The sequence below is a fragment of the Athene noctua genome, chromosome 4 (assembly GCF_965140245.1).
Source record: "Athene noctua chromosome 4, bAthNoc1.hap1.1, whole genome shotgun sequence".
Classification (NCBI taxonomy): domain Eukaryota; kingdom Metazoa; phylum Chordata; class Aves; order Strigiformes; family Strigidae; genus Athene; species Athene noctua.
In genome coordinates, this window is record NC_134040.1 from 15,303,629 (window position 1) to 15,375,717 (window position 72,089).

Below are 72,089 nucleotides of genomic sequence, written 5' to 3' on the forward strand. Positions count from 1 at the left end.
AATAGCAATTAATCTTAAATTAATTCTGAAATGTTCAGTTTGTAGCAGGTTATATCAGAAATTAAGATCAGAGAACCTGGGTAATTAAATGACACTTGTATGGCAGGTTGTTTCAGGTCTGTCTTTAAAATCTGCCTTTTACTAGTGTGCTGTTTCATCAGTGGTCTACCCAGTATAGTGAGACTAAATGAGAATTTTGACCTGCTGCTTCTCTTCCGGAAGCAAGCAGATTCAATCAGTTTCAGTTTGTTCATTGACATAATTATTGAAGTCATCTGGAGCTTGACCAAAGCCCAGTGAAAAATCAGTGGAAAGATTTCCCTCAGCTCTAGTGGATTTTGAATCCTGCTTTTGGAGCTTGGAATAAATTTGACAGCAAGGAAGGAATCTACTTCTGAGCATAAAAAGAACAGATTGTACTTCCATACTTTGTTTTGATCAGTTGCTGGCTGATTTTTAAATACAGAACTGAATACAGACCTCATGATGTTTCTAATTGTGTTATGAAGTGTCTTGATAGATATTTGTTATAAAGAAAATTGGAATATAAATGAAATAAATTTAATATTGGTAAAATTGTGTGACAATGTAAAAAGGCTAGCCATCTGCACTTCTTAATTTTAGTTCCGAGGAAATATAGTTAAAGATACTAGCAAACAATATAGCATTTTGTGTTATTAAATAAGTCTGTGATGTGTGCTGGGTAAGGGCTTTAAAGTTCTGTTGGTAGCTGAAAAGGTAGATGGGGTCTTGGGGCCATTCAGATATATAAGCACTAAGAGACCTTAAATAAACCATTTTTGGAGCTCTTAATAGCCAAAATTAGTAATAATTTAAATAAATCCATGGCTGTTGAATACTGCTCTACAGTTTTACATTTTTTTTAGGCATGACTCCCAGAAATTCTCAGTAATAACATGAAACTAAACTAGTGCTTTGCTTCTGGAGTAATACTGCTGTTTAAAGTTACAAGTCTAAACCCAAGCTCTTATGCAGAAGAATAGTTCACTGTAAGGACTTAGTGAATTTAATCAATTTTAACTCAGGGCCATGTTTTAGCAATATCAGCGCAGAATAAAATGCACAATGGTAAAGTAACAGCATAAAGAGTGTCTCCATTGCAATCTTATTGTTGTTGGTTCCCTTTATGTTGAACGTTTTCCAGGAAGGGAGATGGAAGGTTATATTTCTCTTGAAAAAAATACCAATTTGCAACTCCTAGGAAATGTATTCTAGTTTTGGAATTCTAATTTGACTAAAGATTTCCCTGTTGCAAATCTCATTATTTTATGAAATTATTTACTGCGACTAAAAATATCACTGAAGATGCCTGTTGAGACATCAAATTGACTTCAAAAAGCCAAATAAGCTCATTAGGTGTATTCAAAAGATTAGCTGCATCCATTAACTCTTCAAAGTCAATTAACGGACTTTTATTTAAAAACAGAAATCTTTTCTACAATAGTGCGCATTTTTTTCAGTGATGATTACAAGACTAAACACATGTAAAAAGGTAATAGAATTTCAGAATACATTTTTATGTAGGTGTCTCCCCACCATAATCCACTCAGATCTATTTCGTTCCAATGTATCTTGTAAAAGCTGCAAAAGAAATTAGGTATATCAGTCCTCAAACAAGAATCTCCAGCTTTCTAATATTCTGCCATCATGGTTCTCTTCCCAGTTAGTGTTGTTTTCTGAACTGTCCAGACTGATGCCATCAAAACAGACTTCGGCAGCTAAATGTTGAAGCCTAAGAGATTTCCTCAATTACTCATCCAAGCTCTTGCACAGCACCAATTACATCTGGCCTTTTGAACTTATCTATAGAACTAAGGAGGTTTACAGCTCTAAAGGGGAGAGACTAACCTTAATTATGTGGGGCTGAAAGTGGTTATACTAAAAAAGCTTATTTTTTAGCCTTATCAGTAATTTATTGTTTACCACCTTTTTCTTCTGGGCACATTTAAAATAAAAGTATCTATAGTTGTAGTGTACAGGGAACAAGTATGATAAAAGTTATCAGATCTAATTTCTGATAAGCAGTAGAGATGAAAACCCGGAATTTATAGTATTCAGTATGTTGTATTTGATGTTTAACAAATTGTTTTTCAGACTTGTGAATATCTAAGATTTTTGAGGTTCTATTTTGGAGCTGTTTGGTAATGTGACACAATGTTTTCTCGCACTACACTTGGGACTATGTCTGAAGATCAAGGAATTTGGCATTATTTCTTTTGTGACTCTAAAGATCTGAAACATTTCTTTTTTGTTTCTTAATATTAAATTGGAGGGAGTGAACAATTACTATAAAAGAGCAATGAGACTCCTTAAATGGCAATGGTAGATCACCGCAAAGAGAGAGCTGACTCACCACTTGTGACTCATCAAAGGGTATTTAAAATGCATTTACTACTAAAGTTGCCATAGCAGCAGGAAACTTTAAAACCCTGTGGGTCTCAAGTATGGAAAATCTGCAGCATTTTCTAAAATTCAGGTTCTTTTGCATCAAATTATAAACAGCAAATAAGTTCTACAGAAGTAGGCTTGCTGGAAGACTGTCCTAAAAAATACACTATTTTTTCTTAAATTGTATGGGTGCAGCATTGGCACCCTTAACTCTCAGATGTCTGAGATATTTTCCAGCAATCTATAGGTTCAGGAAAAATTTAATCCAGAAACAGTATAAACTTTTCATTTTCTCACCCCTTTCTAAGGTAAGAAAGTAAAAGATGCCCCATAAATGTGATTTTGATCCAGAATAAGGCATTCTAGATAGATATCACATTTCATCTCAGGGTTGTATTGAAGGTCTCATGTTTCTTAAAACACAGTCCTGTCTCATGGCATTCCCAGTGCTTTGTGCTGGGAGTGCTCAGTGGCTTGGAATGTTGAGCAGGAGAAAGAAAATGCAGTTCTCAGGCTTGACTGAAACATGTATTTACTAATTCTAGAACCCTAAAAATGACTAAAAGCATTTTCTTCTATTAATTCATCACCTTGAATTCTTCAGGAATTAAAACACATAGATACAACAGTAAAACGCAAGCAACAATAATGACCTGAACTTCTGAGCTGTTGGAGTAAAACAAAACCAAAAATGCCCCCAAACTCCTCCTTTACCCTTCTTCATTTATTCTAAAGAATAAGGCACACACTGCGCAGTCTTCCTCTGGATTTACATTACTATTGAATATTTTCTTTGGTATGAAACTAGGAGCCTTTTATAAAAGGTCACAAGGTAAAATTCTTTTAAGTAAAGGAATGTCATTTAAGACCTCTATAGGTTTAACAGGGTTTAAATATGTATAGGTTTAATTTCCTCATAGCTGACGAAACAGAAGCTTCACTGAATGGCTAATTACCTGAAAAAAAAAAAAAAAGTTCTTGTAGTAGTTACAATACTTAAAAGAGAATCAAAGGTACCTCTGAAATTTTGATAAGTTGGGGAATAAGGTCCCTACTGCAGTGGGGCAAATCTGCTTTCACCAAAGTATGAAACCATTAATTTATAAAGCAAAAGAAGTTTTGTTAAAACTAGTTTTGTTACCATACAGCAGCTAGCACCAATACAGCCCACACTGATTTTACCACCTCTTTCCTCATCACTGAGTGTTAAACCTCTTTTTTTTTTTCTCCAAGACAAGTATATTATTCTTTGTACGAACACTCCTCTAGATGATCTGAAATGAATGAATTAAGCCTGAGGAGTCCGTGCTTATGGCAGTGGTTCCTACGGGAGTTCATGAGATGTTGAAACAGGATTACTGCAAGGTTTGTTTTTACCAGATTATACCACTGTATGGTAGAAATGGATTGTTTACTGCATTGTATATATTTGGAAGTGAAACAAATATCTAGCAGAGTATTTATCTCTTAAAATATACTATATCATCGGTGTTTCAGTGAATCTGCAGACTGTATAGGAAAAGTCTGAAAAGAGTATTAATGATATCATGATATCGGGCCAAGCACTATTTTTCAAATTTCTATTTGAATTAAAGACTCTATTTCAGATTTCTCTTGCTGTCTCGGTTTACAAGATACATCTTTACCATGAAGACATTTTGTTGTTTGACTAAGACTGTTGTTCTACCCTTAGGTAGTTTCAAATGTTTTTAAGGAATAGCTATGAGCCACAAAAAGAAGTGGTGTGAGAGAACTAGTCACTTAAAACTGTGTGTGTCTTTAGTTGATCTACTTTTAATTTTTGCTTTCATTTACTTCATATTTCCTCCCCATTCTCCTTTAGGAAGCTGTAAGAGAACACTGGGATCCCCACCACTGCCTGTTGGCTTCCTTCTGAGGGGGCTGCTACTGGAGATGAGCCAGCTGTCGGTGGTTGTCCCTAGGTCCTTACCCCAGGGGATTTTCTCAGCTGAGCCATGAACAGGGAACACAGTGTTAGAAAGGGTTCTGGCTCAGCTCCGGTCTCTTTCTCGCAGGTAATTGCTGTGTGCTGCCCTTCACAAAAGTGCCCAAGTGACCCTCAAATTAATGATTGCTCACAGGCTCTCTGTTGAAAAGCTGTTGATGAAGCTTCCATCTCCAGTAGTTCAGTTTCTGCTCTGACCATACTCTCAGCTAGCTTCTCTCTTCTTTGTCCTAACTTTCACCTGTTAACCTGATTTCCCAAGGGAACAGGGCTTCTGTGACCACACAGCCTACAACCTTCATCCTCGTGCCTAAATCTGTTTCCCAAATTAAAGAATTTAATAAATGAGTAGAGGTCTACATGAGTTCTCTGTAAGACTGTAAAACCTGGAGAGTGACAACTAAATTAATCCAACTAGCAGCTGTTCTGCCTCACTTGCTACTAGTCCAACAAAACATGTTTTGTTTGGTGAGAGGCAGAATGAGGCACTGCCATGTAGCTCAGGAACAGGGGAGTGAGGCTTTGTCTGTGTACATTTTGGGGTAGAGAAAAGAGATATAATCTGTGAGTTGGTGAGGTCACAGACAAATAAGAATGTGGGTGAAAATATTAGAAATGTTGGGGAAAGAGAAGACAGAAGAATGCAAGAGACTTGTATTTTTTTCTTCCCCAAGGCCCGAAGCATGAAAGTGAAGGTGACTGCAGACGAGTTTATAATGTTACAGTAATCCACTCTGATAACGAAACACTCCTTATAGAGTAATAGCGGCAGAGTTACACGTTGGCCACTAGAGAGCAATAGATAACCAGTAGTTGTATGCTTGGTACAGCAAAATCTGAGCACCCTATAGGCATGTAACGCTTTTAAAATTACAGATGAAGAAATTAACATCATAATGTAAAATTACCCTCTTGACACTTCTTAATAGTCCTAATGCCCTCCAATCAAACAAAATAGCAGGAGGAAGCACTCTGGTAATTAGCAGCAACCCGTATCTAAAGAAACCTCTAGAATTGCACTTTGCTTAGCCACTTGAAATGGGAATGTATCATACAGCATTAAGATCAGCTGCAGAAATGCAAAGCAACAACTAAGTTGGTTCCTTCAGTCTCAAAGTGCAAACCTGCATTATGAGTGGCTGGGAAACCTTCAGAATTGAAATTCCTTTTGCTTCTATTTTAAATCCTGAGTATTGTTATTGTATGCAGTTTGTACTTGCACATTTCAGAAAATAAAGCTTGCATTTTTCTTTTCTAAGTGCTCTGAATGCTTACAAAGTAGTATTTTTTCACCCTGGAAGCCAAAATGTTCCAGTCAACATAATTCAGATCTACAAAGTGCATTCATAGAATACATGCCCAGAAGAAGCTCTTTCCTCTCCATTCCCAGAGTTCAATAGACTCTGCTATTACATTATTGCAGCCTAAAGAGTGAAAAACCATATCCACCTGACTACAGTTATGATAGTGTCCTGAAGGGGGATAGGAGATGCTGTTATGTGAGGGTACTGCAATGGCTCAGAGAGAAATTCTGTATGTCTCCAAAAAGTGCCCTTTTTCATTTTCAGCTTGGGTTGTCAGTGCTGGTTTTCTCAGATACCCCAGTACATTGCTTTCTTTCTTTTTTGGGATGGCTTGTGAATTTAGTAACACAGAAAGCAAAACTGTTCCAAGAAATGCTCCTAGAGCACCTGATTAATCTTGCAGCCCATTTACTCACCCTCTTTAATCTCTTTCCTCCTGAGCCTTCTCCAAACACAGCTCTTTCATAGTTTTGCAGTTGAAATGCAAAGCTGAAGCTCTACAGCAGCAACTGTCTACCTGTGGCTCTCATGGCTCTACAAGACACAATCGGCTTTTCATGTCAGACAACCTTGTTAGAGGGTGGAAAGAAATGCAGGCTGACAGCAGGACAAGCAGCAGCAGAGGACTTGTGGTGAATTCCCGATGTGTGGGTGTCCCACAGCACATGACAGGACCAGGCTCACAGGGGATAGCAATGGTGCAGAGGACGCAGGAAGGGCATCATGTCATTGCTGTAGAAACTAGGACCCACTGTGAAGTAAAATAGGCTACTTGCTCGGATGCTGCTTCTATTTGTCAATTAGTAGCCTTACCACCAGGATCTCTTACTTAGGTAACAACACTTAACATTACGAAGTCATGACCCTCCCTTTAGGGTCCTTGGCAGGGATGCTCACAAGTGCCTAACTACCACTGCGGGGTGGGTGAGTCACAGGTCAAATGGAGAAGGAACAAACGGCCTGAAAAAAGCTGAGAATTCAGAGGTCACCAAAGAAGACTGGCAAATGGCAACAGAAAGGGAGGTGATAAGGTGGCAATACTCAAGGTCACACCTGGAGTATTGTGTCCAGTTTTGGGCACCTCAATATGAGAGAGATCTCGATGTGCTGGAGCGAGTGCAGAGGAGGGCAACAAAGCTGGTGAAGGTCCTGGAGAACAGATCCTATGGGGAGCGACTGAAGGAGCTGGGACTGCTCAGTCTGAGGAAGAGGAGGCTGAGGGGAGACCTCATCACTCTCTACAGTTACCTGAAAGGACATTGTAGAGAGGTTGGTGCTGGTCTCTTCTCACGGGTGATTAGTGACAGAACAAGAGGAAATGGCTTTAAAGTCCAACGGGGGAGGTTCAGACTGCACATTAGGAAAAAAATTTTCACAGAAAGAGTGGTCAGGCAGTGGAAAGGGCTGCCCAGGGAGGTGGTGGAGTCACCATCCCTGGATGTGTTTAAGGGTTGTTTAGATGAGATATTGGGGAATATGGTGTAGGGGAGAACTGTTTAGAGTAGGGCTGATGGTTTGACTTGATGATCCCAAGGGTCTTTTCCAACTTGAACGATTCTGTGATTCTGTGTTTCTGTAACTGCTGCAGCATTATTTCCTCGCTGGTAGTCTAAATAGGTTCAGGGCTGGCAAGAAAAGAGGAGCTATGATCTGATCGGGTCTGACTCATCTCCGTGAAGACAGCATTCATGTGTTGGGGAAAGGAAATGAGTAGCTTTGAATGCAAGGTTAGAAAATGCAGGGAAGGGTATGAATTTATGTAGCTGGAAAACACTGAGGAAGATGCAAATTGACTCTCAAGCTTTCCGTAAAAAACCTCTTCTGGATGTCATTGTTTAGCCTGGCCTTATTTAGATACTGAATAATCTATTTGCATTTGTTAGAGGCAATTGCCCTTCTAACGTTAGAGCAGGCTAGCTACACATATCTAAGAAAGAGTGGTAAAGTGCTTAATCAGTATTGTGTATCAGATAACTGATCCCATTTTACTGAAATGAAGTATATTTACTGCATTCTGAACTGTTTCAGATACAGATAGGTGAGCTGAAAGAAACCATTTTGACTAGCAAACTATTTATTGAATTATTACTTGTGTTACAGAATATCATCTTTCATTTTAGGAATGTTTAAAATTTTTCTGGTTTTGAAGAAAATGATCTGCCAAGTGTAGCTCAGTGTTAGGAAAATGTGCAACTGGCGCCTGGGGACTGAGAGAGGCTAGGAAACAAAGTATACAATTACAAGGGTAAATATTTATTCATGTGCATGAGGTGTTCCAGACAAGCTGGGTCATCCTGAATGTGGTTTTATACAAGGTCCTTCCACCCTCCAACCACTCAGGCACAACACTAATTACTAAGACCCACACTACCAATTGCTAATCATAGTAAAACTCTGCAAAGCAACTGTATTTCTGCAGCGTTCTTGTTGCTTGTCTATTGATCCAGACATCCCTAGAGTCAGTCTTGCTACAGTTATTTATCTGTGATGCCAGATGACACCGGGAGGGTTTCAAGGATGTATTAGAGGGGCTAGGATGCGAGCTTTATCTGGGTTGTCCATGGGTATCTGTTGGAAGTGTGGTAAATGCAAAACAGTGAAAAAAACTGCAAAACACGCGTTTCCTTAACACGTGGTGCCCAGAACAAACACAGGACGGGGTGAAGATCCGGTGATTTGTGTTGCCATGGCACCAAGGAGGAATGTGAAGCGAGGTGGGGGCTGTGTGGTCCCGTTCCTCCACTTTTGACACAACTATACAGACTTATCTCCTCCTGTTCCGCTTTTCTCAGGGAATGTTTTGCACAACTCTGTGGACATTATCTCCTGTTCTTCCTTGTTTCCCACAACATCTGTATGCACACTGCACCAAAGAATGTGCTGTGTCACTCAAGAAACAATGGCTTGACCGCAGTCTCACCCACTCACACATACACATGTAGATAAATACTACCCCAAGTTTGTATCTAACTTGGAGGGACGAGAATCCAGTACCAGATCGGAGGGGCAGATCGATGGTTTGTGCTCCTTGCTCCCCCTGCCAGAAGGGACGCCTTTTGGTAAAACTTCTGCCCTCAGCTACACCGAGTTATTACCTGGGAATTAAGTGTGTAATTGCAATCGTTTTTGCTGTAGTGCTATATAGCCAACCTGCAGTTTTTGCATTTATTTTAAGCAATCTCAAAGAATCTGTAGATGTTGCATAAGAATAAACCTTACTATTCGTGAGCCTGACTGCTTCTCTTGAATGTCACTGGACCTACAGCACATGGGCTGTTTGTGCATCTGGTGCCAGGGCTATAGTCACACCAATAAATGGCATACCTATTAAGCCACCCATATCCCCTCTAATCTCTGAGGACTGGCTAGAATGCAAGGGGATTCATGTTTTATCAAATTAATTTGTCACCTTAAATGCAACAGTATCCTTTATCCTTCCTGGACAGCTCTATGCTTCCAAGAAGCAAAGCTCCTATTTCCAGGACTGAGCTGTCCTCTAGTTTCTTTTAGTTGATAGTGAACAATACCAAAGTCTCCAGAAAAATTCTACTATCTCATTATATTGCAGTGTATAATGTGAACTAGTATATATTAACAAAGTTAATACACTTTCATATTATAAAGAATAATTGACATAAGAGTTAGGGAAGTGAATATTCATAACACTACATAATCCCTACTGCAGAGTAGCTGACGCAAGTCAGTAAGTACAAATTGTCCTTGGTGGCTTTTATGGGATCCACATACACAATTCCCACCTGTAACTGTTTACATTACAATGTGCACTCATGATTTTTAGTCCTTTGTTATATCAATAGTACTATTTTTTTTTTATTTTTTTTTTATTTTTTTTTTTTTATTTCCAGACAGAAGCTTACTTAGTTGTTCCTTACATGAAAATTGAGAGCAAAGCACTTTTGGTCATTATTTTTACCTTTCATTGAGCCTTTTCCACTACTATTTTGTCTTTCCCAAGCTGAGGGAACACGGAACCACAAACAGCTTTCAAGATATGGTCAAATAATGAATTTACACAGCAGCATAAGGGTGCTTTCTTTTCTGTTCCTTTTCAAATCTCAGCATAGAGCTTGTTTTTCTGAACCCTATTGAGCACTGAAGGGAGATTTTCACAGAAACGTAATTCCAAGATTATGTTCCTGCACAGTACTAGTCAGCCTGGAGCTCATGATTTTATTTTTGAAGTTAGGATGTTCTTCCCCACTGTGAACTACTTTTATCTATCCAAAATGGAATCTGACATTTTACTGCCTAGTTACTTGGTCTCACAAGGTCCTTCTGCAGATCTTCAATAGGCTTTTTGTCCTTCAGTCCTTGAATAGCTTGATATCATCAGAAGGCTGTCACTTCAGTGCCCAGCTCCTTTTCCAAGAGACTTGAGAATGTTGAGCAGGTCCAAGCAGAGACTGCAACAGCAGTGCATCCGTGACCTCTAAAGTACAACTACTGCATGCTCACTTCCACTGTCTGTGCTCCCTCTTTAACCAGTTATTCATTCCAAGACATTTGGTCTTATGCCATTACCGCCGAGTTTCTTTGACAGTCTTTGTCAAAAGCCTTCAAGAAATCCCAACAGGCTCTATCAGCCTAAGACCTTGTTCAAGTTTTAAAAATATTCAATAAATTACAAGGTTCAAAACTGCACTGTTAACAGTGTTTTCTTACCTTGCTGACTGAAGGATGTAACAGACTCCAAGGGCAACATCTAATTTTGAACTAAAAAATGTAGTTGAGAGCATTCGTTTCCCCTGAAGTTCCCTGTCTGATAGCTTTAGCTGTTTCCTTTTTTGTGACCTGAAGAGCCTATCTGAGATCCCTGAAGATCTGTGTCTATGTCTAGACAATGGTAAGGATAGGTCATCCCAGTATAGAACTGATTGGAAGATGTAACTTACTCATGGTTCCTCTTATCACACAGAATCCATGCTAACAGAGCCATCATTAACTCTGAAGTAATGTGCCAAAAAGCTCTGTTTTAAAGATGCCATCTGGAAAGACTTTAGGCCCTATGTTAAATAGTTTCCCTTTAAAGCAGAGGGGTTAGATACTGCTGTGACGTTAAAGGTACTTTTAGAGCTCAAGATGCTGGCAGTTAAACTCATTTTTTCTCCCTTCAAATATGACTATGAACAGTTTATTTAATGAGGAATTTTGATTTTATAGGCGGTATCTCAAAATATGCTATTGCTACACCACTGTACTACTTAACCGAGCAATCCCAGCGAAATGAATGCCCACACCACATACTCATAACAGACAGTGGTATCGGCAGGACGTAGAGAGATTACTGGGCACAACAGCTCTTCCCTCGGCCTGTCGTCCTGCCACAATCCTCGGCGGACGGCCAGCAGGCAACAACCCGACCGTGTCCCTTCCCATATACCCTCGCCCGCCATCTTGCAGGTGTTTCAACACCTGCCCAGCTTCTTCCCGCACGGCTCGCACGCGCTCCCCACCCGGCGCTGGGCGCCGCCCGGGTGACAGGTCCCCACGGGGCTGCGGGCCGCGCTCCCGGGGGCTCCTGGAGGCGTCACGGCCGCCGCGGGGCCTTCCCGTGGGGGCCCCCGCCAGGCCGGGCCCGGGCGCGGTGCGCAGTGCGCCTGCGCCGCCGCCGCCGCGCCCGGGGCGCCTCAGTAGAGCTCTACACGGCGCCGGCGGCGGGAGCGGCGGGGCGGCGCTGGCCAATGGGGCGGCGCGGCGCCGGGCGGCCGCTGAGGTCAGTTCCGTCGCCGCGGCGGGCGGGGGCCGGGCTGAGGCGGCAGCGGGGCGCGCTTGTCCTCGCTGGGGTGAGTACCGCGGGGCGGGGCGGGTGAGTGAGGATGAGCGTCGTGTTCCTTGTGCATCTGGACAGGAGGGCTGCGGCTGGCGGGGTCCGCCCCGAGGGAGGCAGCTCTTTTCTTCCCTCGTCCTCCTCCGAGGCAGGTAAGGCTCCCCCACCCTCGGCCTGGGGCAGCCGGGCCGGCGCCGCGGCTGTCGACCGCTCCCCGCCGCGCAGGAGCCGGGTCCCAGCGGCGGGCGCGGACTGCGGGCCGCGCCGTGCTGCCCCCTGCGGGCCGGCCGCGGCCCTGCGCGGCGGCGCGGGTGGAGCCGCCTCCCTGGCGGCAGCGGTGGTGGCGGGCGGAGGTCTACGCGGCCTGCGGAGGGTCCGCCACCCGCCCGGGCAGCGGCGGGGCTCGGCCGCCGGAGACGGCCGCTGAACGAGGGACGCTTGTCTACCCCGGAGAGGCGACAACACTTCTGCGTGCGTAGGCTGGATGCCCGAGAAAATGGGATTTTTTGGTGTTGGCTGGCGGGTGCTGCTGTCTCGTGGACGCCATCAGGCTGCTTAGACTCGTCTGGACTGTAAAGCTGTTGTCCAGGTTTGTCATCTTGGCTGCTTCCGGAAGAAAAGGAGCTCTCGGGTTAGTAACTGTATTACTGAGCAAAATAGAACGTTCTGTATTTTGGATGTAAATTGTGTTTTTTAGAGTATTTGAGCAAAATACTCGCTTAATTAAATCCTACATTAAGTTTTGTTGCAAGAGAATCAATCATGAAGTATTACATTGGACACAAGATGATTTAGATTTATAAAATGACTTGGATTTCTTCTACATAAATGATCCAGTGTCACCATAGATGTAGCTGAAGTGTCCTGAAACATGGGTTTAATAAAACCCCTCTCTTTTATTGTTAAAAAGACTAATGGTATTTTACAGGATTTTGCTTGCATTCTGTTCTGCATTGTTCCTACAGTAAATGGTTATAGTCAAGGCCCTTTTCTTGCACTTACAGATAGTATGTGGCTAATTTTAGCAGGAATTAAATCTGTAGAAATGAAATTCAGCATCTACATGAGTGTTTTAAGAACTGGGTACGGAGAGGTATGTAATTTCAATGGGACTCTCCCCCCTCTCCCATCTTCTTCAGTGCCATACTTCCTTGCTTTATTGCTTACAGGCCTTAAAGCTTAGACTAAGGTAATGCTAAATACTAGTCAGTGTGCTTCGGATATACAGAAAGATTTTGAAAATGATTGTGAATTATGTGAAATGATGAAATGTGCAACATAAATTTAGAAGTTGATCATACATGCGATGATAAACAACTCTACAGACATCTCTGAGTACTTTCTAAAATGCTACTTTTGATACAATAGTTATTGGAGAATGGCTTGCTTAGCTTATTGCATGAAGACTACCAAGCAATTGAATATGTCAGAAATGTGATTCTTTCAGATACGAATAAAGCTAGGCCTCAGTCCTAGAGCCACACAGGAGACCTCCATTTCAGTAGAATACTGTGTAGTCCATATATGTATCTGACTTCTTACAATGCCCATAAATACCAATACGTTGGACAATTTTTCGCCTGTGCATTCTAAAAATATTGATTTACCTTTAATCGGTATTTTTCATTAACTTTATATCATAAGTAGTTAGATTTTTGAATGTAATTACATTTTTTCTGTAGTGTGGAATAACTGTATATTTCATAATAAAAGTAAGCTCTGAAAATCTGGTGCATGGTCTTTGCTCTTTTTAATTCTCTGCATTGGCTTTCCTTATTCATGTTGATGGAAAAACTTCATGTGAATTTCAGATACAGAAAGTGTTATGACTGTGATAGGCTGTTACTGTGAAGCAAAATGCCTTTTTAAGGAGAAATAATTGTAGATAAAATGTCTTTGGTGTATTTGAATAGTTTGTTTTTAATACAGAATCAATTCTTCTAATTAGTACAGTATGTTATACTTGAGTGAAGCATTTTGGATCTCTCTCAGTCATTAGGCCTAAAATTAATGACTGTTAATTTCAGTTGTGTAGTTGGATCAGTAGAACAGTTAACTCTGCTTAACTGAGATAGTCAGTCCATGTTAAATGGACAGTATATGCCATATTAATAATTGTAAAATACAAACAAGGTAATCTTAAGCTTACACAGAGATTTAAGTTTTTCAGAGACTAAAATTTTATGAACTGTATCTTCCTGAATTTAGTGTGCAAGGGATGTGTGCTTTGCTGCAGTGGAGTCTTACTTATTGTGATCATGTATGGTAAATGCATGCTGCTTGTCACACTCGTTTCGTTGATAACAGCATAGAATTTGAGATAATAACTGGAACTAAAACACTGGAAAATAAATGTTTTTCTTTGAAATGATGAACAAAGTTATTAATATATTTGAAGTAAATGAAAATTTTAGGAGTTTAGAATAATGGGAGGACACTAGCAATTCCTGTCTTGACAGTGGCCACATCAGTGGTTTGTCATCTACTGCAGTGCAAAAAACGGTGTACTGGATGAATTTGGCATAGTCAAGCTGCAGAGGATATTTATGACGATTTTTTTTTTTTAACTGGTCTTTGTTTTGTAACCTTTATGTAAATAATGCCTTTTGACTCCTGTGGATCTATTGATCTCTGTGTCTTGAGCAGCAAGGTTCAACGTACACTAGTGTTGTGTTAAAGGTGGAAGGGAATATTTCCTTTTATTTAATGCCCCACTTCTTAATATCACTGAATTGCAGATGATTGGTAGAATGAGTGAATGAGAAAGTTTTGTTTATCCTCCTTCTGTTGTCCTTTTCCCATCTACCTCTTAAGTTTCTGCTTCCAATTCTTTCCAAAACTAGAAATTTTTTTCAGTTTCTCCTGATTCAGGTACTTTATGGTATTTCCAGGTATTTTTACAAACTTCTTCTGAATCCATTGCTGTAGACAGGGACTGGAATTGATTTTAACACTCCCTATTACTCCATTCTCCATCCATTCTGTTCTTGCATTTGCTGTTCAGACTTTCAGTTCTTCCTTTTAATGATATCTTTGGATTGGTCTGTGTGCTCTGCATTTTATTGTAACTTGAAAAATGTAGTATGTATCTTTTAATTAAATCTTCTGAAGCATATTCCCCCCTCCCCTCCCCGATATGGAGTGGTTAGATGCTGGATTGCACCACCTCTCTGTGTTCATTGATGATCTCATTTTTCTGAAGTAACCAGAAAAAGCAAATAATTCTTTAAAATAGAAGAATCAAATGCCAGTGTGCTTTTAGACTTGTTTTATCCAAAATAATGATAAAGTGGACTTGTTTGCATCAAAATTTTTCTTGTTAACTATTCAGTGTTCAGGAAAGACTGGTGAAAAAATAGCCAGAGGGATAACAGCAGTGTCACTTTAACATAACCTGGTTATTCAGGTATTTTTCACTTTGTACTGGGTCTGGCTGGGATGGAGTTAAACTTCTTCATAGCAGCCTGTAGGGTGCTGTGTTTTGGGTCTGTGGCTAAAACAGTGCTGATAACACACCAGTGTTTTGATTATTGCTGAGCAGTGTTTGCACAATGTCAAGGTTTTCTTTTTTCCCCCGCTCTCGGCTTCTGCTGCAGTGAGTAGGCATGGGGTGGGCAGGAGATTGGGAGGACATGCTGCTGGGACAGCTGACCAGAATTGGTCAAGGGGATAGTCAGTACTGTATAACGTCATGCTCAGCAGTGAAAAGTGGAGGAAGAGGGGGAGAAGGGCATGGCTTCCAAGGTGTCTGTTGCTGGGGAACTGGCTGGGCCTTGGTCTGTTGGTCTCCGTGTGGAAGGTGGTGAGTGATTTCCTTTGCATCATGCCCCAACAATATTTGAAACCTGAATTCTAGAAACATGGTATTTGTCACAGGTCTGAATGACAGCTTTATTTTCACTTTCATATATGCTGTTTGAGGGAGGAAAGTTCAGAGGGATTACTAGCCTGTTCTTTGAATTACCCCTCTTAAATTTTTGTAGTGTCCTGTTGGACTGAGCAGCCCAGAAGTGTTCTTAAAATGTTTGACAGTGTTTCTTGTACTTTCTTGCTCTTCAGACCTGGTGGATCCTTCTTCATGTTGTCCCATAAGGTGAAGTTTGTAGTGTTTAAAAAAATATAAGAAAACTGTCAGTGTTTTTAGTGCTGGTTTTTGTGGTCAAGGATGTCAATGGTATAAAGTGCTCTATGCTTCTCTTTTGGTCAGTTAATATGGAGGGCTGTTTCAGTATCCGTGGGTGGCTGTTAACAGCAAAAAAAGGCAAATATTGATCTAACTTGATGCTTTCCTTTCAAATGCAATTTTTGTTCTTTCTTAGAGCTGTACAGAAATGTTCAAAGCATCTTTGGTCTGGACCTTGAGCTCATCAAGATCTCTTATTATCTTTCTCCTGGAATAACAGTGGCTCTCCTGAACATAGGCCTGCTGTAACACTTGGTGTTACCAAGGTTCATCTTAAGTCTAAAAATTGGTATTAGACGGGAAGAATGGTCTATCTGAGACTACCAGAAACATTTTTTCTTTCCTCTTTATAATCTAGATAATAGAGGACATAATATTACCGATACTAGAATTGTTTGAAAAAAATCTTCAGCGCGTGATACACTCTCCTCCTTCCTGAGAGGCTGCCATTGATTTGTTTTTCACATCAGGATATAGAGGTTTTTCATATAGGTGTGTACAGTTGTCTGCATTGCAATGAGATGAGATTACTACAGTCCTAAGAACTACCTGCTGGGTTTTACAGGTGTACAGCTATCCATCTGCTGAAGAGTGAAAAGCCCAATTTCTCGTTGCTAACCAGTTTTCTAACTTATATTTTATTGTTATTTGAGGTTACATCAGTATACTCGCTCTTTGTAGAACCCCATCTTCCGGGCAGCATTCCTATAGCAGTTAGGGATGTTTACAAATGGAGCACAGGGAGCTGTGAGAAAAGTTTTTTGCTTCAGATGCTTACTTTTGTCAAGCCATTGTGAAGATAGACCCTAGTGTAAAGTTTCCTTCATCCATGTAGGATTATTGTAATAGGATGCTACTTAGGTGATCTCAGCGCTGTGCTTTTGGAGTCCAGATGAGGCCCTGCTCCCTGTAGATAGACTTTGAGAGGAACTAGATTTCAGAAGCAGAAGCCTTCTGTAGGATGTATTGAAATCTAAAGCAATCCAGAAATAACCTCATGAAGTAGGGTCTATACATGAATGCAGATCTGTGCAACAGTATGTCTGTAAGTAAGAGTGCCTAAGAAAGATGTTGAGAAGATTTTATTTATTAGAGTTGGACTCTGTTTCGTTTTATGTATGTCTCAAAAAGTTAATTTAGTTGTTTATTTTCCAAATAATAGTGGTCTCATAGTCCACTTGCCATAAGGCAAAAGCTTAAAGGCTGACATCTTGTTCATGTTAAATATAGAAAAGAGATAGTAAGAGTGCTGGAACATGTGGGGCCAAATACACTGCACAAGTTAATGTGATTTTGCACTGATATTACTGTTCTCTCTCTGACTTCTGTTGCATTATTTTACTTGATTGACACATTCCATATTATCAGGATGGAGTGAGTTATATGCTTGCCCACATACGTAGAAGAGATTATGCTGTGATATTAATAGAAGTGAACGTAATTAATTTTGCAGCCACAGACTGTTTTGACTTCTTCACTTTGAGAACATGTGAAGTATAAATGACATCATGTTATGAATTAGTGTTTAAGACTGTTTGCATCTGAAACATTGCCACTGATTAGAAAAGAACTTTAGTACTTCAGGCATTTCCATGCTAACTTAATCCTTATATTTAAAAACAGGTCTATAGTTGAGTGTTTCTAGTAACCGTTGTAGTCACTTTCCTTTTTCCTGCTGAGATTCACAAATGAGTGTTACTTGCAGTGTTTCATGGAAGTGCAGTGTTTTCCTGAGTTAAGGGCTGTATATGAACTGAAATCATAATTCTGCTGCTCAGTTTTGTTACCAAGTTTCTATCTTGTTAGGCATATAAATACATGTCTTAAATGTAAAATTTTTTATGTCATGGAAGAAATAGCATGAACTTTTTAGTTCTTGATGTATAGCAGATAATTTTATGAATTTCTGAACCTTTTGAGTAAGAACAAACGTTAGAGTATTATTTGACTGGATATGTTTTGCTTAGAGTTAATGGTTGTATATGCAAAAAGTAAAGCGTATTAACTTGCACTTTATAATTCAGCTGTAGTCCACTAATAATAATTCAATTATTAGTTCATTGTATTTCAGTGATCAGTGAATCATAACTGACTTAATCTTCTGCTTTTTATTCTTTAGTGCTGCAAGTTGACTGAATAAAAATAAGAACGTGGAGTATAATATGGATGAAATTGCTTGAGCACCATTTCTTCCAAAGTGTATTTTCTGCAGATTGGTGGCCTGATTGATAAGCAGCATACACAAGACTGATATCAAGAAAACATTCTGTCTCTTGCTGATGTGTTTGACAAAACTGGTTCAGAGTCACGTCTTCTGAAATGCAGTTGAAAAAAATGAGGGAAATTTTACCAAGGTTGTATCCTGGCCAAGTTAATGATGAAAATACTTCCTTAACTACATCCCCAAAGCAATCTTCTGAGGATAAAACAAATCCGTCAAAAGGGGATGATGACCAAAACTGCTGTTACCAAGGGACTGAGGCTGAGAACAATAAGTTGTCACTGATAAGCTGTATAAAATGCAGAAGTGTTCAGAAAATTTCAGTGCAAGATATAGAAAAGCATAAGAAGCTTGGGTGGACTGAAGACAAAAATTTCATCTGCAAGAAGTGCAATCATATTACACCATCTTTCCATTTTGTTCCTGAGGCTGCCAATGCAGTAATCTTTGAAAAACGTGAAAAAAAATCCCCGAGTAAAATCCAGAAAACATTTAAAGTTAAAAACTTTCTGCCAGGTAAATACTACTGTGATAAATGTAGATTTTCAACAAAGGATCCTTTACAGTATAAAAAGCATGTAGGTCAACATGAAGAAATTAAATTTATTTGTTCCCACTGTAGTTATGTATCCTATACCAAAGGAGAATTCCAGAGACATTTGGTGAAACACACTGGAACTTTTCCGTATCAGTGTGAATACTGTGAATATGGTGCTGTTAGACATGACTATATAGTAAAACATACAAGAAGAGTACATGAAACACCCACAAAACAGCTGTCAAATACTATCATAAACCACAAGCAAAAGAAGCCAAGTCAAAGCACTTTATTTGAAAAGCAGAAATATGATAAAATTTCATTTCAGAATGAACTTTCAAATTCGTCTTTGAATATGGTTTGCGAGATTCCAGGTAAAGCAACTAAACCAGTCTGTTCATCTCGTGATGTAGAATGTAGCGTAAACACAGCATCAGTCCAGGATAAAACAATATTGGAGGCCTCTGAAGTAAGCATATGTGAGAATCAGAGTGTGGAAGTTGAGGTTTATTCTCCAAAAACAGAGCCTTTACAACCTGGGATGCCTTTAACAGTAATTGCACCATCTGAACTTGTAGTTCCTTCTAACTGTTTAGCTCAGATAGTAGAGATTAAAATAGTGAATGGAGCACAACAGCTGGTTCTTAAACTAATTCCTATGAAAGAAGCAACTTCCAAAACTGTGAATGGTGCTGAAGAGGAACTTGAGAATCAAGGTGTAGAACGATCTGCAGGAGGAAAAAAACCATCTGTGTCTCAAAATGAGTTACTAACCATGGAAGTGAATGTAGGAAAATTATCCAGTGTTAGTAATCAGCTTAATTTGGATAGTACATATGACAAGAATTCTGAATGTCTTGGTTTTTCTGATTCTCAACTCTCAGATGGTAACTCTGTATCTATACAGAGGGAAGATGCATCAAAATTATGCTTTCATTTGGTGAAAGGTATTGATGTCCATTCAGGTGTTATAGAACTTTGTTCTCCTTCTCTGGTGATGAATAGTACGGAAAAAAAAAGTGATCTTAAATCCTCAAGGTGGGAAGTAGATGGAAAAAATAACTTACGTTATGACTTGTATTGTTATGAAGAAGGTGTGGATATACCCCTTCCAAAATATACTGCTATTTCTGAAGATAAAAGTTCCAAGAACATTTCAGTAGAGGCTGCTCAGGAGGGCAAAAATTACTCTTCTGCAGTCTTTAAACAAAAGGATACATTGCCTCTGAAGAGAAATGACAAAGAGTGTAGGATTCTGCCAGCCAGCTCTACAGAAACACATTTAGCTGGTAAGGGTTTTGATAAAAAATCTGTTACATCTTCTGAAGCAGGGAAAAACTGGCATGTCACTAAAACTCTACCCTGCGAGAACATGACTTTTGGCTTTGGCAAAGTAAAGAGAGCTGAAACAGTAAGTCAAAAGAACAGTTGTCTTTTGGAATCATTAGAACCACAGAAGATGGAAAATAAAGGGAACCCTTTTGAGGGACCTGTTATTTCGTCTGTATTTTCTCTGAGCTCTGGAGCTGAAAATGTTCCAGAGGGTGTCAGATGGGATGACACAACACGCAGTAAGAAGTCAGCAACAGTGTTGTGTAGAAAGATTGCACAGCTCATGTCTGCTGCTGAATCTAACACGAAATCCATGCCTTTGAGATGTCAGGCTTCTAGTAAAAAGGTGCTTGTCCCTCAAGAAAATTCAGCAAGCTGTGGGAGAGTTGTTCCAGCCACTGAAGTGAAACAGTCTACATCTTTGCCTCAAGTGCATCATGGGAACAGTATGATTAGTAGTGAAGAACACACTAAAAATCAGTTGCTTACATTTGCAAGAACCGCTAAAAGCAGGGTAACTAAAAATTCCCATGTTGCTACTCCAGTGTTTATCCCCAAAGGGACAATGCTGAGAGTGCTGAATACTACTAGCAATCACAATTCAAATGGAATAGAAAACAGGAGTGAAACATCAGCTCCTCCTATGTATTGCAATGAAATGTTTCTGCCTCGCCCTGTTCCTGTCAGTGTTTCTGAGACACCTAGCAGGAATTTGCCATGTTTGCCTAACCAGAGTGAACCGAATGCTGAGTCCCGAAGTATATCGCTCAGGCAAAGACCAAAGCGAGAGGCAAGTGTTAAAAATCATGGCAAACAAAGTGGTGTACCATTTCAGAAAAACAGTGATGTGGGTAAACAAAGCAAACCCTATTCAAAAAGCCAACTAGGTCCCAAAAATAAGGCAAAACAAGCAAGTTTCAGGGAACTTCCAAAGAGGAAAACAAGAACTCAGTCAGAAACCAGTTCAAGTTCTGACATGTCGTATCTGTTGACAGCAAGACGACTTCGGCTTGTCCCTCTGAGAATGAATCAATTGATAAAATGCCCTCGTCGTAACCAGCCAGTTGTGGTACTAAACCATCCTGATGTTGACTCACCAGAGATAATTAATGTCATGAAGACTATCAACAAGTATAAAGGTCAAGTCCTGAAAGTAGTTCTGTCAGAAAGGACAAGTAGTTGTCTTGGTGTCAAACGTTATCGAAAGCGTCTTACTATTCAGAATGTTGAGACAGGAAACCAAGCAAAAAAGCAGAGTATGCTAAAAATGAAACTGAAAAAGACCCATAAAAACAACTACCAGGTGGTGGAAACTTCACCAGCTGAAACACTTCCGTGTCTGTTTAAGTGTTGGTTTTGTGGAAGAGTATATATGGACCAAGAAGAATGGATAAGTCATGGACAGAGGCACTTGATAGAGGCAACCAAGGGTTGGGATGTTCTTTCTCTTCCAGCAAAAAAGCATTAAGTGAGACTGGGGGAGGTTTCCCCTCTTAATGTGTGCCACTAACTTGCTTGGAAAGGAAGACTGAGACAACTTTTATTTTGCCAAAAGATCTCTACTGTTAGCAAAGTAGAAGAAGAGAGCGGAGTTACAGAGATACAGAGAAACCAATAGTGAGGATTAAGCACTACTTTGCACTCTCATGTTTGAAATTTGTATTGGAGGTCAACTTCATCTGTTCCATAGGAGAAATCTGAGAAAGAATTGCTATGCAAACACCTTTCTAGTTACTGTTCTCTGTGCTAGGATACTGTGCTGTTAACTGGTTTGTGCTAGGTCTGTATAGATTAAAGTCTTAGATGATAACATCTTTATAAATTTAACAGAGTTTAGTTTGCTTTATTACACTGTGGTGTTTCAGAGATCAAGTATGTGTGTATTGAAAAGCACTTTTGATCCTCTGTGGGCAGCAAGTGTGTATCATGGTTTTTAGTGGCAAATTAAGCACCATGCTTAAAAAATAAAACTTAAATGCAAGTACTATTTCAGTGAAACAAAACCACTTCTGCTGACTTCAGAGGAGATACAAGGGTGTAAATGAAGAATTGCTGCGATCAAGGTCAGCTAGCACTAAAAAGTTTAATTTTGTTTAGTACTTAGTCTTTACCTAGCATATATTGTCTAGATGAGAGAGAGCAGAACACTGTCAGCTTTCTGTACCGTTTTTATTCTCAACAGGCAGAGCCAGAGGTACCATCAGGCTTGAACTGGTAGGAGAGAGAGAAGCTTTCCACTACATGGTCTCAAGGCTGCTCTGAAATCCAAGGGAGTAATAGCCAGACATAAACTTTACCACCATGTGTTTGTAGCCTGATAGAAGCATAGGGCATTTGGTTAGAACTCTAGTTGGTGAGTTAATGCTTATTTACAGGGGGAAAATTGCTGAAAATGAAGATTTTTCGAAACTGTGTTGCACAGCTTTTACTTTGACAATGTTGAACCAGATTTTCAGTGCAATCTTTCATCCTTCTTTATCTTATGAATTTAGACGTTGTTAGAATATATTTTTTGTAGGCCTCAACTCATATAACCATGTGCCTGGTTACATACCTATGTCTAAAGTGTATCCACTGACTTCAGTGCAGTGTAAACATTGGTCAGTTTCCTAAATCAGGGCCAAATTTCAAGTTTTTAGTAAAGAGGGATGGATGTTACTGAAGTTTAATGTTTCTGTACATGAACAATAGATTTTTTTCTTCATTTTGTCAATTTAAAATAATTTAAAAATCATACAGAATGAACTATACTGAAGCACATATTTACAATGAAAATTACTTCTTGCATTTTTACAGGTAAGAAAATCAATACTGACTCTTAATGCTGGATGTGTGTTCTATGTTTGAACTGGGGCTACTCTTAAGAAATTGGTAGTCCCTAATTTTTCACTGTTGGTGCATTTTTGTAAACAGTTTAAGCTGGGAATATTTTTTTATAACTTCCAGCAGATTATACATTGTTTTGATAAAGTATGTATCATATCTACATTGAAATGTAAATATTTTAAAACTACATTTGACTGAGGCTTATTTTCAAAACCAATTAAAACATTGCTTTTCCATCATTTTGCAATACAGTGTTAAAATCCTTCAGATAGTTGGTGCTTGAAGTCAGATCTTTTTCATCATGTACACATGGAAAGTTTTTGTATCATTTGTATCAGACTAACCCGTTTCACAGAACAAACTTCCTTTTGTCTGTTTTGTCAATAATAATGAAATGACAGTTCTCATTTTGTATTTAAATGGAATTATATTTTTTTAGATGGGTACACTAGAGGGGTTTTTTCCACTTCATATACTTTGATGCCAAACCTAACAGTACTGTTTGCATTTTTAATTGTGAAAATAGCTTCCATTTTAAAATTCAGGCATATCACATATAATAAATACTGAAATTGTTAACATAAAACAAAGGAGGAATTTTAACCATGGTTTTTTTTAACTCCTTCGGTTCAGGCTACTGTTTGAATTCTTTTTCTGTAGAAGCTACTAAATAAATAGTTTTAAATTTGCTTTGTAAGAGTTGTCACTGTCAAAATGATAACATTCCTCATGAAAGCTGTACTGTACGGGGATGGGGGAAGCATTGCTGCTCAGCTCTATAAACTCTAGGTGGTTTAAGTATACTAGTAATGCTTGTCTTTACTAAAACAGTAAACTTGCTTACAAGACATCTGCAAAGCTTTGTATGTCACTGCCATAATCTAAATTGTTAAACTGTTTTTTCATGCGTTTAATTTAGAAACTTTTTTTTGTTTGAACCTGAAAACCTTTTGTCAGTTAAATTGTATGGTGGCTATGAAACTCTCAAAGCAGATTACATCGTACCTCTTTTCCTTTTTATAAACTCTGCCAAACTCTACTAGCTTCTGTTTTGTTAATTTTCATTCTTATTATTAGATAATGTCAAGTCAGAATAATTTCCTTCAAGTTTAACAGTCTTAGTGGTTTGAGAGAAAGTTATAATGAATTTTCTCTTTCATTTCGATGCAGCATTGAGAAATAAAAAGATTGCAAGGAAATAACAGCCAACTGCTAAATTTTTTTAGAGCTGGTTTGTGTAATTGCATCATAAATTGGGTTGGAATGTCATGTTTTGGGCTTGAATGTTTTCATTCTTCTTGTTCCTATTCTGTAAGGATAAAGTAACAGAGGTTGCTTTCTTGGTATATTCCAAGTACCTAGTCAAACTTCTGAGTGTGCTTAGAAAGGAAGATTATGGATGCTTTGCAGAAAAACACTAAAGTTTGCCTTTCATATTTATAATGAATTTAGTTAAGCGTTCCAAAACTCATATGAATAAATATTACTGTATTTTTTGCTGGAAAAAAATTGCTTTCTCGTGTTCTTTGATACACACTGGAACATGTTTTCTTGCAGAGTTTGAAGCACATCTACTGTTCCTACTGATGATTTTTATATTTGAACATGGTATGAATTCAAAGGGACTGTTTGCATAATGGTCCTACTGTGTAAGTGTTTCAAGGCTCAGATATGGAATGCAAGTATCTGCTACTTAAGCTAAAGAGCAAGTGTTACTTAAATAAAGAATTTACATAATTAAAGCTAGCTTTACAATCTGCTTCAATACCTGTGAGCATTAGCTGACACCCACTGACTTCAGTGACTGCTGAGCACAGCTTTGTGCAAAAACATATGCACACCGAATGAAATTGTTAAACAGTTAGTACTTGGATAAACAGCACTTCACATGTATTGTTAAAAGCAAGAATATTTTTTATATGACTAGTATGCTTGATTAGGTTTTACTACTAAGTGAGCTTCAGTGACATTTAGGTAAGCAAAACTGAATTTGATTTTTGTCTTGTGTTAGAAGGTAGAGTGCAAGATAAGAAGATTGCTCAATCGTCAAGATACCAGGAGTCAGTCTCTTAACACTTTTCTGTGAATTAATACAATGCCATATACTTTACCTGTATCCTCAAAGTTAAAAAAAAATTACAAGGATCAAACCCCAAAGTAGATCTGTATTCTCAGTTGGAGAGAAGCTTTTAGTGGAATATTTAGAATGCTTTATAATGTTATGGGGAGCTCCTGATTTTTTTGAGACATTTTAATTCTATTTACATCTATACAAACAAATCAGTGACATTAAGGCAGAAAATATCTTTTGCGTGACTTGAATGGATATGTGAGGTAGCATTGTTCTCTCTGGATTCCTGATTTATCCTTTCCATCAATGAGTGTGATGGGAACATATTTGTAGAAGTCAATGATCTCTTTCACAGAATTAAATTTCTGGGGGAAAAAGAAAAATTATAATCAGCAACTGAAAATGAAATTGCTAGATGGTTTTATCTATAATATTAAAAGACTTGAAAATGACAGTATAGAAATAGGTAATATTTTTCATGTAATTAAGATGAGAAGCAATCATAAAAGGAAAAGCACCAGATTTTAATCCTCTTATTTCCTTTGTGTGCCTGTCTTGTGTAGGAGAAAGCAGCTGGCTGCTTAGGGCAAAAAGGGAGCATGTGTAAGCCCTGAGAATCCAGTATCACCTGTAAAAGTTTGTGGTACCAGATGTGATGAGAAATACTGAAGAGGTGAAGCAACTATAAGTTTTATAATTACTAAGTTTACCCTGTCAAAAGGTACACTTGATTCACAGTATGTGATACTTCACAATGCAAGTTTATTTGTACCTTTTTAAATATACTCTTTATTTTCTCATCTGGTTTACTGAGAAAGCTGCTGTGAAAATCCCTTTAAAGTATGGAACAAGAAGGGTCTCAGCAGCATTTTAGTCTTGTTCTCTGGTGTTCAAAACAATCACATACTCCAAGCCCGTTCCTAAAATGATAAAGGTGTGGTTCAAGATTCCTGAACTGATCAAACAGCAATGGAAAGCTATCCAAGGTATTTATCCTCATTTGTCTTGCCTGGGAGTCTCTTAATCCTGCTGTTCCAGTGGTTAGGAGTCCTTCAGTTTAAATAGTTCTCTTGCCTGTGTGTAACTTCTAAGCTCTCATCACACCACTAAGATGTCATTACACCATTGTTTTTCCTCTTGAGCTATTCTTTGGACTCCATTGGTATTAAATTACTAGAACTGTACACAGCAAGTTTATTGTGACATTAATATTTATCCCATATCTATATTATATAAAATTTATTGTAAGCATGGGCATTCATTGTATACATGATGGTATCTCATGGGAGTCTCTGTCATCTCCATGTGATGCACACCTAGTTTATAACAAGAGAATCTAATTAAATCTTTGGTGAAACTGTTCCTGTATTATTTTAAGATGAAAATTTCATCCCTAAACCAGTGTGCTGTTTTTAAAAAAGCTTTGATAATTTTTGCTTGTATCCATTTGTTCCACTTTGCTGTTTTCTCTTTGCCTTATGTTCAGGGTCACTGTTGCTACTAGACATGTAGGCAAAACTGTGCTTTGTATTTCATGCGATACCAAAGTAATCCTAACTTTTTTTATTCTAGACTTCCTCTTTATCAGCACCAGTTATTTTCCTGTTTTCTACAGTTTTTTAGTGGTTGAAAAGTTAAAAAGGCTTACTGTAACTGTTCACCTGCTTTGGAAATTTAGCTTGGCTTTACTTGGCTAATGGCACATTATTTGTCACTGTACCTTTAAGCTGCAGCTCTTTGGTATGAAGGAAGAAAGTCACAGATGTTACTTAGATATTGTTTCCTATTTTATTTTGTCCTGTAGTCTTATTGGAGTTAGTGAGATTTAAAATACTAAGCTCTGCATCTCTTCATGGCTGCTAGAACATGAAGTTAACTTAGACATGATAGCGATGAGCACTGATGGTTCAGAATTTTATGTCTGGCTCTTTTAGTGGAACTCTGTATTTTATTAGGCCTAAAGACACAAATATGAAGAAAATTTAGTACTTCAGACTTGTTAATTTTCCTTCACTGTCTGAAGAGACTCAAACTGGTCTCTACTGTCATAGGAGTGTCCTATCTACTGGTCCCCAGACTGTTCAGGGGAGATAGGATTAGGATCTCAAGGATTGCTCATGAAAGGTGTAGTTTTGAATTGCATTGGGGGGGTGGTAGGACTGGATTACATGTTGCATATCCTGAATGAGAACAGTTCATCCTTGAACTGCCATTTAAGATGTGGACAAGATATTTACCTTGTAAACATCTGTCTCAGTTGAAAGTACTGGCATCCTCTGACAGGTGTACACTGTGCCCATGTTCCTGGCAGTAACTTTTAACATAATGCTGTCAGTGGAAGGAATTGTGGAAGTCCCCCCTCATCTACTCTTGATGAGACAGGCCAGTTTAATGGCTGATGAAGGTAGACGGAGCTAATCCTTTTGACTCACTTTGAAATGAACCGAATTGAAATGATGTGATTTGTGTAACTGATGGTTTGAAAGTTCACTGCAAATGGTGACGGGGAGTGGTGAGGATGGAGCAAACATCTGTGGCCAGAACAGTGAGATCCAGAGATGCGTATCAGGCTGTACTCCAAGCTTCTGTATAAGACAGGCACTGTTTTGAAGAGGAATCTACTTCTGCCTTTGGTTTTCAGTTATTGCATTGAGTGGAACCTGATGCTGCAGATATGCTAGAAACCTGTATTTTGTGTGTGGCAGATCTAGTTTTGCAAAGGAGATAAGAATATTTAAATTTTGTGTTATGATCAGCTTTAAATGTGAGCAAGATTTTGATCTCTCTAGGTTCAGAAAGACTACATACATGAAGAACAGTGTTACAGGTATCTCTGGATCTTTAATATTGAAAACTGACTGGAGTAGAGAAACACAACAGATAAGTAAAGGGTGCTCAGGACACCAGTTTCAAATGTAAATGTCAAAATTCCATATATGTCCCATTTGGGATCTGGTCTTTAAAGTCCAAATCATATAAAGCTATAGTGAGCTCAGTATAATTTATTAAATATGTATGTAGGTGTGAACATTTGGCTAAATTGCTAGCAAAGTATATAGCTCCACTTATGGAGTTAGCGATGGTTTTTTTCCCCTCTACTTGTATTCATGTTCCATCCTGATAATAATTTAGCTGCATGGAACTTCAGTTACTTCTATCATATACAAAACACTGATAATCAGCACAGGTTTTTTCCCTTCCTTATGGCCTTATAGGGCTATATGAGAACTAATGATGGAAGTACTCATGAAAATTGAATTAAACACATTAGGAAAAAAAAAGTTGTTAATCGAAAATCTTCTTTGATACAAAGTGTTAACAACTTGTAAACTGTATATGAAAAATCAAAAGTTGCAATAGAATAGGGAAAACTTTGAGTAATTACATTTATGTGTAAGGAAAAACATGTTTACAATGGATGAAAATAGACTGATCCAAAAGTGAAAACACACTGCAGAAAATCTAAGACAACCTTTGAATAAAATCACCAACTGGGGAGAAATGTAGTAGGTCTGCACCTGTTTGTTGCTGGTTAGCTTTTTTTCACTTTGGCAGGTGAAGAGGGAATATTCAGCTAATCTAGATAAAGCAGCTGGTCTGTCTGCACTGCATACTGCAAAACAAAGGGTTTCCCTGTGGAGGGACAATGCAGACTGCTGTGGAAAGCATTTTAACAGGAACTGGAAAATTATATGCAGCAATTTTGCTGTAATTCACAGCCTTACAAATTGTTTTCACCCTCCTGAGATAAGAACCTTAAGTGAGCTGCAGAAGTTGAGGTGACAGTTTTCAAGAAAGAGCATTTTGGGGGAATCTTTTGAGGCTGTCTGAGATAGAAGTAGCTCTACTGATCAAGGTTGGTGCCACTGATTGTTCATTATTGCACATGTGCTTCATGCCCAGTTAATTCTATTTTCATGTCTCCTGCTGAGAGTAGTGCATGGAAGTAGGAGGCTGTCATCTCTCCCTGGTACTACGCATAGCTGACTAGCAAAACAGTTCTGGGATTTTTCTTGTAGTGGATCTACAGGAGAATTTCTGAGTTAGAAACAATACTCAATCTTAAAAAAGAAGCCTTAAGGTAACATGTCATGATTACAGATTTGGCCTGTTAGAGCTAAGTCTTAGATATACTGTTGGTTGTTAACTAGATGCTTGAAATCCATATTCTACAATTGTACCTTTCCAGTTTGACGGTTTCAGTCCAGACCCACTGTTTAAGATACAGACTTTCTGTGCACAAGTTGGAACAAACAACGAAGTCATATATTTTGGTATTAATAGAGATGGGAGGGATTGTGTTCTTCCTTTTAGTCAGTAAAAATTGTTCGTGTATTCAGTTAATTTTCAAGTTGCCTTAATTGTTGAATCTATTAAAATGATGAAACTTAAGTTTTATGTCTTTATTCTGTAGTGTTCTGTACGCATACTGCATTATCCTGTAGCGTACCGTATTTTATTTGTCAGTTGTTGTTTCTAATCTGAGCCTTTTTTTATCAGGGCCGTTATGGGAAGATTAAACAATGTAAGAACCACAGAAAACTAAAACTTTCTTTCTCCTCAATCATACTAAAACTCTTGGAAATTATCTGGGAGGCTCAGTTCAGAAATGCAGCCAATATTTTGCAGAAGACTGATGGTTCACTACAGTAGCATCAGGATGATGGTGCCTGCAGTACAGTGCTCTATTTGTTCTACCCTTCTGCTTCCCAAACTGTTTCAGTGTGCTTGAACAATGAAGGATATTTTTTCCCTTCATTATTAAACCAATGTTCCTGAAGAACAACTTGCCATTAAACCTTCCCCCTCATCTCTGAAATGAATCCTATCACACATTTTCTAAGGAGAATACAAATGTAAATCTTGGACCTACCAAATTTCTTGTTAGCTTGGGTCAGTTTTGATTTCAGTTTTTTTAAGGCTTATCTATAGAAAAGGTAAGTTTTGTAAGTATTGACATGCATGCAAAGGACATAATTGAAGGTTCGGCTACAGAGGCTCCTGCTGCCTCACCTTAGTTGGATTTCTGCCTGTCATTTACATAGCAAATAGTTTTCTATTGCTTGCTGTGGTTTCCTTTTTTATTGTGCAGCTGAAAATTCTCTTAAATTTGGTTGTTGTTTTTTTTTTTTTTTTGTGAGTATTACATCTTTATAGAGATGACCGTTTCAGTTGTAACATTTTGGGGGTTTTTTCTTGTGTGAAAGATGTGCAGATACAGTATTTGTTATTTAACCATATATAGGTTATATTCCTTATAAGAGTCTAATTGAATTTAAGTATGCTAAAAAAGCATTGCTAATCTAAAGGGATTTTGTAAATTAAATTTACCATATCTGAAAACTGATCAGCACCCACATGATTTAGTTGCTTCTGAACATCCATGACACCTTTTGTCCTATTTCCTCATTTTATGATACGAATTCCCGTTTTGCTGTATGAGACAGATGATGAGACGTTATGCAGCAAAACCAGCAACAGGCCATGATGTCAGATGTGTGGAGTTTTATCTATTTTAAAATATCTGTTTATATTATAACGGGTTAAAAAAGACGCTAAACCAGTATGTATACCTGGGAGGGGAGGACTTTTCTTTCCCCTTTACTTTGCAGGTGTTACTTAGAGTAGGTGGAAGTATTTTAAGTACTTGAGCACAATATATAAAATACTGTTTTAAATTATCTTGAAGGTGCTTGAAACTTCTGAGACATACTTGAAATGAGAGTATTGTAAAATAAACTTTGAAGCAGCCAGTTTGTTACATAGGGGTGTTTGTAACTAATCTTTAGTATTAAGAACTTGTGAAGTGTGACATAATAGATTAAAATTAGATGGTATCTTACATCATCTCCTCTGAGCCCTGTTCCCAGCATGTATTGTTGGCTCTCTTCCAGAAAACGTACTTTGATGTTGTATACTCTTCTTCCATAATAGACAACCAAAACGTATGGTTCAGCATTTGATTTCTTTGAACAGTCTCTAACCAAGAATGTCTCATCCTGTATGACACAGATTTAAATTATGGATTGTGTGGTTAGTTCACAATAAAACTTGTAAGCCATCGTGGACAGTTTACAGACATTTTCTCCAAGAGTTTGCAACCCAGGTTTTAAGATAAATTGTACTTACAGTGTTTTCCTGTAACAGTGCCTTCTCTGCTTCATGGCGATCATACTCTCCAATGTACCATTCATATTTGTTTAAATCCTTAATTTTAATATAACATAATCAGAATATAGAAATTAACTACAGCTGCCAGAGCAAAAGCCAGTGAAAACAGATCAATCTGCATTTAAAGCAAGTTTAGCACAGTTTATAAAAATAATTTTAATGCATCTATATTAAGAAGCCCTGTTAGGAAATCTGAATCAAATGAGATATCTAATCTCTTATCTATTGTTTCAAGAGCTCATATTAGTCTGTTTTCAGGGGTGCTGAATACCCACAGCTTTCAGACTGCTTACTTTCTTGGGGGAATTATTTCAGTGAACACCAATACTTGTGGCTGGCGTGTGTGCATGTGCACCCTATAGCGATAATCCTGTTTTCTAAAAAACCGTCTCTTCATGAAGAGAAGCGTTCTTTACCTTTTCAGTGGGTTGGGTAAGAGATTGCATTTCCCATTTTTCAAGTGAATGTTTTGATTTATTTCTGCATGCTGTGTACAGTGTAGGAGATGGTGACCTCTTTGTTGACAAATTGTCTACCTTTAACATGGACCCTGTAAAAGTAAATTCAGAAGGAAAATAAGTATTTTTAAACTTAAGTCATAGTTTCATTGTACCCTATCAGTTTTACTTGGTAGATCTGAGAACAGTATTTACAGTTTAGAAATACAATATTGTGATACTAACCTTCCAAAATTTAGAGCTGTCAGCGATGAGTGGTCTTGTGCTAATGAAGCACCAGTGATTTCAGATTCATGCCGCAGAAGATTTAATACATTAGTTTCCTGATGTTTTTTAATCAACATTACTCTGCCAGGTTCTTGTGTGACTTGTTTCAATTAACAAATGAAGTTAATTTCCAAGAGCGACCAAGAAGTGAGGTCGCTCTTGCATTAAGAAAACAATGAAGGTGGTTGTGCCCAGCTGTGAGTTCCTGCTCCATGCTGCACTGCTGAGAAGGCAGCAGACTGAGGGAGCTTACATAGCTGAAAACCCTCCTCTCAAAGCAAATGTGATTTGCCATCTGTAGATTTAGGGCTGCCGTTTACCAGCTGGAGCTTGCTCGCCTTGTCACTGGGGAGCTGTGTGAACGCAGGGGATGGGGAGGAACATGAAGCATGAGGTAATGCGAGAGGCTCGGCCTGACTCCATTAGGATGCAGCAGAAACAGCCTGAGAAAAGCGAGGGCTTGCTTTCAGTGTGTAGGTCAAACGCAATTTGCAGGTACATGACATAAGGAAAAAATGGTTAATTGAAGATAAAAACCATCATAGCCTGCTCTACAACAGAAAGCATTTTTTATTTGTTTCATGCAGTGCTGGTGAGAGAAATGACCTAGTGTCTATTGTAAGAGTAAATGGAAAAAATGTGATTATCAATGGCTTCCATCTTCTGGTTACTGTCACAAGAGACAGTACTGCCTGCCGAAGTGGTATTTCATTATGTTTAATCTATTGTTCATGCTTTATCAGTTTGTTACTTTTCTGCCCATACATAGTATATGACAGAATATTAAAGAAACTTTACTTGGAAGACATTCTTTTACAGAAGAATAATAGTCTTCACTGTGTTTCACTGTTTCATGCATACATGTACCATGTTCTGGTTTATAACACATTACATTTGTTTAAGACAGTAAACAAACAACCATGGTCTGCAGGCAATCAGTCCATTCAGAAGTGAAATCATTGTTCAAAGGGTCTGGGACCAGACATTTACATTTTGTTTCTGCGGTCAGTTTGAATTGTCAAAATGTGAATATGTCACTGTTTATCAGATCACCTTGTATGTCACAGCTTATCGGATGCTAATTTTGATATTTGTGTTCACATTGCATTTTTGGTGGCTATCCAAAAAAGCTTTTTTATTTATTAAAAAAAACCCCTTTAAAATTTATTTTTAAAAAACCTTTTTATTTAAAAAAAAAACGTTAAAAAAACCCCCAGCCTGAACGCACAGCTAGGACCATGTTTACTTTGTGACCAGTGCTTTGTATATTCTGTCGAATTTTTTTTCTGGTATGTCTTAAGCTGTGGGACAAGAAGTGGAAAATTCTCTCACAATGCATATGTACTGGGTCTTGCTGGGATGGAGTTAACGGTTTGTCAAGAAATTGAAGAGGGTTTTGCACAGAGAGTAATTTGTTTTCAACAATAAAAGTTAAAACTACCAGAGAGAAATATAGAATCGTGGAATCTTGTAGGTTGGAAAAGACCTTTAAGGTTGAGTCCAACTGTAAACCTAACACTGATGTGCTTAGGATTTAAAAAAAGATATTTCTACGTATAAATTTAATAATATTTCCATTTAAAATATTTTAAAATCTAAATATGGACTTTAAAAGGCAATTGTAGGGTAGCAGGGGGAGAGGCTGCTTGTTCTCTCCCTGCAGTTTGAGAAGGGCAGGAATTACAGGGGGAAAAGGAGATTGTGCTGTCCCAGAGAGCCTGACTGACCAAGAGCAGGGGGAAGGATGGTAAGAAGTGTCAGAAGTGGGCATGGGTGTGGGGCACTTAGGAAAAAGACTGAGAGGCTCGTGAGAACAATAGCGAACAAAGACCTAGATGAGCTTTGTATATTATGTGAAGACAGGTTTTTAGCAGGTATCCAGAGTATGTGGAAGGATTTTAATAACCAGAAGTGGCTCAGTGGAGGTCTGCCACGAGAATCAGGGAGCCAGAGCCTGTGAAACAAAGCTGGGGGTGTTGGGCTTGTTTAGCCTGGCAGTGTCTTAAGGTGAGTCCTACATTATCTGAACAAATGATATAGTCTGTATGTTCTTCCTGGTATTTGCTTTTACTATAAATTCACAGAATAGTGGCTTTTTTTTGTTTGTTTGTTTACACAGTTCTTATAATGAAGTTTGGCTAATAAAAGGATTTTGTTTTTCAGAAGTCTGTAAGTACATGCTGGGATGTTTTTCTGTCTCTCTTGGGTTTATGGAAATACTTTTCAAAGCATGTGTACACATACTGAAAGGTAGGGATGAGCCATATAGCAATTTTGCATTAAATACTAATGAGGCCATGTTTTTCTAAAAGAATTAAGTAGTGGGGTTGGAGGACAACTGGTAGAATATGGTATGACAGCAAAAAGCTAACAAAACTTTTAATAGTGTTTGTAGTATTCTCCTCAAGATCAGAGAGACCTGGATTTAGTTCTGGCAATCATAAATCCAGGGAAAATGCGCAGAGGGACATTGCCATGCTCCTGGGCAAGCCATACCACAGGCCCTTTCTTGACAGGGCACCCCACCAGTGTTAATGTTGGTTTCCAGAACGTTCCCTTAGGTAAAACCACACAGTCCAGGGGAGGTCCTATTTCCAACCGTAACTATTTGACAGACCTGCCTGGTAATGGCACCTACAGGTCCTTCCCTCTAGAATCTGGGATAAATCTAAAGCAATTTCTTCAGATTGGTTTATTTGTTTACACAAAGGCATTAAACCCATAGTAGCTGCTCTATAATGTTCTGAACATCTGTAGCTTCTATTTAGCCCAGCGATTGCATCTCAGCCTGGGAAAGCAGAGGCAGTTGTGCTCACACCATGCTCCTTCTCTGTGGTTATCTCTTTGTATGCCCAAGCAATTTGCCTTCCTTTCCTCTCCCCACCATCTTTCAGTAGCTCGTCCGAATCCCTGTCCTTTTCTGGGTGTGGGGATCTGCAACGATTTAACGTTTGCATTCTACGTTGGGCGTTTCTTAGCTTGAAGCAGGTATGAGGTGGAGCCAAGCAAGTAACTCTGCTTGTTTCTTCACTACTCTTGCGTGTGCCATTGTTTTACTTGCTTTCTTCTACAGTCCCTTTGCCCCGACTGTGCATTGGAAATCCCCAGTGCAGACACACACATGTAGAAACACGGACCCGTTTTTATTTATCCACACCTGGTTTAGTTTTCAAAGTGATCTCTGGTTCTTACCTGTTTTAGAGCTCTGTGTACATTGAAGGCTGGGAAAAAGCAATGAATGAAAGTAATGTCAGAAAAGTATTTCTGTTCATGGCAGTATTTAGAGTCACATTAGAGAGCAATGCATAGCTGTGCTTCCCCAGAACACCCTGTCCTCTACTGACTGCAGCTTTGGGCTTTCCTGGGTTTTGAGTGGTAATTTTGTATTTAGCATCTTTTGACAGATTTCCATTCATTTCATCAGCCACTTCTTGACGTTATATAATTTTTTACTCTCCACAAGAGTATTTGGCAAGAGTTTCACATTTTAAATGCATATGTAGTGAAGCACAGCTTGCTTTAGTTTGTTTCAAGCCTGTTCCCTGCTAATTTCACCTGATGTTCCCAGTTCTATAGGAAGACCCAGAGAGCAGTTGTTCCCTGCCTTTTCTGATTTTCTAGACTGCTGCTGAGTACTCAGCTGGCATTCTGTTGTGCTATTAGAACGGTTACACTGGGAAGAGCACCGACCAAGTAGTTTAACGTAACAGAGCCACTGGTACCACACAAGAAGAAACAAAACACATTGATTCCAGGCAGTAATCTTATTTTAGGGAAAGGCCATCGTAAACAAGGCTAGAGGAGAGATTCGGTATTTGTCTAGGAAAGACATTTAAATCATTCCTACACTTCTTATGCTGTATCCTATACTTTCAGGTTTTGTCACTTACTTTAGGAGGATATAGATTTAAAAGCACATTTAGAAAAAAAAGATTTGTGTGGGTTGAAAAGGAAAAACAGTAGCAACTGTATCAGATTTCTATGGAAAAATAATTGGCCTTTGAAAGGCCAAGGTTGTATTCTTTGTATATAAAAATAGAAAATAAGTGGGAGAGGAAATGCTGAGGCTGGAGATGGCAGAGATTCTTTATACAGTATATTTAACACCCTATCACAAAGCGAGGCAAAAATGCAATACAGTAGTACGCTATTAAAGATAAAAATTGAATGTGCAGTTACAATAGCTTGAGAGCAATTCTCAAAGATGGTTTTTGTCATGCACCAGGACAAAACAAAACATGACATCAGAAAGTTGTATCTTTTTTTTTTGCATAGGGGAGTATAATTTTCTAGAGCAGAACGTTTAGTCCTCAAAACATCCAGTACAAACTGAAATTCTTATATTCCTACCTGGCTTCAGGATGATGCTTTGATTTATACTGCTGTGCTTGAGAAGGTATTTCAGGTTCCTTTCCCAAATATGTAACTATTAATAAGAATAAGAACTTATTATTTCCTCTTATATGTAACTTTGACAGTATATAGCAAATACTGTGAAATAAATTAACTAAAATAATATATGAAGGGGAGGCAGTTCAATAGAAAAAACTATAAGGTGCAATCAGTCTGGCTTAAATGAGTCAGCTAATGATTTCAGTGGGAAACACTTATACTAGTACTGAATGTTATGTGGTGAACGATACAGGTTTTACTAATGCCAAATATGTCTTAACATAATGGTGAATATTGTAGAATGCTGTACTAGAAGTTTATGGAGGGTTTATAAATCTTTTTTATAGGACAGGATAGACAGTCATTGAATGTATTAATGCAGTCGATACTATTTCTAGCTGAAAATCAGCAAACTATGCCTTAATCCAGAAAAGGAAATGTGAGAGGAAATGATGAACTCATTAACACCAATGCGTAAATATCATAAAAATTAACGTAGCCTGTATCTATCTTCAGAGTACCTTTATTTTTCATGGACCTTCTTGCACACGTACTGAGCTAGTGGCTTAAATTGTTTTTTTCAAAGCTGTATGTACATCTAAAGAATTGACATGTTTTTAATTTTTTTTTTTTTTTTTTTTTAAAAAACCCCACTGGGTTTTGGAGCTTTAAAAACCTAAAGCTTTTTAAAAACTTTCAAAATTCTTACCCTCAGATTATGAGAGAGGAGCAAAATGGAGAGAAAGGTGATGTCCTCTGTGCAGATCAGATTAATCCAGTCTCTTCGGGATATCCTTCCCTCAGATTTTTAGCTTCTAGCACGCTTATTTTCCCCAAAGCCTTAAGACTTGATGTGCTTAGAACAAATGTGATACTCTAGTTACCCAAATAACTGTAGTTAATGCCAAGTCAAATTCTTTTTTTCTGCTACATCTTCCATAACTGTTGAGGTCACTGTAAATCTCTATTCAAAGCAGAAGTATACCTGGGGGATGTCTCTTGCTCATATAAATATAAAGCCAGATGGCCTGATCCTACATAGCAGGATAGATGTCAGGTTCCTATACCTATTACTTCAGCTTTAATTTTAACGATAGAATATTTTGTTCTTGGAATATGAAGGAAAGACAACAAATTAATATCATATTATTAAATACTAACCTTGTTCTTTTCCAGGTACCTATATAAAATGATAACATAGACAGTAAATATTTTTCTTTTGATTGCCAGCTTGAATTTACCCCAACAGACCAAACTATCTTTTAATTAAAAAAAAAATAATTGTAGACATTCAATCATAATACCTGATCACTTTGTCAAAAATTCAGGCTGAATGCTTATCTCTATCCACTGACAACAATGGGAACTAAATTTTTAGTGGTATAAGTGAACATATGGTTTATTGCAATGATCGCCGTTTTGTACTATTAACTATTTATTTATATATTTATACTATTAACTATTGATTTATAGTTTTATAGGATATAGAGTAGTATATATACTGTATAGTTATATAATGTGTATATATATATTATTAAATATTTATACTATTAAGTATTGATAACTATTGTGCATCAGTTTAACTTACAATATGATTTTCCTTCATTGGTCTTGTATTAAATCAAGACATTGATTTTGATTGACTGGAAATATACTATCCAAAGCTTAAAATCAGTAATTTCTTCTCAGGCTCCTTAACTGACAATACAGTTACTTTTACTGTCATGGCAGATACTTGATTCAAGATCACTGTGTGGAGAATCTTAATTCAGCATATTAAGTTACAAAGAAGTGAATGAGAGACAGGTGTCTAAAGACCAGAATTTGACTCATAAACTTTCACTGTATTTCTGTATTATTTTGATTCACATGGGAATAGTAATTATTTTGTTTGTTAATTTGATACACAAGACTATAATACATAAGTATTAAAGAGAAGAATGTTTTACTCTTTGTATGCTGCACTTCGAGTCTTCCTTAAAAGTTACTTCCCTAATAATGTTTACCCATTACTTAGAAGTTCATAGTCTTCTTCAGGTCAGAAGGGAGTTAGGCAGGTCCAAGCTCCTGTTTAAAGCATGGTGAACTATGAGATGAGACCTGGTCTCAGAGCTTTGACTAGCTGGATCTTCTAAACCTCTGGAATATAGATTTCACAGCCTGTCTGGGCAACCTGTTCCAACACCCTTATAAATACACTCATCATTAAATTTTCTTCCTTATTTCTGGTTGAAACCTCCCTCACTTCAAGATTGTTGCCTCTTGTATTTCCACTGTGCGCTCTGTAATGTACCATGCTCTGCCTTCTTGATAATCATCTCTGGGGCACTGGCTGGCTGCTGTGGGGTTCCCCCTGAGCCATTCCCCACTCTAGGTGAAGGGCGCCCAGCCCCATCAGCTTCATTTCACAGGGCAGGTGCTGCATGCCCAGACTGTACTGGTGACTCTGCTGGCCCACGCAGCCTTGTGCAGTACTTCAGGTGTTGTCTAATGGGTGATGAGTAAAAGGGGATAGTCCCTTCCCTCGATCTCTTGGCTATGCTTCTGTTGATACAGCTCAGTATTCTGTTAGTTCTTATGGCCACCAAGGACACACCAGTGTCTTGTGTTCAGCCTGTGGTCCCCAGGTCCTTTTGAGCAGAGCTGCTGCCAATGCGTTTAGTCCATCCTGGGACAGGATTTTGCATTTGTCCTCTCCAGTTTCAGGACACCCCTACTGACCCTTTCCTACAGCCTGTCTGGGTCCTGGGGAAGGAAAGTCTGGCTCTCAAATGTAATGACCTGCAGTTTAGTGTCCGAAACACTGACAAGAGCAGGCTATTCCTCCTCCACGTCACACTGAAACTATGTCTTTGGATTCATGTGAATGGGATGTGATCCAAATTAAATTTTGTCTTCTCCATGTTATGAGATATACAATATTTCTCCTTAAGATGTAGCCAGACTAAGAGCCTGTTAGGTGCTGCAGTATTTGTGCAGCTGTATAGTGCCCAGCCAGAAATATTTATTACAAGTGTAAGATATTTATTCTTGGGGGTGTTTTCATATTTGGTTTGTAACAATTCAGTATCTAGGACAAGACAAACCTTTTTGTGTGAAAATATTATCTTTCTTGCCAATATTATTTTTTTTTTACTAGTAAATGTTAATTAAAATATTTCAATCGAACCGTTTTTTGTAATAATCTTTCAAACTAAAAGAATTTCTAACCATGGGAGGACTGAGGTTTGGGAATGCCTCCCAGTCAGACCCATGGAGAAGAAAAACTCAAAAGATTTGAAAGTTAGAGCTAGACCAGTCGACACAGTTGTGCTACAGCCCTCTGTGATAGGAAATAGCTGGGCTTAACTAGTATAGAGATCCTTTACTTCCCTCTGTTCCCTTGCAATGAGATAGAAAACCCAATACAATAGAAATGCGTTAGTGCAGTAAATAGAACATTCAGTAAGAAACACAAAATGCCATAAACTGTAACGTATCTCTGAATTTTACAAACATACTTTTAACACTCTGCATTATTGTAGGGACTGCATCTCTTAATACATCTGATAGGAAACCACTCCTCATAACTTAAACCCCTTTATTGCTAACGCCATGTCCTCTGTGTTACTTCATTGGCCTAAATAGAAAATGAAGCAGCTTGTTAAAAACTTTTTTACAGAAACTGGGAGCTGAAAAAAAAAACCCCCAAACACTTGCCTTTACTAGTCTTTGTGTAAAGGTTACTGCTTTCTGCTTTATATATGCATATAGGTGCATTCCCAGCATCACCTCTCTCAGCTTCTGCCCTCTGGACACAGGCTTTGCGGACTGGTTGTGAGGAAGGCAGGTTGTGAACTGGAGGATGGGGCTAGTGGGAGGTGAACTGGGGGACGTACTAGGGCTTACAGGGCTGCTCACAGCTCAGGAGGTTTGAGGACATGGCGCAGTGTGAGCTTGGGCAGGTCGGCCGTGCTGAGGACTCTGCCTTGTGGCTGGGGTCCCCACCTTGCTGGGCAGGCGGGGAGGGGTTCGGCTGGGGGAAGCTGTAGGACCGTGCAGGTGTCTGAGCAGCACTGTGGTGGCCCCCTCAGTTGCTGCCGGAGCTCTCTTGCAGGTAAAGCTGCCATTTGTCTGAGGTGATGGATTTTGCAGAGCTTGTGCGAAGCTCTGGGGAAGGAGAGTGTAAGAAGAGAGAGAAGGGAGCTGGGGGATAATAGCTGAGGTTCATTCTGGATATAAAATTTGTCAATTTTTATTTCTTTTGTTGAAAAGGGTCATCTTATTTTTGAGGTAGCCTTGTATTTACATCAGAGTAATACTATTACACTCCTGTATTGACCTTACAATTTCAGTTTTCTGCTTTTAAAAAACCTATGTGGAACCTCTGTTTCTCTGACAAAGTGTCTCTCCTGCTGCTCACCATTCGTAAGTATCCACAGCATATGGCAGAGATACGCTTTTATGTGGATACTTAGGAAGGTAGCTTTGCACTGTCTGTATGTTTTTATTTCTGCAGGCAACTTCAGGAACTTACCTGCCAGGCGGAAAGTAGCAATATTGAGAATACCACACACATTAAAGATAGATGCATTTATGACTGAAAACTAATATTCTTATAGTATCTTCACCTAACAGGCTAAAATACTCTTACAAGAGAGGCTGTGCAGCCATGGAATGTGTATGGATTTTATGGTTCTAATATATACAGAGATGATGACTTACTTCATTTAGTTCCTGAAGAGATAGATGTCTGGAAAAGAAAGAATCATATGCAAAGCGTTTCATTATCATAAAATCACACTGAGTATTTAAATACTTTGATTACATCATCGCTGACAGTTAACAGCCCTTGGCAAGGGAAGGATTTTATTACAACTATAGAAATTCAGAGGTTGGTTTGTTTTTGTTTTTTTTTTTTTTTTTATATATAATTATTTGCAGGAGAAGGTTATGGACTTCCATGAAAAAGAATAGCATTCACTGAATTCATTATGGTAAATGAGAAAAGTCTTTATTAAGGATTTATTCTGGGAGGAGGGGAGAAAAGATATGAATGATTATCAGCTTTCTTCAACACTTTTCATCTCATGCCAAAGTCTTAATTATGAACTTTCAAGTCAGCTATAAATGGTGGGAAGTTCCTTGAAGACTGAAGAGTTTCAAAAATTAAACATTCACAGAGGCAGAATGGAAAGTGTAGAGAAAAGGGGGGGTGCAAACCAGGGAAAGAGGAATGCAGAATGCTCCTCATGGTCCTGATTCAATGTGTTTAGGTATTTTTTTGCCTTCTCCTGATATACCTGATCCGTAGTATTATCTTCCTTTCCTGAGAAATTTCCTCAGAAAATATTCTCCCCCCGAAAAGGGACAGTGTATTGTCTGACATCTTTTATTAGATGTCCTGGGTATGATAAACACTCATGCTTTTTAGCAGCATGTATCTCATAATAAAAGAGATAGAGGACCAGATTTTAGAAGTTATTTAGCAACATAAGGTGTGGGTAAGCATCTAGCAGTTTTTTAAAGGCTCTGTGATTTAGTGCCTGCTTAGCATACCTCCTGGACCAAGAAAATACGACAGTGACTTTTTTTGCTAAATCAGTCAGAGTGAGTGCAAAAGGAAGACCTGGTATAGAAAACCGTGGGAACAATTTTTCAGCACTTGTTCAGTCACATGTAAGTTTAAATCACACCAGAGCTTCTAAGATACATTCTAGGATCCTGCACATGCCTATTTTTTTTTTTATGAGGCTATTTATAGAGTGTATAAATAATGATGTGTTTAATTTTATGTCTTCCAAATCTTGTTGGAAAACAGGACTTGCACTCCTAAATCACATCTGCAGTTTGACAGCTTTGCTTACAGTCTAGCAGACAATGGCTGTACCGCTGTACTGCTCCACACTGCAGCTCATACGCATTTCTCCTTACGAAGGACTGAAGATGGGTGAGCAATATTTTGCATGAAGTATTTGTGTGGGAAATTTGTGAAGTGCCTTCCCCAGATCATGTGTGGTCTTAGTCTGTGCCACTCCTCTTACTCATATGATTAAAAAGCCTAGTACAATAAAAAACTCAAACAACAAACTATTAGAAATATTTTGGTATCTATAACTGCAATGAGAAGTGGCGTTTGGCAGTTGTGATTTTTGTTGCTGCCTTTTACATCTAGAATAAGAAATGACATGTATTTATATTACAGAATTTCGCTTTATAATAGGATCTTGCAAATCCAAGTTCTCTGCATAATGATGTCTGCTGGCAAACACAGGTCTCGCAGAGTTTTCAGTGTATGTGCTGCCCTACCAAGGGAGGGGGATCAGTCATTGGACTTGGAACTTTGCAGCTATAGGTCACACATCTGAATATGAAGCTACTTCGTATTCATAAAATGTCTTAACAACCAACAGCTTCTGGAACTTAATCCATGAAAGAATTTAAGCACCATTCAGGAAAAAAACCAACACATACTTAGAGCTCACTCCTTCAGTATATATTTAACTTTAAGCAGAAGATTATTTCATTGTTCTGTAAGCTTTTTTTCCCCCGTGGGATTTGTAGTGACCTTTGTAAAATGAAGCAAAATTCCATCCTGATGAACTGAAATTGAAACCATTAAGGAAGGATGGACAGGATTGACACAGCTCAGTTGTGCCCAAACTTCTGGCTGCAATAGGTTTTAATTGAGAGGCATTTGAGCATTATACCCTGTGGCCCCTGAATGTGTGTCAGTCCTCTTCCCAACGTGTGTCTGCCACCATCCCCGTTTATGAAAATGCATTTTCATCACACAGCAAGAGCACATATGCAGTTTGTGCTTCAGGACTCAGAGCTCATGTCAGGACGCTGAATGACCATGGGCGTCGTATGATAGAGGAGAGCAAGATGGAAAGGGTAGGAAGCAACTCGTATTCTGGCTTCATTGGTCTCAGGCTGGAGTAAGACTTCCGGCTACAGATTAGTAATTTCTTTTGCTGAATGTAACATCCTTGGTATGTGGAGTGTATTTCTGTTTGCCTGGTGCAGTCAGCGCATTTCCCCATCATTTGATTCACTAACAGTCCTAAGCAAGTGCAATTGTTTCTACGTAGAAGTGGATGAAAAACTTCTAAATGTTAGTAAGAAAAAGTAGGACAAAACGTAAACAAAGTGTTCATGAAAGTCCTGCCTACTTTTCTACTCCTTCACTTCTTTGCCATTATTTTCACAGTTTTTTCTTTAAAAAATGCTAGTGTCACATTACACTAAATAGTACTTCTCTCAATTATTCACAGCTGTCTAAAGAATAACTTTTTTTTTTTTTTTCCTTAAGTAAAATAAGAGGTGGGATGGAGGTAAAGTCTTGTGGGTTCACTAGGGAGAGTGCTTTGGAATTTGGAGTATTTCCTCAGGGAATAGGATGAGGAATGCACCCATACCTTGTGACTTTTGATGAAATTGGAAAGGTGTGAGCTTGGCTGAGTGTTTTTCTCATGTGAAAGAACTGGCTGCTTATCTTTGGCTCTGGAGGAAGTGGCTGATACTGCTTTGGCAGTGTCTTCAGAGGCCTAGAGAAGTCAAAGGAGAATTTGAAAAACTATTAGAGAATAAAGGAGGCACAGGGACTGTAAGTGCAAGCTCAAGAAATAAAACACTGGAATTTTCTGAGAGCATTTCAATGTATTTGTGCCGAGCTTAGCTCAGGTCCAGGAGCTTCTTGGGGCCCTTCAATAGCAATAATAATTTTGGATAATATTCTACATTTGCAAGATGTACTGTGTTACGTGCCACTTAACACTGTTTTCGTGTGCTTCACCAGCATGTGCCAAGTACAACTCTCCAGTGTTGATTTTTCTGGGTGGATATGGCCGTGTATAAGGTCCAGCCAGGGAACACACCGCAGTTCAGACACACAGGAAAAAATGCTATTCATCCCAGAAAACTCACAGCTAACACATGCTCAGTGTTTTCTGGCAGATGTGGGCACACTCTGCCCGTGCCCTGAGACCAGCCAGTCACAGCTCAGCTCCAACTGGAAGCTGTAGCACAGAGGACAGGTGAGTAAAACTGGAGGGGCATCCATGCTGCACGGCAGACCTGCCCTTTAGCGGTGGGCTCCTGGGGAGGGACCCTTGTGCATTTGCATGGTACAGACCAAAATTAAGTCAGGTGGGAGAATTAAGAACCATTCTGGCCACCATAATGCAAGTGGAATCAATAGTGAAATTTTGTAGCATAATGGAATAAGAATGTTCTTTTTTCTGCACTTTTACAGTTTTTGAATTTGTGAAGCTACCCTGTCTTTTTATGCTCTTATTTAATATTTTAAGGAATAATCTAAATATGTCTATAATGCAAATCATATTTTAAACTTCTTTATAGCTTTTATGGCAGACAGTAAGCTTGTCAGTCTTGGATGACCTTTTGGAAGGATATCTTAATTGTAGCAATTATTGTTTGGAGTTGAAAAGATCAAGAAGCAATTAATTTTTTGTTTGTGGGCATATCATAGAACAATATATTTGTGGAATAGAGCTTAGTCCATCTTCTGTGGGAATAAGTAGCAATATTCCAGTTGATTTCTATGGACATGATTTAGATTTGTAGCAAAATAAATTGGCAGAAATATTTAAGAAGCAATGAAGACAATATTATTGTGGTGAACAGAGCCTAAGGAACCAATAAAAATTGTTTGAAGATCTTTTTCCCCAGAAATTTATATCTGGGTTGAACCAGATTCAGGATTTCTAGGCTTTTGACTTGGTCTTAGACTCAGTCAAGTTGATTTGGAAGATGCAGGCCCAAGCTCCAGCTATGAACAGTTGTGGGTCATGTTTTGTTCTCCCTAATTTCATATCAGAACCTAAAAAAGTCCAAAGAGAGCCATGTAGTAAAAGCATGCCGGCTCATTTACAGTCATCTTGTTACCATGAGCGGTACAGATGTGAGCGTGCACTAGCACTGAGATCCCCGAGGACAGCAGGTAAGCAATCTCTTAAGTGATCTTACCGTGGGGGAGGCAAAGGTTCCTGAAAAAGAGCAAACAAAACTCTCTATAAGCTTTTTTCCTTGTTTTAGTAAGAGAAATGTAAAGAGTTTAGATTAAGCAGACATACCTGTGTGAACAGTCAAAGAGTTTATGTGTTCTACAGCTCATAACATCATACTTTAATATCCTATTTTAAAATCACTGAGGGGTAAAAGACATCTACATAAACTGTGAATTTTAGTGAGATAATGTAGGACTGCAGATGTGAGTTCTCTTATCCTTTAGTTAACACTAGCAAAATTGCAGCCTGCTTTCAAAAATATATTAAATGGCAAAATTATCTATAAAAATGTTAATTAATGAGAGATTCTGCTTACCTGGGGCCCATGTATCTTCATTCTTTCTCCTAAAAATAATTATTAATAATTTTTAATAGAGTGCTACCCATATAGTTCATAAATAAAAGTATAGCTTTATTCTGGTATTGTTATTGTTATTGGCAGTCCAGCCCTATTACCCCTCCACCACAGCTCTACCTCCAGAATTCTTTGCTCCAAGGTCACGTTCCTGTCCCCACAGCATTTGTCCTACCTATCACATCTGTATCTCCATAACTTGTCTTGCTACTGAATGGGGAGCAGTAATTTTTGTGAACCTAGAAGAAGCTGGAAGCTTCAGAGGCTCAGTGGGAGATTGCTGTGTGTGGGAGTGGAGGCAAGTCACAGCCTAGACCTGAGACGGAGGTCACTGAAGTGCGTGTTTTCTCTGTAAGCTGTTCTGCACATGAGGCCGATGGGCTCTGAATGAAGCTTATTGGAAGTGGAATGGATTTTGTTTTATCTGACTGACTTTAGCCTTTCTTAAGGTGAGATCCAGGTGCAATTTATTCCAACCTTTTGTGCTTCTCTCCATACAAAACACAAGACTAAGTGTACTTAGATAATGATGGCAGTCATAGAGGTGTTGAGAATCTTCCTGTGTTGTAGACAATAAATCTTTTTAATATCCCTCACAAACATTAATTTCATGAGACTGTCCTGGTTTTGTTTGGGATAGAGATAATTTTCCTTCTTGGTAGCTAGAATAGTGCTGTGTTTTGGATCCAGTATGGGATTTGGTATGAGAAGAATGTGGATAATGTACAGATGGTTTTAGTTGTTGCTAAGAGATCAAGGACTTCTCAGCTTCCCATGTCCTGCCCGTGTGCAGGTGTATAAGAAGCTGGGAGGGAGCAGAGCCAGCGCACCAGACCCAAAGTGGCCGATGGAATATTCCATATGATATAACATCATGCTCATAGATGAAGGCTGGCTGGGAAGCTGGCTCTCTCTTCCAGGATTGCAGTTTCAGGATTTTCCCTCCTCTGGGATCACTAGCTGGGAACGGGCTGGGCATCAGTCGGTGGGTGCTGAGCACTTGCATTGTGCATCACTTGTTTGTATGTTATTATGATTATCATTATCATTATTATTTTAATTTTTTTTCATTTCAGTTATTAAACTGTTTTTATCTCAACCTATGAATCCTCTTACCTTTACCCTCCAATTCTCTCCCTTCTCCCTTGGGGCATGGGGGAGAGTGAGTGAGCAGCTGTGTGGTGCTTGGCTGCTGGCTGGGTTTAAACCACAACAGAGACATAACTAAGAATCAGTTAAAATTAAAGCAGGAAAAACCCAAATATTTTTAATTTGTTCATCTTAAATTATAAAATAAAGGAAATGAAAAATTGTCACGATACTTGATAGAACAGAGTGAACTTTGGTTTTACTTCTGGCTTTCAGAATGAAAGATTTGAGGGTGATATTCAGGTATTGTAAATGTAAATATTATTCAGAGACTTTATATATATGCTTATCAAGTTTTTTGGGATGCATTTTTTGCCTGTTTTGATTTTTTAATAGAAATTTATAAAAATCTCAAAAAGCAATGAAAGTAAATATATTTTTTGTTTTCAAATTTAGCCAAATATAACTGATTATTTAAATGAACATAGGAGATCTTACTAGTTAAAAACCTATATTACTCTATTTTGATTTTGAAAATATTTTCATAAATTCTACATACTGAAATCCTAACTAATCCAAAAAGAGATGCAATATATCTTAAGTTCTTCTTCAAGTAAACCATAACAAATTGCTCTGAATACAATAATGGTACCTTAAATGTTTAACAATTCTAGAAAATATCTTTTGACAAAAATTCTTTTGTGCTGTTCATGCCATCTTGTGGCAAAGCCACTTAACAGCACTGGGTATGAGAATAAATGTTAAGATACATTTAATAACAGTGTTGTCATTATCTAAAAATAAGAGTCCTCTCTAAGCACTATTAGTTCAGGATGTACTAAAAATAAGTGTAAGTTGCATTCTCAAACTGCAGAGTTTAGTCTACCTGCCTGCATTGTCTTTGGTTCATCTTTCTTAATGTCAGCACACATTTCATGGAGGCAGACAAACCTCTAAATCCAACCTACTAAAACCTGCGTTTGAAGCTTTAGCTAAACCAGCAAACTGTCAGTGGAACCTTGCCTACCAGTTTCGGCAGATTTTGAAACTGATTTACTCAAATTCCTCTCGATTCAGCTTTTTTACAAGCCACATTGGGATTTGCTCAGACAGATCAACCTAACCTTTCATTTTGCCAACTTGATAGTGCTTTCTCATAATCTGTAGGAATTGTTTGGCTCTATGTTTTGCATTATAGGATGAACTAAAAGGAAAAAAACCCAATCCCAAATTCTGTTTTGCATGGATTCTTTTGCATTATTTTTCTGGCTGATCAAATATTATACTTACTCTCTGAAAATCAGCCATTATAGCAAACATAGAAATAATCGTATTTTCCTGGCTCGGCATCTGCATTCTTTTTGGCCATATTTAGCATATGATTCAAAGATTTGAAAGTGGTAAAGAAAAAACATAATTCCTTTTCAAGGTTAATCAGATATATAATCCTGCAGTAGTTGACTTCATGAGATAATTGCTACATCTAAAGTATATCAAATATATAAAAAAATATTTAGAAAAGTATATGGAAACGTACTTTTAAAATAATCTTATGATTGAGTAAAACCATCAGTTAAAGGATTTAACAATTAGACACCTCATTAGATTCTTGAAAAATAAGATCGCAGTCTCTCTGATTTCACCACAAGAAACAAAATAGAACGAACAAAAATTAAAGGTGTATTTGTGACTCAATTATAGGATACTGTAGCAAACTTACAGTTAAAGCAGGGGATAAAAAATATATGCTAGGTGATATACCACATAATTAGCATATTCTTAGTAGGAAAACATTGTCAGATAGCTTTTGTAAATAGATACCTAAGGATGTATAACCTTAATAGGAATTGCTAAAGTTGATATGATTACTTAAAGATAGTTACTAGATTATGGTTTACAGTATATTAGTACAAAATGCCTGGGAAGGATAGGGAGACAAAATGCATCAGATCATGAGAAGTAAAGCATAGCAGGGATCTTGTAGCCTTTTGGTGGAACAGTTCACGAGACAGAATCCTCATGTCATCTGCCCCCCCCCCCCCTTTAATGTCCTTATAATTGTAGGGAAAAGGAAAACCTGATTTTTAAATTGAATTGCTTTTTTTCTTTGTCTCGTTGAGGAATACGGAGCTCATGAGATTCAATATATCTCCTTTTATAAATAATTATTTTAATGTTAGATAGTTGAGACAGTATTGCAAAATTTGCAGTATGATTATTTTGGAAAGCAGCTGCTGTTCTGAAAACCATGTCTATTCTATAATGTGCAATCTCTGCTTAGGTACAAAAGCTAAATATGGAAGCAACAATTTCTATTTCTGACTGCAGAAATGGGTAGATTGTTTTATTATACCTGTAACACTTGGCGTGCTCCTCCCCTCCAGAACAGATGTGTGTTTCTGTTAATAAAGCAAAATAAAGATGTGATGTGAGTCATCATCCTTGAAACTATGGTTAGTAGAAACAGTCCTGCTCCTGACTGGGATGCCTCTAACGCTTGGTAGATCCCAGCAGTTAACAAGTGAAAGCACGTGGCGAGGACATTGGTGCAAAGTGAAACAGGAACGGCTCACAGGAACTTGTGCGAGCTTGTACAATTGAATGTTGCATGGCTAAGACTTTAAATAGACTGCACTTAGCTTTAAATAATATTACAGAAAAGGGGAACTCTGTTTGTGAATAGTGTTTAAGATCTTTACTTACAGCTGAATAATGAGGGGGCTGAGATGTGTGCTGGCTGTTCATTGGGGAAGTGGTACCTGAAGGCCTTAAAAAACGTTTATCTGTAAAAGAGGAAGAAAAAGCAAGCCTGAGTAATTCAGTAATACTATGTTTTAAGAAGAAGAGGTTTTAATGATCAAAATATGTTTTTCAGGTCAGGTCTTGCCATTTTTATAGCCTTTTTTTCCTTTTCAGAACTTAACCGTTATTTTAGTAGCTGTATTGAGGACATAAACGTGACCCTGGTAATAGCTTTATGGTTAACCTCCTCACTGCGGTTAAAAAAAACAGCCTTCATAAACCGGTACACAGTTAAGGCAGATATTTGACCTAAACTGTGAATAGATTGCTGAATTTGTTTTTCATTTGAGCCTTTGTTCTTGGCAATGCCATTGTGCTGTTCTGGTTTTGCAAGGGCTGTGTGGGGGGTTGCTCTCTAGAGAGCATTTTAATTTTTAGTTTAGGTTTTAATAAATACTGCACCCATATCCATCTAAAAGAAATGCACAGGTTGTACCCTAGCATGTTTTTTTGAATAATTAATTTTATATCTCCAGGGCATTGTTATTTGCCTAGGGAAGATGGCAAGATGGGATGTTAACATTGAGTTTTGCCTTTCTGAAATACATTTTCAGACCTGTCCTCACTCTTGTATCCTGCCACATTACTGTTACTGGGCATAGCAGTGGGCTTTTCTGAAATGCTTTTGGGTTTGACCAGTCATTTTTTTCACATTCCAGGTGGAATAAGATTGTAGAATTTCTTCTATGAAAGTAACATTAAAATTACAAAAGCAGCATGTAATTATTAATTTAACATAATCTAATGGAAATAAGGGTAATTGTTTAATATGATGCAGATAAAGCTCTTCTCCTGTTCCTGCCCACCAGTGCTTTATTTTTCAGTAAAACTATTTCATTTTAAAAAATACCCATACTGAAAACCTGTACTGTTCCTATTCACCTCTAGGTTTGCCTCACTTTCTGAAGACAGCAAAAGTTACCTGCATATTCGGATTCTTGCAGAGGTTTGGCAGGAAGGATTCTCAAAGCACGGATGGCCTCCAGAGTGGAGGAATTTACAGTCTCATATTCACCTTCTTCCTCCTCAGGTACCTTGGGGGAAGATTGTAAGTCACTCTTGCCCTTCATTGTCAAGTCTTTGTTCTGGATAGAAGAAGAGATACACACATAATACAAATAAATTTAACTTCAAGCTTAATTTCAGATTTAGTTACCAGAACTGGACATTTTGGTGCACAGGAAATTTTCAGATGGAAATTGAAAGGTTGGAAAGTAGTGGAACAAGAGTTTTGAGAATTTTGATAAATTTTTTATTTAGATTCATAAAATAGACATTTGGGAAACAGTTTAGGTCTCTCTCTCAATTTGGCCTGTCACCACTCTTGAAAATATAATGCGAGTGTTTAGTTTTATGATCATTGCAGACATTTGAGACTGTGCCTTTCATTATAATATTATCCATGTGGTATTTGTATTGTACTGACTGTTTATATATATTACTTGCAAGACTATATTAACTAACTCATCATAAATGCCACACTTTAAAATAAAAACATGCACTGTTTTGGTGAATTTGTGCTAGCAAATGTGCAGTCCGAGTGAATGCGAGTATGTGTAGAACAGTGGAGTCCAAAGACATGCGGTGTTGAGAGTGACTCAGGATGTCCAGGGTGTGTATACAGGACCTAGTGTGTGTACTAGGTTTGTTCAAGATTATTTTCTGAAGTCCTGATCCACCCTTCATACTCACATACTCTGGAACATAACTGCTGGTTTCTTTCAGGAGACATGCACAAACAGCACAGAGCTGAGATTACTGCTGAGTGAACTCAATTGAGGGTACCCAGTGTCTTTGTAAGTCATATTTTGATACCAGAGACAGTATAGGTGCATCCACGCACTTGGATCTTCCCATATATTTGTTTTAATCTCTTCTTGAACTCACTAGTAATGAGGAATCAATAGCTTCCTGAGGTGTCTTCTTCCATTAGTTAACTGTCCTTTCAGTTCATGCTTTTTCTCTGAGTGCTACAAATTAAACTAATTTGTTTTAGGCTCCGAGGACACTAAGAAATTGATTGCTATCCACTTTATTTCAACCTTTATTATGCTTAATGCCTATAATTATATTTCCTTTTAGTCTTCTCCCTAAGCAAGTACAATTCTTTAAAGCTTCCCTGAGTTGTCAACCAACTTAAAAGATTCTGGACCTCATATCCCCAGGGTTACTTTCCTGTGAACTCTTTCCAGATTGTACACATCTTTATTACAACATCAAGCAGACCTCCAGGAAGTGTCTTGACAGTACATTTCAAGGTGAGGTGTGCCTTTTTACAACACTACAGGAAAAAATACCACCACACCCTAGACAGACCCCTGCAGGATACCTGGGTTTGCAGGCTCTTCTGCTGCATAACTCTTTCCAGTTCACTACCAGACTACTGTCAGCTAGGCTGAGGGTGGATATTTTTTCAATCAGTTGTGCAAACACTTCACACATTTTCATCTAGACCAGGTTTCCAGGTTTCTACTTATGAGACTGTCTTCTGGGAAATATCAAAGACCTAACAAAAATCAAGATATATCACATCTACTGTTTTTTCTCCCCACTATGGTTGTATTTCTGCCAAGAAGGAAATTACTCTGGTTTGAGGAGTTGATGAGATGTTCTTCATGTTCACATTAGCAATTTCTTACATAATAAGACTAATTATTTCCAAAATATTCTTTCAGACTGACTTTGTTTAATAGTCTCTCCAGGTATCCAGTGAGCCCTCAGGATTTGCTTGCTTTCTTGTAAAAAATTGAGGTCACCACTGTTCTTTTCCATTGCTTTAGGAACTCGGGACTCCTTGGAGAGTTTCCAAAGATAATTAATGTCTCTGAAATTACTTTAAATACTTAAGTGCTTTAGCATAAGTAAATATTCTTCTGGCTGTTCTTTTCCTGTTTTGCTCTGCACTATTACTACCTTCTAGTTGGTATTAATCCCATATAGTGTCTGACTGTAATTAACTTTTCTATGAAAACTGAAGCAGTCAAAGTATTGATTGCATCAACCTTCTTCAGTCATTCTTTACTTGTTCAACTTGCTTATTAAGCAATAGACTTGTGCTTTCTTTTCATCCTTCTCTGACTTGTAAGGTATTTGCTGTCTTTTCTTATATGCCTGAGCTGAAACTCAAAGACAGTTTTCAGATAACAAATGGGAAGACATCAAAATGTGTACTGTTAGCTTTTCAGCTTTCATTTACATTGGTTACATATTAAACCTTGAGGTTTATGACTTATCTACTTGTTCATCTTGACTCCTGTTATTTTCACATCATCTTATCATAAAGGTATATTTTAGATGCAGATCATAAATGGAGACTTGACTAGTGAGTCACTTCTCTAACCTAGCTCCCACTAAAACAAAGTAGAAGTTCTCATATATACTTTGCAATTCTCATGCTTTATTTTGTATTAACAAACAGTGAGGATTACATTTTCTGTTACCAGCAATATAGCCAAGATGATATTAACACACAGAGGAAAGGAAAGAAAAGTAAAATTTTAGGAATAACGGTGTGATACTTACAAAATTATAGGTATTAGCAGGAATAGTTCTTCTGTATTCTGTATGAAATGGAGGAAAAAATGTCAGCAGGTGTAATTCTGTAGAAAATGATATAATAACTAATAACTTATATGAAGGAATAAAAATCTGCCAGCTGCACAGTATTCTACAGATACTAAAACAAAGGATATGAAGCAAACCCACCAATGAGTTTGTTGACTTATACAATGCATGAGGAAGTAGCTGTGTGGAAATGGGATTCACAACCACTAGCAAGCATGTTTAAGTCTGCCCAAAGATAAGACCGAAAGAAGGATGTGCTTGAATTCCTCTCTCTCTTCTGAGTTTTGCTGCTTGGTGCAGAACTGTAAGGGCTCACCCTGGTGAGCTTGGGGATCCTGCTCTGGAAATCCCTGTTCTGAATAGAAAAATATCTTGTTCCTTTAGCGGCAGAAGAACTCCTGCTTTCAAAACTGAGCAGAAAAGTTAGTTGTGCTGATGTCTTTTCTGTAGTAGCACAGCACTCACTCAGGAAATTGGTGTTCTAGTTTCATCTTGAGAAGCTCCAAATTCACGTTTCCCAAAACTGAGAACACTCCAACTACCAGGCTATAAACACAGGCTAGGTAGTGGCTGTCTGCCCATCATATAGCCAGGAGAGCATGAGTTACAAGGCCAAAAAGCTGATGAACAGGAGAGTGAATTCACTTGAGAGGAGACTCCCAAATTCTACCCTTAACCTGATTTACACATTTAATCCAGTGACTTCAATGTAAAACAGACAGTATGTCCTTGCCCAGTACGTGCTGTTGTTCTGGACTGTTGAAGCAATCCTTGCTTAGGATGCCTGTAGCCTCACAAATCTTGCATCTGTGGCTACATAATAGCCTGATTTCTAAATCAGAGCATGAAAGTCCTTCTATTAAGCCTAACATATAACGTATAATTACAGCATGCTCTAATGCTTAGGAAGAAGCAGCAGTTGTGGACTGAAACCCTTTTATGCCAAGGAGAGAGTTAAAACCAGACCCACTTCTTGCCCGGGTGTTGTACCCTGTATTGAAGTGTGTGAAGGATGGGCAGCATCCCACAACCCTCCCTTCCAGCTGTGTTTTGAAAGAAGCCAGCCTTTATCTAAACAGCCTCTTTACATTTGTCGCTATTGTTATTTTAAGTTCTGAATACTGCATGAGCCTGGTATTGCAGAGTTATGTATACCCCAGCAGATGGCATTGAATGTTCATTTATTCAATATATGTAGTGCTTTTATCTCTTCTCAGCAGGTCATTTGCAGGCGGTGGGGAGGGAGAGTTATTCATGCAAACTGGTGTGATTTCTGCTAGTTATACTGGTGCAAATCAGAAGTAAGCCCTGTTAAAGCAATGGCATTACTGAGGAAAACAGATGCAGACGAGGAAAACTAGGTAGTACCAATGTACTAATGAAAAAAGGCAGTCAGTGTCTTAAATTGTAGAGTTTTTAGCTTTGTTAATAAAAATAGTTATTACATCCTCAAGAATAAGAAATTATTAGCCATGCATTTCAAGGCTTAATGCTGAAAGGGGACTGTTTAACACGAGCTTTTGGGGTGATTTATTGCTATCCAACATCAGCTTACAATTGGATGACCAGGTTAGTTTATAACATATTCTGTTATACAGGAATCACCAGAGTTTGGAGGAACTCCAGCCCTCCCTCTCCTTTTCTTCTAATGCCTCCTTTGCACAGCACGAGTGAAGGGAGAGGCAGTGTTGCTGCTCTCCTGCAGGCATTCCCTTTACATAAGGTGAATGTCCAAATATTTGTTCTGTGCTAGCTGAGGAGTGCAAACCAGCTAGAAACCACTCCTCCTGTTATTTAAGGATGACATTTTGGTACTGAAGATGAATATTTCACTCTGTCAGCAATGCTGTACATATTGGGCCTTGAGAAGTGCTGCATGCCAGCCGGGTGGTGGAAGACCATTGCAGAGGCTCATCACTTGCGGGGAGACTATTTCTGCTGTTTACTATATCTATATATCTCCCTGGAACATTCAATTTATCATAGAATCATAGAATAGTTTGGGTTGGAAGGGACCTTTAAAGGTCACCTTGCCCAACCACTCTGCAATGAGCGGGGACACCTTCAAATTTCCTGGCTTCTGGTGCACTGGCTATTGTACAGGGATGAAAGAGGACAGAATCTTTGTGCCAGGTAGTTGCAATCAGCTGGACCTTCTGGCATCAGTATTTTTTCACTGCAAGCTAAAGACTTAGAGCTGGCAAGAATCAGAGTCTCCTCAAGCTAAAGGGACTGAAAATATAGGATCTGAAAATTTTTTGTTGCTTTGCTACATTCTCTGTGAAATTAATAAATGGAGTATATCAGTTCTAACAATAGGAAGGTGTTACATTTATATGGCATATGTGGGGTGTGTTTCTTCCAGTTGACAGAGAATGCCTGATGTCAAAAGACAAAAGGGAAGAAATTAATTTCTCTTCAATCTGCAAGGGACTAAAGTGGTGTGCATTTTCTGGCAACCTTGCTTGCTTTTCATAGTGACCTAAAAAATGTCTGTTCAAAACAGTGACAGGTTAGGAATATGTACATGAAAACCCAGTGTCAGAAATATAGCCCTTTTTGAAATGAGAAAACAGAAGGTAAATCCGTTCTCACTGACTTCTGAGTCTATGAATGCACAGTGGTTTTTCAGTCACTGTGGTTTTTCAGCCAGTGACAGAATGCAATAAAGTATTGTGGGTTATATTTTAATAAACCTTGTGATCCTGACAGGGTGTCTCCTAACCCCTTCAGTGGAAAAAAATGAGGCTGGAAATACCGTAAAGAAGAACCTGCACAGCAGTTTTCAGTCACTTTTTTCTGTCCAGTCCAAAAGTACGGTGTAAGACCTTGTCCTGTTAAGTATATGGGTATCTTCCTCCAGTCTCTGGAGGGTTTAGGTAAGTCAAGTAGAAGCTTCCTGAACTGTATAGGTTTAATTCCAGAACAAAGCAAAAGGCTAGGCAGGCTTTGCTTCAGAGACTGTGAAAAAGGCATGTGAATAAATGCCAGTTCCGGTAAGCTTTTGTGATATGGGCAGCTGTCCACAGAGAATAAAAGATTTGCAGTAAGATGGTAGAGTGCTGGGTTTTATTTTTCCAGAACTGATTTTTCCAGCCCTAAATTGATATCTTCTGTATTATATGGATATCAAATGCATTTAAGCAAACTTCACATAACACAGTGAACATATGGTATACCAAATTTTATCTGGCTACTTGTGCCCCTATTTAGTTAGATAATTTTATATGCTTTGCATTAAATATCTATTAGCTCAGCTACAGTTGTGAAACACAGTATAATTTTCCACTAATTTAAGTAGGAGCAGTGTTTCACTTTGAAATCAATGTGATTTAAACACATGCTTAGTACTGATCATAATCTGTCATAAAATTAGATGTAGAGATCCTGTGTCATTGTTCCATTGGTTTGAAAGAGCAAACAGCAAAAAGTCTTTCATGAGTGGTGCAGAGGAAAAAAGGAAAATTCCCTCAGCTGCTTTGTAGAGGTCCTCAGCCAACAGAATGTTTTCAGTCTCCAACAAGAGGATGACTTTTTCACTTTTTTCCGCGTGTAATGTCATGAAGCCAACATTTTTTTGGGCACTCTGGAAGTAAACACCTTTTTGCTTTCTTCATTAGTGGGTATGCAATTTCCACTTAGTGGGTATCAATTTATTTTCCTTTATTTTTACAATTAATTTTAACTTTTATGATCTTACAATGTTCTGATCTGTCATGCCTTGCGTGTTACAAACTATCACTGACTCTGAGTAATAAGTATGGTAAAAAGACATTACAAGTACTTTCTTTTTCAGTACTGAAAGAATTTTACCTTTTGGATGTATATCCAGACTCATTGCTGCACATATGTTTGGACAAGATCTAAAGACATAAAAGAAGAAAAAGATCAATCTATTTAAATATTAGAAATTGCCATTGTTCTATGAAACTTCTCAAAGAGTCTAGCTTATCAGAATGAATGAAAGCTACAAGGTTAATTAAATTTGAAAAATGATTCGGTAGATTTGGAAATTCAACAATCTTGGGTCAAACATTACATTTTTATTCACTTACAGCTTCAAGTCTGATGCAGTTACACAGAGTTCTACTCGTTTTGCAAACATTCATTTTAGACATAAATATTATAACAACCTTATTGATGCTTTAGCATACTCAGTATATTCAAGGGATGAATTTGTCTAGGGAGATAGGAGCTAAACCTCTCTTTTAGCATGCAGCTCTGATACTGCACCTGTCTCCCTTCCCATTCTGCCAGCCAGCAGAGTCAGTATAACAATTTCCCCTAGTCCTGCTGTGGTATTCTTCCATTCTGCTATTACTCTGCCATAGGGAATATATGAGCTATATTGAGTACAGAAGAAACACTTAAATGGATCTTAACTTTACTCTGGTGCCCTGGATGACAGTTCTCTTGCCATCATTTTCTTTACCCAGTGGACTCTGTATCAGCCTGTCCAGCAACATTTGTGGATCATTGCAGTTAGTACTACTTAATATTCAGAAACAACAAGAAGAAATATTTTGCAATGAAGATGTGGCTAGGGATCACATTAAGACTGTATTAATGCACGCTTATTTTATCTGGTATCAAAGCATCCACCCTTGGAATTACCCAAAGTTTGTGAAATGTCAACACAAATCTTTGAGTTTCAACTGCCCTACTCTTAGGATTACAAAATAATTTAGGTTAGCAGCAGCTTTGAATGAAGCTGAGTGGTTTCCTGTTCAGTGAGCAGGCTGTAAACCACACTAGAGTCATCTGGTCTTTTGCTGTTTGCTGCTTAGAGCATGGACACATCAATAATAAAGCTTTTATTGGTGTTACTTATCAGTGCTTTAAAGAGTAATTTATTTACTTACTTATTTTTTGGCAAAGTTGTCTTCCTGCTCTTTGAATCTGCTGGGTGTTGTACTACCATTTTCCTGTTATCTCTGACAGAATTGAAAAAAGTTTGCTGTTAGTAAATGGCACTAAGTGGGGAAGAAATGTGTTAACAGAGTTGAAAAACAAATTTTCAGATCTGGGAAATGCATATATGTAAATGATCCCCTTCTTCTCTGCCTCAAACATTTCCATTCTCTGTGTATTTTTTTGATTTTCTTGTTGTTTCCAACTATTTGGAAAAATGAACAACACTTTCCTGCTGAGAGGATGAAAAGCTGGAAACTGAATTCCTGCATCCAGTGTTTTGGGTGATCCTTCTTTTACTCATTTTTACAGACCTCCTTATTTTATTCATGTGAAATAGTACTGATCTGCAAATCCTTGAAAAAAACACTGAGATGATTTAAACTTTTACCCTTTGACTACTGGAGACTTCCGTGTTTGCAGCAAAAGGGTTAGGATTAGAAATAGTATGACCAGCAGGAGTAGGGAGGTGATAGTGCCTCTGTGCTCTGCACTGGTGAGGCCACACCTGGAGTATTGTGTCCAGTTTTGGGCACCTCAATACGAGAGAGATCTCGATGTGCTGGAGCGAGTGCAGAGGAGGGCAATGAATCTGGTGAAGGGCCTGGAGAACAGATCCTATGGGGAGCGACTGAAGGAGCTGGGACTGCTCAGTTTGAGGAAGAGGAGGCTGAGGGGAGACCTCATCACTCTCTACAGCTACCTGAAAGGACATTGTAGAGAGGTTGGTGCTGGTCTCTTCTCACAGGGAATTAGTGACAGAACAAGAGGGAATGGCTTCAAACTCCAATAGGGGAGGCTTTTATGAAAACATTTTTCACAGAAAGAGTGGTCAGGCAGTGGAAAGGGCTGCCCGGGGAGGTGGTGGAGTCACCATCCCTGGGTGTCTTTAAGGGTTGTTTAGATGAGATGTTGGGGGATATGGTGTAGGAGAGAACCTTGTAGAATAGGGCTGATGGCTGGACTCGATGATCCCAAGGGTCTTTTCCAGCCTGAATTATTCTGTGATTCTGTGATTGTCTCACCCAATAATTCCTACAGGTTGTAAAGATGGTCATGTTCTCTTGAACAATGTCGCTTGGACCTAGTCCTGCCCAAATTCCTTTAAATTCATTGATCCTGTAATCAGTGTTGCCAAATCTAGCTTCAGTTTTTCTTTATAAACACATCCCCAAATCCTATTTAAAAAACAAAACAAAACAAAACCCAAACAAGCCAACCCCAGCAAAAGCCCCCTGTAATCAATATTTGAATGTACACATTGCTAATTATTTTTTCTGTCATTGTGGAAACACTAAAGGCCACACATGGAAAGATGCAAATTTTAGAATGAGAAGACATAATTTTAGTTTCAGCTGTGAAGTTGGCATGAGAGGTATGCTTGAACAGTTCCTATAACTGTAGAGAATTTAGGTTAAATGGTTAAATCTGTACCTCTCAGTTATCTCTCTGGAGCATCAGGAATACGAACAGGTAACTGATTTCTTTCATCTCTATGTTCTTTATCATTCAGGTATATTTTTTTTTGTCCTTTAAAAAACCAATTTCATTCTTTGCAAAACTCTTCCCCCTGTCCCCTTAAGGCAGTGTGTATTACAAATGCAAATGTCTGTTGCATATGAATATTAGACATACAATGAACATAATTTTAGTGTGTTTGAATTTACTGCATTCCTTCCTGACCCTTCTGGTGGTGAATTTCCCAACATGCACCTGAAGAATGACCTTCTGCAAGTTCTCCCTTGCCTGCAGCAGGGAACTATTTTAGTCTGTTTAGTCTGTTTTTTGTCTGCATGTGAGATGCAGCACTGAGGTTGCTCTTTTGCTGGATATCTCCATGAGTCCTTTGGGACTACATGCATGTTACTAATAACTAGCAGTATAAATGCCTCAGAAGTACAGGATTTGTCAAACTTATAATGGGTTCAGACTGTGAGGACATTTGGCAACTTTTGTGTCATCTGTGTTAATAAAACTCCCACTTCGCCTAAAAGGATCACACAAAGTCTTTTTCACCATTTTTGCTTTTTAAAAAAGAATTTTTAAAATCCTCGTGTCTAATTATAGGACCAAAGCATTTTTCCTTCACAGGATTTTCTTCATTCTCTGGTTAATGCTACAACAACAACATTGCTCCCTCCTTCTGCAAAAAGGTAGGATTTTTTTCCTATGAAATTTAAGACACTTTCACGTGTTTTAACTTAAGGGGAATGTGGAATTTCATTTAACTGGCTATGTTCTATAACCTTTTTCATTTATGATACTCATTCCAGACTGACCAAATACAAAACCCTAAATTGTGTGTCCATGATAGTGCACAGACAGAGCAGCAATATCCATTCAGCTCAAGATTCAAGTTATATTATGTATGGCCAGAAGATATACTGGGGAGAAAATTTGGAGGGTAGGCTTCATTTTGAGTGATGATTTGTTGAGGGGGGCAGCGGGTCTGCCACCAGCCTGATTGAAGAAGAGTTTCGCCTTGATAAGATTCCAGTTACTCTTGAAAAGGAGGAATGTCTGCTGAATAAACAACATAAGAGGAACAATGAGCAAGGAAGCGGGATGTAAGAGCTGCAGTCTCCACCTACAGAGGAGCAGATTAGAAGAGTACAGATTAACCTATAGCAATGCTAATGTTAAAAGACAACTATGTAACCAATCAAATGAACACACAGTTTGGTAAAGCAGATATAAAAGAAGGGTTTGGAAAATAAAGATTTTTTAGACATTTTGCCTGCAACATTCGTTTGTCGTGTCCATCTCTACCGCGACAATGATTGACTAATACTTAACTGCAGACAAATTCTAATGGACCACCCACAGAAATACAGATGATATTCACATTTATGTCAACTGAATTCTTCTTAATAGGTTCTGTTGCAATAAATTATAGTTACCTAATGATGAATTGGATGTATAAAAATTTCTGCTCCAAAAATCTTAAAAGTTTCAAGAGTCGTGAAATTATTAGGTAAATTGTAAGACACTCCATTTGAAAGTTTATTTACTTCACAGCATTTAAGGGGATTATTACTAGAGTAAAATTTACTTGCCAGGAATAAAAGGTGGCTAAGTCAATGGCTGAAGTACAGATGGTTAAAAGAGAAAAAAGTCCATTTCATCTTATCTTTATTCTCTCTCTTCTTCCATTTCAACAGTGAAACAACAAAACCAAAAGTAGATATCATATTAAATAACTCATTCTGACTGCAATACTTTACATGAAGCAGTTAAATATTGCCTGACATTTTATTCAATCAATTACTACATTCCAAAGGCACTGCCATGCTCCTGACAAATCCTTCTTCATGAGAGACTGTAAATGGCATAATCTGTTACTAAATATTCAGAATTCCTTATTGGTTAAATATTATTGTAGTTAGCTGTTTTTGTAGTTACTTACTTTTGCAATTATTTGCATTTTTATTTGGTTTTGCAGAAATGTTTGAGAGCTCCCATCAAAGAAGAGATCCCCCCTGAGTCAGATGACTCGCAATTGTAAAGTCAGTCCCCTAGTCCAAAGGATGCATAAAGCAAGAGAAGACAGGTGGATGCAACTAAGAAATGAGGGGAAAAACAACAAGCTGAAGGTAAAAAAAGTTTTGCTAGAAGGAAAGGAATAAAACATGGAGCATGAAACTCTGTGCTGACTGTAGACATCTGAAGAGAGTCAGTGCCTAGTTTGAAAATCCAGGCACCTGTCAGACCCGTGGAGAGAGAAAACCACCTTTGTATCATTACTACTGTTGAAAGAGGTCAGTATTATATTTTAAGGGCTACTCAGTTCAACAAAAGAATCCTACTATTTGTCACTGATTATCCCAATCCATTGTATAAAGCTATTTTCTGAATAAATGGTTACTAGGGTGATTATTAAGGGATGCCATCATTCAGAAACCAGCTTGTTTCCTGAAATGGCGACTAAAGTGCACGTGACAGTGTGATTGGATTTTGGTGACTTTGGAATCACAAGGTCATTCTGTTACATGGTGGTTTGAAAGTTCATTGTACTGTTCATCTTGTTTTCTGATAACATCTGTCTCTATAGATGCTGTTACTTAATATAGCAGGGTTTGGGTTGGGAGGAGGCTTAGCCACCTCTGCTGCAGCCCTGATTAAGCAAAACTGAAGTCAGTAGGGCTGAAGTAATTTAAAAATAGTTTAAACCTAACAACAGATAACATTGTAAAAAAAATCCCAGCCTCAGTGGTTGCTCAGGCTGCAGTGGAGGTTCAGCCCTGTACTTGCAGTGCACAGCTGGGAGCATAAGGTAGACACATTCTTCTGAGGAAAAGTGAAGGATAGCTATCCACCATCTTTTGTATGAAATAATCTACTAATCAGAGGAGGTATGTAGCTTAGTACCTTGATCATTACTGTGTGTTTTCTTATATTTGCTCTCCACTGCAAAGAAAACAGAGGTACAGGAACACAGCATGGGCTCCCATGCCCCAGCTGAGCACATGCACCTCTTGTCTCTTCATTCACAGCCTGCTCTGCTGTGTGTGACGAAGGAGGAACGTTTCTTCTGCATGGCAGTTGTGCAGGTGATGAGTGCTTCTCAGCAAAATACCCTACAGTCCTCATTCTGTGGGTGCTTTCCAAAAAGGGGGCTTGGATCCCCTAAAGGACATGAGTCCAAATCTTCCTTTTTCGGAATGCTGAAACTAGATGCAGAAGCGTAGTGGGAGAGTTTCACTACTCCCCCCATCCCTCCTATAGGGCGGCAATGAGAGGTGACTTTGGGACCGATCCTGCCAGTGAATGGGGGATTCCCACGGGGAGAACACATCTGAGCAAGGCTGCTCAGAGCCTATAACAGGCTGAGACTGATACTCCGTACCCTGACTTGGCTGTGGTACATGATCAGCTTTTAAGCCCTTTTGAGGTAGTTTTAGACAGGCACAGAGTTGCCTTTCTATATATGTGAGATAATTTGTAGTGTGCTGTACTGGCTCTGGCTGGGATGCAGTTAATTACCTTCAGAGCAGCCCCTATGGTGCTGTGCTTTGGATTTGTGACCAGAACAGTGCTGACAACACACCTGTGTTTTGGCTGTTGCTGAGCCATGCTTGCACAGCAAGGCTTTTTCTTTTTCCTGTTGTGCTCTCCCAGTGAGCAGGCAAGGGGTGGGGAAGAGGTTGGGGGGGACACAGCTGTACAGCTGACCCCAGATGACCAAAGGGATATCCCCTAACATATGACATTGTGCTCAGCAATAAAAACCAAGGGAGGCTTTTTTTAGAGGCAGTGATTGCTTTCACACTACCTGTTTTGCTTCTTTTTTTCCTTACTCTTTCCTTCTCTTACTAAACTGTCTTTCTCTCAACCCAAAAGTTTTCTCACTTTTGCTCTTCCACCTCTCCCCTGTCCCATGGTGTGGAGGGAGCAAGTGACCCCACAGGGCTTTGCTGCTAGCCAGGGTTGGCTGCCACATCACACCAGCAAGCAGAGCTGGTGGGAAAGGAGGGAAGAGTTATTTAACCTTCCAGCTGTCACAGGGGTTTCAGGATCACAGTTTTGACACAGGCATATAAGCATCATCTGGGCCTGAGGCAAAGGCCTAACCACTTTTCTGAAATATGTTCCAGATATTGCCCTAAAATGGAGCTTTTTTTTTTCTTTGAATTTTTAAAGGTCAGTTTTATGAATCAGTAATAAGATCATCCATGGAAGCATTGTACTTAGTGTTGTGACACTAAAAAAACCATCTATAGTACAGATGCTTGTATGATTAACATATTTAAACTGCTACAGCTGTGGTCCTCCAAGTGTGTCATGTAGGAGTAGACTTGTTCTGTTTTTTTTACCTAAAGTAAATGTTAAAAACATAATAATAATAAATATTAAAGACTATATTCTCTTAGCATAATTATGTAACTGATTACTTGCAAAACTATTTAAAAATTATGACTGGCACAGTTAATTTGAATTATTTTCTTCAAAAGAGTGCTCTAGGTTTCCCTGGCAACCTTTAAAATTGTATGTATAAACACACCAACCAATCAGCATAATATCAGTTGAAATAACCTCACAGAAACACAAATACAATGAACATTAATTAATTGTTGTACTGGTTAAACGCAGATTTTAGAAATGCCAAATAGAAACATTTCCTTAGTGCCAAACTGCATTAATAAACTGCAAAATGCCAGCTCTTTGCAAGTTCACATAAAAAAATATTAAAAGATATTAAAACTAGCTTTATCAGGGAAACAAGTCCCCTGGCAAATGTGTTATGAATCCCACTTCTCTAGTACTGTTTAATACAGGTATTCAGGCTGACAATTAGGATAGACAAAATGCACCTTTATTTGTATTACAGCCTCATCACATCTGGAACTGGTGTAATGAATACTTGCTAGGTGACTTTGCACTGGATGGGAGGGATTAAAAAGAGAAAAAATGCTAAGCCATTGTGGCTGAAGAAAAGGATGTCACTATCCTGAGGCATGTTTCAAGCAAAATGTTCATGATCTTGTAGGAGAAGAACTCAACCTTAATTGCAAATACAGAAATGCCCTTTTAGGCCATTACTGTTGCAAAACCGAGATTTGTTTTGTGTTGTGCATGACACCATGCTGTGCAGAGAAATGCCTGGAAAAGATTTGGTGTTTGGCAAGGTTTTCCCACGACTCTTCTATCCAATCAGACAAAACATATTCACACAGCAACAGAGTGGTTTGGGACACTTCAAGCCAAATGCTGCAATATAATCTGAACCACATTGCAAAGTTTCCTCGAGGAGGTGTGGCATGAAAATTTTGCCCCTGAATAAAACAGTATGAACCATGAGCCTGCCTCCTCCTTGCCTTTACCTTTTGTATGTCTCCTTAATGGTATGCACTGCACAAAGTACCATGCCGTTTCATTAATGTGTGCTTGTTTAAGCATAGCATCTGCCACCTCAGTCCACACTCTTGAGACTAGCATGCATTTAGTCAGGTTCATGTCACTAGTTTGAACTACTAATAAATTGTCAGGCAGTGACTTGCTGGCTGAAGAGACGCTGTCAGGAGAAAGAGGGGCTGTGGGTGCCTGAAAAGTAGCCACAGACATTCGCCACTTGGAAAAATGCCAGTGGGAGGCTTTGGTACCTGTGGTTACTGTTCATGTTACTGTGCATGTTTATGCCACGCACTTGCCTATCTGCAATAGCAGCTCTGCCGTGGCACAATGCAGAGCAGGGAGATCAGGCAAACAGTGCATTAAAATATAAATGCTTATTAAGTGCAAATAAAAATGGTCTCTCAGTAAGTTTTGCTAAACTCACCTGAACTCACGTATTCTATGAGAAGATGAGGAAACCCACAAATGAACCAAAGCTATCGTATTGATAGGGTTTTCACATTTTTCAGTCCAAGTGACTAAATACAAAAGTGAGTGGGCATGACTGATGAAAATTTTAAATGCATGTAAAATGGTTTATAGCAACATTATAATGATAAAAAGATGCTCTTGAAGCACTATGGTTTGTGACCATAGAAGTGGGAGTCATTCAATTACAATGCCTCATCTGAATTTAGTCCTGGGATGATATTAACACTCTGTAGCTGTTTGGGGTTACATCACTGTGACTATTTTAATTTTTACTTTTCTTCTGTGCAAACCCTTGGGATTTTTCACATTTAAATGGCAGAAAGTTTCTTCTGGAATAAAGGGCAAAAAAGTGAACGGGAAACGAATGTGTTTTACATTTTCATGAAGATCCTGGTAACACAGACACTCTCAAAGGACACACAAAATTTCAAAACATTCAATCTAAAGATTATTCTGCCTGCAATATATGACTTTCAGAATGTTCATTTAAATATTTGAAATTATTTTCTGTTTTGCCTCTCTCTTATAAGCAGTATAGTGTTCAGACTTGTTCTGTGTTGTTAGCTACCGAGTTATTTTTACTGGCTTTTAAAGTCCATACACCAGGTTACATTGCTTATGTCTGCCCTTGCATCTTGCAATGAAGAGTGCAAATCCCTGTTCATCTGGGGAAGTCAGAAGGAAAAATATTTAACTTCTTAATTCTCTCACTAGTGCTTGAAATCTTGGGGTTACCATCTGTCAGTCCTTTTGGAGACTGCTTGTTGTGAAAAAGGAAGCTAAAGTCTTACAGCTTTCCACTTGCCTAGAGAATACCTATTTCAGTCTCGGTGGTCAGAGGAGCTGAAGGTTTATTATCTCCCTCCTCCTCTGCAGATGGGCAACATCCTGGGAGGAGACAAGAAGCCAGGCAGATGATATCTTATCTCAGAGGATGTGGTGCTCGCTACAGCTACTTGCCAGAGAATCTGGGGAGGTGCTGCGTGACCCAGCACTGCCCAGGGTGTTATTACGTGTATGGCTCTTTCTAGCATATACCAGAGTCTGGCAATCTTCCCCATAGCCCTAGGCTACCTGCTGTTTCAGCAGACATTTGACTGAGTTAAGTGCCTGAATCAAAACTCCCTCCTTACTCCTGTTATGCTGATGGCTTACTGCTTCTCTACAACAGCAAATCATAAAACAACTTGAGCAGACCTATTGCACATGACAGGCAAGTAACAAGATAGAACTCAGATAGGAAGCTGTTTCTGTCCTTCCTTGCTATCTGCTGTCAGGAAGGAGCTAATAGGTAAGCAGTTTTTAATTTAATTTCACTCTATCATCTCAGTCAAGGTGCAGTAATCTGCATATAAATATAATAATGCAGGTGCTCGATCCCTGCCTCCCAGACATAGAGTCTAAACTAAAATATGGCTCTTAGTATCTAGGGAGAATAAAATTACCTTGCCCAAGGTAGGAGAGAATATATATATAGAGAAAAGAACACTGAAGCACTTCAGTTTACAGCTACTGCACTGTAAACCTATATCCACATCCTTAGTACCTGTGAACCCGACAGCATTACACTGTAGTTACAGGTTGCCAATGAAATCCAGTTTATAGGTTGATGAAAATGATTGCTGCAAGTATTCTCACAGGAGTAGTTTCCATGCTGTATTAGAGGTAAGTATAGTAGTCATTCTTCCAAGTAAAAATGAAAGCAAGGAAGTACCTTCATAGCTGGTTCTTTCATTTATATGCATATTTTTGGAGTTTTTGAATCAACAGCAAATAACAAACAAAAATAATCTTTTTTTTTTTTTTTTTAATTACCTCTTTGTGCTTTGTTAGAAAAACAGCTATCAACATTTCCTAAACACGAAGTTCTCCATGGAGGACAGCAAATAGTAAACCAGTGGTTTTTGTAGGGGTCCAACTGGAAAACAGTATCCGTTAATTACCTGTCAATCTGACAGAATATTCTGGTATCTTGATTTAGCAATCTGTAGATCTCATGCTGAAAAATCAAATGTAAGAAGTGCTACAATTTGGGAGAAAGAGAACAAGCTTTACTGAATAGGTTATATTTGCCATTTAAACATTCATATCACTCAGATCAGGGTCCTGAAATATAAATTACATATTTGAATTAACCTGCTGTTGACTCAGTGTAGGCATTAATGTTTGAAAAGACTGTTTTTTCTCTAGCTTTAGCTGTGCTCCTGAAATATAAAAAAACCCACCTCCGTTTAAGAGATTTTTTTTTCTTTCAACTATGCAACTTAATGTAAAAATTCATGTTCTTGACCAGTCCTAGATTGCCACCTGTGTCTGTTCCTAACTAATCACAGATAAACCCTATTCTTGGTTTTGACCACTCTTCTACAGTTACACCCCACTTTGGAGAGTATAAAGTCTGTGGAAGTTATGGCTCAGCACTGCCAGCTACCCAGCCTAGGGGCCTCCTGGGATTTCAGTTCATACTGCTTGACAGCTACAGACATGTACGTAGGTGAAGTGTTGGATGTCTACATGAAAAGCTTACTAAAGGAGAGGGACTAGGGTGGAATAGACCTTGCTATTTTTGAAGCCTTTGTGAGTAAGTGTCTTATTCTGGTAGCTGTCAAAGATGAAAACCGGACACATTTCACAAGAAGCACAATGTTCCTTTTAGAAAAGATTTCTTAAATCATCACTTTCAACTGCAGCCTAATATTTAATCCTTTGTCCCAGTTCTCTCTTTGAAGGCCGTTCAACAGAAGCAGAGTCCAGGAACCAGAAACAACCTATTCTGTGAATAACTGGGCACTCTGGATTTTCATAATGAATCAGCAAAAACTTCATAGGTCAAATTTGTCTGTGACGCATGGGAATTTGAAGCTGAAGAACCTTGAATAGTTCTCAAGTTGTCTATTCTCTCTGCATGAAATGGTCTTGGAATCAGACCAGGTATGGACCTTCACACTGTACTAGTGAATTTCTTCCCGTTTTGTTCAATTGTTTATTTTATATTTCTGTATTTCTTGCATGTAGCAACTTAAATTGCTGTCAGACATTGCTTAGAGGAGCAGAGACCAAACATAGTGTTTCCATATCTGGGGAGAGCACAACAGTTAGGCTACTTGGTAAAAATCAATAGTGCTAACTTAATGGCATAACCTTCTCAAAACACTGCCTTCACCTCTGCTACTTCTGCAGTTAATGGCAGAATCATTAATACTACATCATTTCATCAGCAAGCTTGTTCGTAATCTAATGAATGACCTAGAGCTACATAAGTTTATGGGAAAATTCCCATTGATTTCAAAAAGGTTTTGATCAGATTCCTATAATGCCTTTCTTTGCAATAGAGGTCTGTCAAAAACAGGATTGCAAATACACTGCCTTTCCAACTGCCACTTTCAATAACGGTACCATTACTGCATGCCCTTATTCTAGCATACCGTAGAATACTTCCGTATGCACATGCTATTGCATAGATATACATTCTGTCTAAATTAAATAATATAGCAAAATGAACTGGAGATTCACTGTGGAGTCATAACACGACACTTAAAAAATGCTATCCCAAGTGTCTAATGTTCAGATACTGTGCCTAGTGAAACCAAACTGACTTCCATGCCCAGATTAAACAATGTAAGTTTAAATGTCAAGGAAGCATGTCCAAAATATCTGCAAATAAAAATTTATTCTGAAAAAGGAAATCAAATGAGAACTGGTAGGCTCCACTGCAGGGAAGAATATACTTCAGCAGTATTTTTAGTGAAAGCTAAAAAGCGTTATGCTATGTTTTAAAGTAAGCTTAATCTATTTACAAGTGAAAGTTTCATTCAATAACATATATACATCCAAAATTACCATTTTTGGCATTCTTTCCCCTATTAGAATATGGAACTGAACGTAGAAAATAGGTCCAGGAGAATCAAAATAAAAGCAACCTTTATCCATATCTGTCTTGGCCATCACTACAAAACTATTCCACAAACTCCATACCTTGCTCAGTATGTGTATACACATTTTCAAAGGAATTACCTTCTGTTAATAAAAACATCTATTTTCTGGTTGTTTGATTTTGCATTTCTATTCATGTGCATCAATATTTTTTTTTCCCTTCTTTTTGTCAAGGTGTCAATGATAACCACAGAGATATTCTCCTTTGACAGCAATTTCATGTTGGAGACAGTACTTTTCTCGGCAAATGTCACCAGTAGCATCATCAGAGTGCTACCGAAAGGAGAAGGAACAAACACTTGGGCAACTTAAAGGCTGCCTAATGTGAGCATGTGCTGGAAGGTGGGGAGATTATTTTATTTTACTAACATGAATTAACATAGTAATAACTGGTTTATAATAATGCATTTTTGCACTATTAATCCTGTAACATAGTCCTGGAATACAGCTGTCTTTAATATTTCTCTAATATCTATTACAGTAGAAAATGAACAAACTGAATTTTCACTATGCCCCCAGATAGTTTGAGGAGCTACTCTTTCCTTCACTATTGGAGAGAACAGTATTTGTTCAAAGACATGCTTTTTAAAAAAAAAAAATAGGTGGCTTTGCATATAATTGGATCAATTTTTCCTGTTGTGACATCAGTCAAAGGTTCTTCACTGGCTATATAGGGCCCTTGTGCTTTCGATTAACCCACGGACACGGTGTGAGTGCTAGCTTTGCTGCTTGTCCTTGCTGATGTTCAAAATACTACCACAGAATTACTTCCAAGGATAAGGTCAGTAGCGCTGTACCCCGACAGCTTTAATTTGGTGGTGTGCTGAAAGTGGCGACGTAAGAAAAATCTTGTAAAGACTGGCCAGTTTTCCATCTAGGTCAACAGATCACTGGAACTGCTAAAGCCCAGAAGCTTTTGTTTCAATGTCAACCCAATATAAGTAAGATCTAACACTCAGTATTGCCAATTACAACCAAAACCTCTTTGGAAGGGGGATCTGCATTCAGTATTTGTCAAAGCTAAATTGACCACTGACACACACACAAATCCATCTATTTTTCTGAAAGAGTTTTAGCCCCTCATCCTTGCTTTCAACCAGTGCACAATTTATTCCTGTTCACATCCAAAAAAACCCCAAACAAACCACCAGAAAGCGCTTTTTTTTTTTTTTTCTTTCCATTTTGGCTTAGTAAACTCAACCAATAACTAGATTTTCATTCCCAGTTGGCAAAAAGATGTGTCTTAACCCTATAGAGAGACACTCTAAGACAATCTATTCTCATCCTAAAACTAAACAAGTTATTCGCTCAGCCAGCCACAACTCTTATCCTAGCCTTGACTGATCCAGCAATAAACAACACCTTTTACTGTACCACTTATGCCCTGACTGGAACTTAGCCTTACCTATACTCAAGTGAAACCTTTCATAGACCTAACCATACCAATGATGTCAGTTTACATTCTAATTCTGTGGGGTTTATCTGACACAGTTGAAAGCTATCTCCTCAATCTAGGTCTTGAGCCTCAATCCCAACCCTGAGCCTTAAAGGTAGCTCAGGGACTCTTGTAAGTACTCATCATTATCATCTACTGTCAGGGCCCTGAGGGCACTAATGGGCTTTAATGGCCCTGACCAGCCTCACTTGAGGCCTCTCCCCACCCATGCTCATGGCCCAGGACCCCTATTTCAGCTCCGCTGGGGGTCATCAGACCCTACCAATGAACAATGTCATAGAAGTTTCAGTTTCCAGCTCAGTCACAGCCATGTCAATGTCTGGCAATAGATCCTGTTGTTTCAGACCCCAACCCACAGAAGGGCTTCCCAGCCTGACTTTGAACCTGCCCAGCAACCACTGGGCTGTGTCTGACCCTCATCATACATGATCATAGCCCTGATCAGCAAACTGATCCATCTTGGCCTCGGCCCTGCCTCACTGCCATGAACTTGTCTGATCTGGACCCTTGTCTGAACCTGGCTACCATCCCTGGGTGTTCCTTGCTTGTCTCACTGGGGTGGTATGATGGGCCCTGGCTGGCAAGGTCCCTGCCCTGATGGTCCTGTCATCCCCCTTGGCTCCTGGCTCTGCATTCCTCGGGGCAGTTCTCATCCCAACTCAAATCCACCAGCACATTAAAATCAACTCATCTAATTCCCTCACTTTTGTCTCAGACGTGTCTCAACAAACCATATCTCTGTAAAGTCACCTTCAGTAATATGCATTTGCTGGCCCTGTGAGTCTCACTGGTATTCAGCAACGAAACCATCTGTTCTTACTCTCTGAGAACTTTACAGAACTCCAGTTCTACTACTGGTTTTAATATAGCCTCAAACAAACATAACCTCTTTGTCCCATAGCAGCAGCAGCAGCAGCTTTCAGCTAACCCCAAATGCCTTGCAGAGTCCTGTAATAAACAAGCACTGGTTACTTTAGTCTTGAACTCCAGTCCTAGATCTGACTGTGTCCAAAATTGAAACAATGCCCTACAATCCCATCTCCACACCCCACCCATCAGCAACTGGATTCACACTTCTACTGATTGTTTTCATCTCAGCCCCCAGTTCTTTCCATGCAGCTACAGTGGCTTTACAGAGACTTGTGGATACTTGGCTGTACTTGAGACATTTGCCCAGAGTACTATCAGAAAGGAAAATGGTGAGGTCCACCTTGCCTAGTTTATTGGATTCCTTTGAGTGGTTAGCTCCCTGTTGTGACCAATTTAATGTTTTTAATAATTTGTCCTGAAATATCCCCAATTTCTAAAAATAGAACTAGTGTGATGTTGCATGTAATAATATAACAGCATCCAAAAAATCAGGAAATTCCAATTCTGTGCTAAAAGCTTAAGGACTGAGCCTGCTAAAGCTTTGCTCTCCAAGCCAGGGTCCTGTCTTGTTTTCCCAGGGGTGAGAGATGGCTTAAGCACCTTAAAAATGAAATCTTTTCAATGCTTGCATGTGAATTGTAGGTGAAATTTTAAGCATAAAGTTTTTGAAATATAAATGTTTATTATGCAAGGGAAAGCAGATGAGAAGGAAATCATGAGTGTGTTCAGATCAAAACTGCAGGAGCATCAGATGCTCTACCAGTTGCTGGTACGTTGACCTTAATAAAGCTACAACAGCTCATACAAGCTGGGCTCTGTACCACAGAGCAGAGAGAGCCATAATGGCTT

General features: G+C 38.6%; 2 protein-coding genes across 6 annotated transcripts; one reads left to right on the forward strand and one right to left on the reverse strand.

The window, feature by feature from the left end:
* The first annotated feature begins 11,346 nt into the window (after window positions 1-11,346).
* Window positions 11,347-24,233, forward strand: ZNF518B (zinc finger protein 518B). Of its 5 annotated transcripts, none has more exons than XM_074904530.1 (2): window positions 11,347-11,413; window positions 17,770-24,233. In XM_074904530.1, the coding sequence occupies exon 2, from the start codon at window positions 17,970-17,972 to the stop codon at window positions 21,207-21,209; it is 3,240 nt and encodes a 1,079-aa protein (XP_074760631.1). In that variant the 5' UTR covers window positions 11,347-11,413; window positions 17,770-17,969; the 3' UTR covers window positions 21,210-24,233. The 5 variants fall into 5 exon arrangements, with proteins under 5 accessions (XP_074760631.1, XP_074760627.1, XP_074760630.1 ...); XM_074904526.1 differs by lacking the exon at window positions 11,347-11,413 and adding an exon at window positions 11,423-11,483; XM_074904529.1 differs by lacking the exon at window positions 11,347-11,413 and adding an exon at window positions 11,521-11,619.
* Window positions 24,234-24,814: 581 nt separating this feature from the next.
* CLNK (cytokine dependent hematopoietic cell linker) lies at window positions 24,815-57,671 on the reverse strand. The gene is made up of 18 exons (XM_074904532.1): window positions 57,610-57,671; window positions 56,561-56,610; window positions 52,706-52,743; window positions 50,106-50,268; window positions 49,085-49,164; window positions 48,735-48,780; window positions 45,254-45,282; window positions 44,897-44,916; window positions 43,327-43,455; window positions 40,631-40,658; window positions 37,088-37,106; window positions 35,885-35,960; window positions 34,727-34,755; window positions 34,031-34,042; window positions 31,226-31,359; window positions 30,768-30,845; window positions 30,482-30,637; window positions 24,815-25,003 (listed from the first exon to the last, which is right to left on the reverse strand). The coding sequence occupies exons 1-18, from the start codon at window positions 57,666-57,668 to the stop codon at window positions 24,857-24,859; spliced, it is 1,293 nt and encodes a 430-aa protein (XP_074760633.1). The 5' UTR covers window positions 57,669-57,671; the 3' UTR covers window positions 24,815-24,856.
* Window positions 57,672-72,089: the final 14,418 nt, after the last annotated feature.

What these genes read in the sequence shown, in the direction of transcription:
- CLNK (XM_074904532.1), bottom strand. Translation starts at nt 57,668, where the DNA reads ATGGTAGTACAACACCCAGCAGATTCAAAGAGCAGGAAGACAACTTTG. An exon ending in AGCCCCCTCATTATTCAGCT is followed by an intron (nt 48,781 to 49,084) that starts GTAAGTAAAGAT and finishes CTTTATTAACAG; the next exon opens with AAACACACATCTGTTCTGGA. An exon ending in ATTTCATCAAAAGTCACAAG is followed by an intron (nt 40,659 to 43,326) that starts GTATGGGTGCAT and finishes TTTCTTTTCCAG; the next exon opens with ACATCTATCTCTTCAGGAAC.
- ZNF518B (XM_074904530.1), top strand. Translation starts at nt 17,970, where the DNA reads ATGCAGTTGAAAAAAATGAGGGAAATTTTACCAAGGTTGTATCCTGGC.